The sequence below is a fragment of the Acinonyx jubatus genome, chromosome A2 (assembly GCF_027475565.1).
Source record: "Acinonyx jubatus isolate Ajub_Pintada_27869175 chromosome A2, VMU_Ajub_asm_v1.0, whole genome shotgun sequence".
Taxonomy (NCBI): domain Eukaryota; kingdom Metazoa; phylum Chordata; class Mammalia; order Carnivora; family Felidae; genus Acinonyx; species Acinonyx jubatus.
In genome coordinates this window covers 160,903,364-160,968,842 of record NC_069383.1, presented here as the reverse complement: position 1 = coordinate 160,968,842, position 65,479 = coordinate 160,903,364, and the positions used below count along the sequence as shown (strand labels likewise).

Below are 65,479 nucleotides of genomic sequence, written 5' to 3'. Positions count from 1 at the left end.
AAATCCCTTTCTGCTTAATACGCCTATGATGGTCCTTGTCCTGAGCTCTGGCTGACAAAGGGGAATCAGAGTTCTAGACTTAATGTGTCTAGAACCCCAACCTCACTGCTTGATGGCCATGGGACGTTGGGCAAGACTGTGTGCAGCAAATCACAATTTCCAAAGATGGTCACAGAGATGTCTCCCATCCCACATGCCCTTCTGGAATCTTTCTTCTCTACCCTCAAGGGGGTGGAGTCTACATCCTACCCCCTTGAACCTGGGTGGGCCTTTGTGGACCCCATCGATCAGGAGTCCAGAGGACGCTATGTGACTTCTGCAGCTGGGTCAGAAAAAGGCAACGTAGTCTGCCCTGCTCTCCTGGGATGTCTGCTCACGGGGAACCTGCCACCATGCTGTGAGGATGCCCCAGCTGACTATGGAAGGGTACTGATGCCCTCCGTCTACCCACCCCATCTGAACAAATGGAGGCTGAGACCACAAGCGGCTTACTCAACACCACACAGTTAGTTAGCGATACAGCCTGCTCTGTCCCTCTCTGAAATCTCTGCCGCCCTCCCCAGCACCCCCAGATCAGATGTCCCTTCAGCACCCAGGTCCATCCCATAAAGCTCCCTTGCTGACCCTCCCGCAGGGAGATGATACAACGCACGGGGCACACACCTGGCAGGCCACCAGTTTATTTATCGCGGGTGAAGCAGAGGGGAGGAGGCCGGGGAGGCTTGAGGGCGCAACGCCTTTTGCTCACATGCTCCAGGGCTTCTTCCTCGGGCGGCGGCAGCCAGCCCCCCACCACCCTGGCAAACCAAGGTTGGCTAGGGCCGAGGGGAGGGAGGGGCGGGGAGAGAGGGGAGGGGCGGGAGCCAGAGGGAGACGAGGCAGTCCTAGGGGAGGCGGGGCAAGGCCAGAGGGGTGGAAAGTAAACTGGGAGCACAGTGGGGTCCGTGGGGGAGGTCAAAGGTGAAGGAGAGGTCCGCGCGAAGGGAGGCTCCCGGAGTTAACGGTGGGGCTCACGAGGGGGTGCGTGCGTCCACATTAGAAGAGCTACGGGGAGGGCGCCCGCGGGTCAAAGGTCACCCGCGAAGCGCGAGGCTCGGAGGGGCGGGCCCAGAGGCGGGGCGAGGCCGGGTTGCAGCGCGGGGCGGGGGGTGGGGGCGGGGCCTAGGCCACCTCCTCCTCCGCCTCCTCCTCGAACTCGCCCTCCTCGGCCGTGGCGTCCTGGTACTGCTGGTACTCGGACACCAGGTCGTTCATGTTGCTCTCGGCCTCGGTGAACTCCATCTCGTCCATGCCCTCGCCCGTGTACCAGTGCAGGAAGGCCTTGCGCCGGAACATGGCCGTGAACTGCTCCGAGATGCGCTTGAACAGCTCCTGGATGGCCGTGCTGTTGCCGATGAAGGTGGCGGCCATCTTGAGGCCGCGCGGCGGGATGTCGCACACGGCGGTCTTGACGTTGTTGGGGATCCACTCGACGAAGTAGCTGCTGTTCTTGCTCTGCACGCTCAGCATCTGCTCGTCCACCTCCTTCATGGACATGCGGCCGCGGAACACGGCGGCCACCGTCAGGTAGCGGCCGTGGCGCGGGTCGCACGCGGCCATCATGTTCTTGGCGTCGAACATCTGCTGGGTCAGCTCGGGCACCGTGAGCGCGCGGTACTGCTGGCTGCCGCGGCTGGTGAGCGGCGCGAAGCCCGGCATGAAGAAGTGCAGGCGCGGGAAGGGCACCATGTTCACGGCCAGCTTGCGCAGGTCGGCGTTCAGCTGGCCCGGGAAGCGCAGGCAGGTGGTGACGCCGCTCATGGTGGCCGACACCAGGTGGTTGAGGTCGCCGTAGGTGGGCGTGGTCAGCTTCAGGGTGCGGAAGCAGATGTCGTACAGGGCCTCGTTGTCGATGCAGTACGTCTCGTCCGTGTTCTCCACCAGCTGGTGCACCGACAGCGTGGCGTTGTAGGGCTCCACCACCGTGTCCGACACCTTGGGCGACGGCACCACGCTGAAGGTGTTCATGATCCGGTCGGGGAACTCCTCGCGGATCTTGCTGATGAGGAGGGTGCCCATCCCGGACCCCGTGCCCCCGCCCAGCGAGTGGGTCAGCTGGAAGCCCTGCAGGCAGTCACAACTCTCGGCCTCCTTGCGCACCACGTCCAGGACGGCGTCCACCAGCTCGGCGCCCTCCGTGTAATGGCCCTTGGCCCAGTTGTTGCCGGCTCCCGACTGGCCTGCAGAGTGAAGGGGACGGGACGGGACGGGGTGGGGGTGGGGGTGGAGAGCGCGCAGGGGGGTTACGGGGAGAGCTCCCCCTCACCCCGGCCATCCTAGGAGTCGAATAACAGCAATGAAATTATTATTGTGTTAGCGTTACTGTGGGTCGTTCTTGCGGTCTGCCTCTATCCTTGCTGGCTTCTCATCCAGCAGCCAGAGGGGATCCTGGGAAAGCCGGAAGCCATTCATGTCCCGCTTTGGCCCAGAAGCCTCCTGCTTTAAGCTCAAAAACCAGCTGGGTCTTTGAATAAAAGCCCAAGCCTCTCCGCCCCCACTCGGCCCACAGGGCCCTGCAGGACCTGCGAGCCCCTCTCCCTGCTCTCACCTCCTCTCTCTTTTCTGGCTCACTCTTCTCCAACCAGAGGGTCCTCCTTGCTGTTCCTCCAACACACCAGGCCCAGTCCTGCCCCAGGGCCTTTGCACATGCATTCCCTCTGCCCGAAATGGTCTTCCCGCAGATACCCACGTGGCTCTCTCACCTCCTTCAGGGCTTTGTCACTCTCACTGAGGCTTTCCTCCCATTTCTTATTCCTCTTCCTTGCCTTTTTTTTTTTTCCCCCTGAAGCACTGACAAACTTACGTGTTCTTGTTACTCATGTTCATTGTCTGTAATCTCACCGGGAAATGTGACCTCCAGGAGGGCAAGGATTAGTATTAGTGGATGGGCCGGTATTTTTGTGAAAAGGTTAACATTTCTTCTCATTCCCTCCTTTGACTCCACCCTGGTCTGACCTCATCAACCCTGTTCTGGACTGGTTCCCACCCGCCTCCCCACCCTCTCCAGAACAGTCTGTTCTCCTGCCAGCAGCCAGAGGGCGTCTGTGAGCACCTGAATCATGTCCCACCCTCCCCTACCCACAATCCTCCAGGGCTCCCACTTCCCTGGGGGTACAAGCCCAGGTCTTCCCTGCAGCCCACAGAGCCCTGAACAACCTGCCCCTACCCTGTCTCGTGCCTGCACTCACCTCCTCCCTCTCTCTCCCTCGTCCACTCTACTCTAACCACATCCGGCTCCTTGCAGTTCCTCCAGCACACCAGGCCTGGTGCTGCCCCAGGACCTTTGCGCCTGCTGTTCATTCTGCCTGGGATGCCCTTACCCCCAGGTACTCACATGGCTGACTTTTCTTTCAGGTCTTTGTGCCATGTCACCTCCTCAGAGAGAAACGGGACTGCCAGGCAGTCGGTCTCCTGACTCCACACTTTTACCACTGCCTCCCCACCCAGGCTCCCAGAAGCCTTCAAATCTATTGGTCCCGATGGAGCCACCCATAGTTATCCTAGACTCCCTCACACCCTTTGGTCAACATTATTTAGTCCTTCCACAGCCATATCCCGAGGACGTATTGCATGCCATACCCACACGGGAGCATCGTTATCTTGCTGAATCATCACACAGACCAGAGAGGGGAAGTTGTTTGTCCAAGGTCACACAGCCTGTCCTGTCAACGCGTAGACTTGACTCTATAAACCACCCTACTCTGAGGAAGAGAGGTTCCCCAGGGTGCTGGGGGAGAGGGTGGAGCCCCGGGGTCTGAGGCCAGGTGGGTGGGTGTGTGCAGCCAGCCTGACCTGGGAGGCACTAGGAACAGTGTCACTGAAGGATGTTCACAGAGCGTGTGTGCCCCAGGAACCTGAGCGCCACAAATGTGTCTGCTGTCTTCACATGTGCTGTTCCCTCGGTCTTGCACATCTTTCCTCCCTTCAATGCCTCTTGGTCAGTTTGGGTCCTACTCATATTTTAGGCTGCAGGTATTAACAGTGATCGTGATAATGAAAAGTACAAATGCTTATGTACTTTTTCCTCTCTGTTAGATACGGTTCTGAGTGCTCTCTGCATATTCACGGCTTTAAGCCTCACGATTGTGATGATGAGTAGGTCTTTTTTATAATCTCTGCTTTAAAGATGTGGAGACTGAGGCACAGAGAGCTGAAGGAGCCTGTCTACAGTCACCCAGCTGACTTTTCAATCAGTGGCTGAGTTGTACTTATTTAGCTTCTCTGTTGCACATCCCTCCCCTGGGAGGTCGGCTCCAATAGGGTAGAGAATCTTGTCTGCTTTGTTCTTCTGGGGTGACGGCAGGGCCCGGTATGCCGTAGGTGCTCAATAAGTTATTTGTTGAATGCGTGAAATGGCAGAACTGGCATTTTCACCCAGGCAGTCTGGCTCCAGTCCATGCTGTTAAATTAAAATGCCACCTCCTCCAGGAAGCCTTCTCTCCACCCTCCTCCCTATCAGATGCCCGTCCAGGGCTCTCACGGTGGCCTGTGTGTCCTCCATCACAACCCTGACTGCCCTGTTCACCTCCCCCGCGGGGCTGTGGGACCCCGTGGCCACCAGAGTCTCCCAAGCTACGGGGTGGGGGGGGGATTTTTCACCAAGCATTTGGAAGTCAAAGGAGCAAGGGGGCTTCCTGTGCCTGGAACTCACCAAAAACAAAGTTGTCGGGCCGGAAGATCTGGCCGAAGGGGCCAGAGCGGACAGAGTCCATGGTGCCCGGCTCCAGGTCCACCAGCACGGCTCTGGGAACATAATTTCCTCCTGCAGGGAAGCAGATGGAGGACGGCTGGGGGTTGAGGGAGTGCCAGGAACCAGCATCCTGCCCCCTCCCAGCCTCCCCACCCCCACTTCTGCAGGTGCCCCCGGGCCCCTACCTGTGGCCTCATTGTAGTACACGTTGATTCTCTCTAGCTGCAGGTCACTGTCTCCGTGGTATGTGCCGGTGGGGTCGATGCCGTGCTCATCACTGATCACCTCCCAAAACTAGAGGGATGGCGGGGGTGGGGGGGGCGGGGACGGGTAAGGGCAGAGGGCGGGGAAGCGGGCGGCCAGACCTGTCCCTGCCTCTCCGGGTCCACGACCTCCAACCGCCTTCCTAGCTGTCACCTGTCCCCCAGCAAGGCGAAGGGGGGACCTAGAGGCATGGTGGGGAGGGCAGGCATGAGGCAGCAAGAAGGGAGAGGTGGGGGCGGGGGTGGAGCCGAGTCACCACCTCGGAGGAGCCTGCTGGTGTCAGCTCGCCCAGGCTGCAGCGTGCGGGGAGGGGCAGGGTCCCTTTGTGCGCGTGGAGAGGACAGTGGGCCAGCTGTGCAGCCAGCTGTGGTCAGCGGACGGAAGGCTGGGCCCCACCCCCACAGGCCTCTTTGTTCCCAGCCTGGCCCTGCCCCCGCCCCCCCCCTCCCCTAACCGTCCCCGGGGTCCTGGCCTCCCGGGGACCCCATCCCTCCGAGAGGCCCCAGGTGGTGGAGCTCTGCGGAGCTCGTGGACCTGCTCGGCTCCTCTCGGCCGCCTCCGGGGCCCCAGCCCCCGCGCACCTTGGCTCCGATCTGGTTGCCGCACTGGCCGGCCTGCAGGTGCACGATTTCCCGCATGGCGCTGGTGCTGATGGTGGACGCGGCGGCGGCGCTGGCGCTGAGAGCTGCGGCGGCGGGACGGGAGGTGGACGCGGCGGCGGCGGCGGCGGCGGCGGCGAAGCAAGGTCCCTGCGCCCCCGGGGCGCCTCTATATGAGCGGGCGGGGCCCGCGTCACGGCCGGTCACTGGCCCGCCCCGCCCCCTGGTCCCGCCCCGGGACGGAGGGTGCTGGGGTGGAGGGATCTCCCTCCCCAGCGGCTGGGAGACCTCCGGGAGCCCAGGCTGGGGCACGCCGGGGCCCCGTGCGCCCCCGCCGCGGGCCGTGGGGTGAGGCCCCTCGAGCTCCACCTAAACATTTCCTCCCCCACCCGCTCCACCCGGCTCCCAGCCGGGCCTGGCGACCGGGGTCTTGCGGGGATGGAGCGGGGAAGGGAGAGCGCCGAGTAAACGAGCTGCGGATCGATCCCGTCTCTCCCCCATCCTCCACACCCCCCCCCCCCCCCCCCGGGCGGCCCTGCCTCAGTTTCTCATCCGTAGCCTGCCTCCTCCTTCCGTGTAGGTCTCCTTTGCCAGAACCCTTGCGACAACCGAGAGGACCCCTAGTGGGGCGAGCTGGGGGGGCTCCGGAGCTGCGGTCTGTTTTGGGGGGCGGGGGGCGGGCGGTTCCTGGAGGACTTGTCCTGGAGCCGCATAGTAAGTGACACCACGATTTTTCTTTCATGTTTGGCTGGGGATGCTTGTGGACGCTGATGGAGGTTGTGGGGGACAGTGCGCTCCCCCTGGACACCTCTGTTGGGCTTTGGGTCCTTGGCAGGTGCGGCCAGCTCCAGCCTTTCCTGGCGTTGAACCTCAAGGAGTAAGATTTACAGCTGGATTATACATGGGATGGATAGATAGCCCCTGGGACTGCCTTGTCGCCCCCCCCCCCCCCACAGGCACCTCTCTTCGCCTTATCTTGGCATTTCTTGTTAGCTGGATGACCTTGCACGGTCACTTTGCTTGTCTTTGGCTGAATTTCCTTATCTGCAAGATGGGGCAGTCAATGCCTGCCCTCTAGGGCCATGGGGAGGGTCTGATGAGATGGCCCAGTTAACAAGCCAGGCCCGACTTTCTCTGCACAGAGTAAACAATACATTGTAGCTGTTGGTATTACAATTATTATCAGGGGCTGGACAAGACTTTCTGTGCTGAGCCTCCAGTGGAGGCCAGACCCCTTGGGGCCACCTTCTGCTGACCTCTAGCTGTGCCACGGGCGGAAGCCTCCTTCTCATTCTCACCTCCTCTGCATCCCCCGTGGCCTCCAGCTATTGGGGGGGGGGGGAGGTTAGTCAGGTTGGCTACGTGGCTGGGACCTCACATTTGCCGTGGCTTCTGGTTTTGACCCGTGGTTCTCAACAGGGGGACACTTGGCCATGTCATGTCCAGACAGGGGGTGTGTGTGGTCCTGCCATCTAGTGGTGAATGTTGCCAAACATTCTACAAGGCACAGTTTAATCCCTCCCCCCTCCCCCCAGCCTAAAGAATGATCTGGCACCAAATGGCAATAGGCCTGAGAAACCTTGTGTTATTAATTGGGGGAAAAAATGGAGACCCCCGAGCTCTCATTAGACACAATAGGTTTCTGATGGGTTAGACAGCTGTTTTATGGTTTAAACCAGGGTGACCCCGACCCCCGTATCTGTGGGTCACTTCCTCTTGCCTACCCCCCCCCCCCACCAAGTTTTGTATTTAAATGTGTGCAGGGCTCACAGTAGGTCAGATGATTATGAAGGCAGAATTTCTTAGGGGCGGTGTCAGTGAGATCCTGTAACCCAGGGGGTCTCAGCTGCGGTGCTGTGCTCCCCCAGGGGACGCTTCCCAATGTCTGGAGACATTTTTGTTTATTACGACCTGGAGGTGCTACTGGCCTCCAGTGGGTGGAGCCCAGGGATGCCACCCAATGCTCTACAAGGCAAAGAATTATCCAAACTCCAAATGTCAATAACGCCAAAGTGGAGAAACCCTGATTTAGACTTTTGAGGTTATGACCCAGTGTGTCATCACTGACCCCTGAGACATGGATTTCCACTGACCCATGTTAACATGTCTCGAAAATCCCGCGTTGGCATTTTGTAATTTTTTCATATAGCAAGAGTCATAAAAAATATAAAAATGGAAGTGGCCCTGCTGGGAGGGGCTGACTTGGGGCTCAGCCCCAGAAAAATGGATGCCCTGGGTCACTCCGCCAGGGCAGGGCTGATCTGGGTCATGGATTGAGCCCCAGAGAGCAGGGCGTCCTGCTGGGAAGTGTACCTGGGAAGGGACGGTCTCTAGAGAGTATGGGCTCTATGGTGTCGTCTATGTCTGTCTGCATCAGGGCCTCCCTGGTGGTCCTCAGGAGAGCAGAGGGAGGGCAAGGGGGAAGAGAATGGAGAGTCAGGGTGGTCTTCCAGCCCCTGGGGTTGCTGGGACCTGGCTGGCAATGCCTGAGATGTGAAGAAGCCAGAGACAAAGAAAGCCTGTAGGCATGAAGGCAGAGGGGGTTGGGGTGGGCTGATGTCACTTGTATCCCATGGCTGCCCCACCCTGGGAGGTAAAACGTGCCAGGCCCCCAGGCAAGCCGACCCTCCCTGGTAGCATGCTTTCGCCTACCACCCAGAAAGCCATCGAGGCTCTCCCTGCGGGAATCCAAAGACCAGATTTATACTGGTGGTGCCCAAGATCCGGATGTGGCCAGTGAATAGAGCCAGGGACAAGAAAAGGAGCTGGATGACGGGCTGTTAAGAGCCTGTGTGTGGTTTTGTTTTGTTTTGTTTTGTTTTTTTTGGCTTCAGGAGCGGGTCTGCCCACAGAGCTGGGGGCAGCTGCGCAGGGTCTCAAGCCCCAGGAGCGGGTATGCAGAAGGACTCCCCACTGCAGTTTTGCACCCATCTGCCTGCCCGGCCCTGGGCAGCCATAGTGTGAGGCAGGACATTCTATCTTGCCAGTTTCATATGGAAATGGATTTCAGCCTCTAAAGAGGCTATTGGCTCTGCCCCCCCCCCCCCCCCCGAAACCATTGTAAGCGAGCTAGCTCTATGCTGTGAGCCACACGCCAGTGTTGGGAGACATGTAGGATGCCGAAGAGAGGGTTTCCCATGCAGTCTGGTGAGACCCTGTGGGGAAGCTCACAGTACCCCCACCTCTTGCCGGGGGTCACAGCCCCGATCGAACCAGGTTGGCGTCATCAGGGAGTCCCGAAAGAGCAGAGGATGGGCTCCTGATTTTGCAACGGAACACAGAACGCAAAATCCCATTTTAAAACACCAGGTTAAGTTACTACCTCGGGATGAGCAGCAAGCACAGGGAAGCGGCTGCTGGGCATTTCAGGAGAAATCAGGCATCAGCACTTGGGGAATACTCGTGAGGTGGGGGGGATTCCCAGAGACCCAGAACATTCCGCTCACTAAATGGACCACCCTTTCTGAGGTCTGCAAAACCCAGGAAAGGCCTGCCTTCTAATTGTGTGTGATCTGTCCACCGTGTGGGGGCCACACTGCCACCCCATCTGTGAGCCTCAAGGCATTGACATGCACCCCAACTCCCAGTCCACCTCGGGGCGGGGGTGGAGTCTGTTTTGCCTATTATTAATGATAATGGTGATATTTTAGCCAGATCCTGTTCTAAGTGCTTTGAGTGTGTCAGCTCATTTGTGCTTTAGCTCGTGAAACCACAACCCTAGGAGGCAGAGGCTGTTTATATGCCCATTTCACAGGTGGGGAAATGGAGGCCCTGGGAGGTTGAGGATTTCACACACAGTTGAGGCTGGGAATAAAGTCCCATACATTCCAGGTCCCAAGGCCCTGATCTTTTATCACTGTGGGAGGTGGTAGTTATTTGGTTACTTGGTCTTTAAAAAAAGGGGGGGAGGGGAAGGCTGTCAGTCATATGGGCGTCTTTCAGGAGGAAAATGTTGCCGGTGTGACCAGTAGCTGGTGTGAGCCCTGTGACTGTCACGTGCTCCGTGGCCTGGCCTCTGTCTGTGCCATTGTGTCTGCCCACCATGCTCCCTGAGTGCTGTGGGCTGGCTCCGCTGTGCGAGATCTCATGCCACCACCCAAGTCTGTGCTCTCTTTGTCCCCTGGGTCACTGACTCCTTTCCGGAGGTTTCCCTTCTCCCCAGCTCCTCCTGTCACCTCTCCGCCCAGACCTCAGACCTCCACCTCCACTGGGCCCGAATTCCCTTCCCCTGCCCCTGGCGGAGTCCAGCCCTGGGCATGAACCCAGCCTGGCACGGGCCCTCTCCAGCTGCAGAGAGGGGGAGACGGAGAGTTCTGGAAATTGCTGTTGCAGGACAGGGATGCTGAATGAGCCTTAAGAGGAGATAGGCCCTCCCCATTCTAGCCCTCCCAAGTCCAAGGGCATACACCAGCTCTGTGGAAGCCGTGCCTGGCGCTGGTGGGGGTGGGGGACAATGGAGCATTCTCTGGCCTTGCCCGGTGGATGGCCCGCCTCCCACTAACACTCGCCGCCAGATACGCCTTGGAGTACATCCCCGAGGAGGCGTGCTCAGAATAGAAGGATTTTCTGGGAGACCGGTGCGGGAGGGGCGGAGGAGGGCTGACACCTGCTGACCTCAGATGCGGCTGGGGTGTGGCAGGGGCTGCTTCCTGGGTTCCCCTCAATGCCCGCCCGCTCGCCTGGCATCGAGGACATTCTCGGGGTGCCTGGTGCAGGTGTCGGCGATGTAGCTGCTCTCATAGTTGAAGGAAGCTGGGCTGGGCAGGGACCGTGCCAGGAAGCGGGGCCTTAAAGAGACTTGTGGTCATCTTATGCCACCAAACACGAAGGTGCTCAGATGCTTGGAGACCACGGCCACGTGGGGGCTCTTCGTGAGGGTTGGCAAGCTTACCTGCAGGCCCTGGACCCGGACCACCTCTCCCAGGCTGGTCTGCGGGCCACACTGGAGAGGGGAGGGGTCACCACCGGGGGCAGAGGTGCAGCACGAGTGGGAGCTCCCCAAGCCTGTGTCTCAGACAATCTGCATTTCTCCCTGTCGTGGGGACAGGAGAGGCTGGGTTCCCACCAAGCCAGGCAGAAGGGCATCGCTTCCCCTGTCACCAAGAAGGAGGGTGGGCCATCCCCCTATTTTTGTCAGACCTGGGCGGGAGTCCCACATCCGGAAGGGGCGGGACTTCCTGCTACACCAGGAGAAACGTGTGGGCTTCCTCCCAAATGTCAGAAAATGGGGGTGGGGGGGAACGACTTTCCTTTTCACCAGGATAAAGAGGCAGGATGTCCCCTCTATGTTTGAAAGAGGTTTCCCAGCTCCCCAGAAGAGGGGCAGCACCGCATCCTGCTTTATCAATATGAGCGGTGGGCTTCCCTGTGTGTTGGGGGGACCGGGGCTGTGCTTCCTCTGTGCCTAAGGCACCGAGGCAGGCGTTTCCTCTATTCTGTGTTAACAAAGGGTGAGCCTTACCATGTGGTTCCTCAAGGAGAGGGGTTCTGTGCCGTCGAGCAGCGCGATTTCCCATCTCGTTGGGAGCAGAGTTGGTACCTGCCCCTGCCTTCGGCTTACGCTTTGCCAGAAAAAAGGGGGGAAGCTGGCCTGTGGCGTGTCACCACTGCACGGGCGGAAAGTGGCCAGCCCCTCACCCTGAAGAGGCAGAGTCAGAAGCCCACGATGGTGAATACTGAGTCCTCGATGGTGTAATGGGCCCCCCGGGGGTATTTGGTGGTAGTGTCTTCGCAGGAGAGGCCTTGCATGTAGGGTAAGAACAAACCGCTCTCGCTCGGCTCACTGGGGATGCTGACTGCCTGGGGCGGACAGTTGGCCTGATGCTGACTCTCCTTAGGCCTTCTGGCCAGTCTATCCTGCCTGCATCTCCACAGCCTGGACGTGGTGGCAGGGTGGGGAAGGCTGTGTAGGGAAGATGGTCTGGACAGAAGGCCAGAGGAGGACAGAGCTCCAGGGACCCATGCGTGGGTGGGGTCCTGTGCACAAAGTGGGTAAGGGGTTAGAATAATGAGGGGGCAAGGGTAAGGGGGTTCCTTTCTTTTCTTTTCTTAAAATGTTTTATTCATTCTTGAGAGAGAGAGTGCAAGTGGGGAAGGGGGGAAACAGGATCCAAAGCAGGCTCTGCAGTGACAGCAGAGAGCCCAATCCAGGGCTCGAACTCACAAACCATGAGATGGTGACCTGAGCTGAAGTCGGACGCTTAACCTACTGAGCCACCCAGGCGCTCCTGGCTGTGAATCTTCTTCTGTTTCTTTCTTGGTGAGCGTGAATCTCTGTCTTTGTAGGTATGGAACCATGTGTTTTTGGAAGTGTGTTTGTGTGTACGTGGGTGTTTTGGTATGTGCACCTGTGTGCTGGGGATGTCAATGAAGGCAGACGTGTGCGTCTTGGTGCGTGCACGTATGCACCATGCATGTGTTGTGTGAATAGTGGTTGTGCGTGCGCGCGCGCGTGTGTGTGTGTGTGTGAGATTATGCATGTGTGTTCATGGAAGTGTGGTGTGTGTGTGTGTTCGTGCCTATATCTATGGCTCTGTGTCTGAGCTGGGTGATATGGTGTGAATACTGTGTGTGAGCAGGGCCTGGGGCCCCTCACCTGACACCCCATCCTGAAGTCAGGCAGGGCAGGGGGGTCTCGTCTCAGGCTGTCAGGCCCACCCACCCTAAAGGCTTACTCCCAGGCCTGCCACCCTCTCGTCCTGTTGCCCACTGAAGTCTGGTGAAGCTAGGTAGTTGGAACCTAGCCTCCTACAGCCCCCAGCTCCCTTCCTGGGCTAAGAGGGCAAAGCTAGTGTCCCAACCTGCCCTCCTCTTCCCAGCAAAGGGGCTTTGGTCACCAGCTCTACCCACTGGGGAATTGGGGGGGGGGGCTGGCATATGTCAGCCACACATCTAGACTCCAGGCAAGCTCAGGCCATAGACGTACATCCACACACAGAGTCCAACATACACAATTACACAATACAACCACACAGTCTGACCCAGACACACACACACAGAAACACTGTGCGACAATATACCCGCAACACATATAGGCCCATCTAGACCCAGACACACACCAAGCTACGCAAATACCATCAGATCCTTCCCAACCCAGATTCATAGTCCCAGGCTCAATCACAGAAGTCACGCACAATAAACACACCTCTCTAAGCCAATACAATACGACAACACAATAACATACGACACAGAGACCCGGAGACATGCATACATATCACAGAGTCAGATGCACCCAGATAAGCTCTACACTCACACCTCAGCACAGATGTAGCCAGACGTAGAAACAGACTGACGTACACATGTATGTGACATGCACGCGTGAACACATATACCTGGAATCGTACATTCACATGGATATAAGTACCTCACAGACCAATCTCAGATAGACAGATAGGCTCAGAGACTCACTTACAAATACACACAGCCAAACATACACAGAGATACACAGTACAGACTCTCTCCCTGCCAGAGACACACAGATACACAACTCAAAAAGACACACAGTGAATAAAATCATACGAGAGACTGAAAAAAAACTTGTTGAAGGGGGAAAATAAAGTCATATGCAAGACTGACAAAAAAGAAAAAAAAATGCACAGCCGGATGCTGTTCTGGGCATACAGACCCAGGAAGACAGGTCATACTTGTAGAGAGTCCCTTTCTCCTCCATGCACACAGACACACATTGACCCAGTCACCCCAGAAATACACTGATGAAGACATGTGACCCAAGTACATGCCCAACGGCAGCCAGCCAGCCAACAGTCCAAGGACCCTTGGATAAAGACAGGTAGATAGACCCCTGCACAGATCTTTGGGTGTCGTGATTGGGGGGTGCTCAAGGCTGGTGGGGAGGGGGCTCACCCAGCAGCAGACAGAATATGTCCAAAGCCACCAACATCCTGGAGGTCCAGATGTGCAGCAGGAGGTGGGGCAAGAGTGTCCTGCATGGGTCCCCAGACCAGGCACTGGTACCAGATCATGAGCTGGGGCAAGGCCAAAATGGCATGTGGTAAATTCATCAACTGCGGGTGACAGGGTGGGCACACCCATCTGGACTGGAATTAGTGTCCTGTGAGCTGGACGGGGCCACAGAGGGGAGAGACGGGCCTGGACAGTGAATACCACTCTGGCAGGGGTGGGATCCCACTGCAGGCAGGTACTTAGATGGCCAAAGGGTTAGGGCCTTCCAGAGGAAGGGCAGGGCTGGGGAAACTGAGACCTCCTTAGCTCCAGTAGCAAGGAGCCCCTCCACCCCCATCCCACACCAGGAACTTGGTGGCTTTGGGGTAGGGCCTTGATAGTGTGGGGGGGGGGGGGCCTGGAAGAAGGAAGGGTGGAACAAAAGGGGCGGGGCCTAAAGGAATTAGACAAAGTGACCAGAGGCCCCGCAGGCCACAGAGCGCCCGAGGAAGTCAGACTGGGGATGGGGATGGTTTGAAGGCTTGGCCTGAGAAGGGGACGCAGAGTTCCTGAAAGGTGGAACCAGGAAAGGGGAGAGGACTTTAGATAGGAAACAGAAGGACGGGGCCTGGGAAGAGGGTGGTTCTGGACTAAGAGAGGTACCAAAGTAAGTCGGGGAGGCGAGTGGGCAGAGGGCCTGGAGGCTGATGGCTGGGAAGTGGGCAGAATCTGGTGAGAATGACCCGAGGTGGACGAGACCGAGGGGGGGTTTGGGGGGGTAAGCAGGGCCTGGAAGTCAAGAGCTGGGGGAAGTGGGCGAGGCCTGGGGAGAATGACAGAGAAGTGGGCGGGATGGGGAGGCTGATGGCTGGGCAACTGGGCGGAGCCCAGGGAGAATGACGGAGTAGTAGGCGGGACTTGGGGCGAGGGTTGGGGGGATGTCTGGGAAGTGGGTGGGACTGGGGAGTGGGACTAGGCCTGGGAGGGGGATGGGAGGGGGATGGGAGGATGTGGGCGGGACTCGGAGTGGGAATAGGCGGGGCCCGGGCGGCTGACGGCAGGGGAAGTGGGCGTGGCCTGGGGATAATGACAAATAAGTGGGCGGGGCTGGAGAATGGTCAGGGCTTGGGAGAAGGGTCAGACCTGGAAGGGGCTGACCCACCTTTCTTAGGGTCAAAGTCACGTCGGCGATGGCTGGTAATTCTCTCGCACCAGCGGCCTCTGCCCTGGACATTCCAGAACTTGGACGAGTCTTTGGTGGTCATTTTCTGGCCGAGAGCCAGGCGGGGCGGGCGAGCACCCCTCCCTCTGCGCTACCGATCGCCCCGCCCTGCCGAGCACCCTAGGCGCGTCTCATTGGTCGGCCGCGGACCAATGGGAATCCGCCTCCCGGCTCACTGGGTCTTCCGAGGTACCGCGGGCAGCGCCGGGCAGGGGCGCGGGGCTAGGTCGTTGGAGCCGGGCGGTTGAGGGTCTTCCGTCCCACTGCAGCTTCCCGGCTCTGTTTCCGGGCTCAAGGCCTGACTGATCGGGCTCCGGCTGCCCGTCTCCCCGCTGCCCCGTCGCCACGCCCCTTCCTCACCCGCCTTTGCATTGAGACCAAAGACCTAGAAGCACCTTCTCTCTACCCTCAAGTAGACCGCCCCCCTACGCCCACTCGCTTTGCAGCCGGGGGTTGAGGCTCCTGATCCACCAGGGGTCGCCCGCGGCCTACATTGGGTGCCGCTGCCAAGGAAAGGGACCTACAGATTCCTCAAGGAAGTGAAAGACAGGTCCCCGGGAGAGCCTGGGTTCCCACTTAGGAGGGGAGTGGATCTTGGACGATTTGAAGGATGGGCCTGGGTTCCTTTGGGTTTGTTCCCTTGTACTTTGCGTCTTTGTTCCAAGTGTCTTGCGTGTCTCTCTAGGTCAACTTGCGCCATTGTGTTACTTATGTGCCTCCGGTGGTCTCTGGGTGTCTGATACTGTGTGTCTCTGATTGCATATCCCAGGAGGTTTGAGTCTCTTTGACGCTGTTTATGTGTTAGTGGGTATGTGTATAGATTTGATGGCTGCTCTTGTGTATCTACGAGTATGTGTCCAGGTATGTGTCTCAATGTGTGTGTGTGTGTGTGTGTGTGTGTGTGTGTGTGTGTGTGTGTCTTGTTTTGTGTGATTGTGTATGACTTGAATGGAGGTGTCTGTGGTACCCCTTTGTCTATCTGCTTTGTGGCTGCCTCCCTGAGCAAGTTGGAGAGTCCCTTCCAGGTGGTGGCCCTCCTGGGACTTCCTTCCTGGGGCAGTTGGGCTTGCTTCCCAGCAGAATGATCTGGCTTCTCATGCCAGGCCCCTCTGAGGGGTCCTGGGGGCTGGCCCTGGTCTGCCTGGGCCTTCCCCATCCCTGTGTCCTTCTACTGCCCTTAGCAGGGAAACACCATTTCCTGCCCTTGATGTCATTGGTGCTAAATTTTCCCTTCTTCAGCTCGGGCTACTGGTTTCTTTCTACGTGTGTGCACACCTGACCACAATTCCGTGCTTAACATAAAAACAAAACAAAACAAAACAAAGCAAAACAGTAGCACATGGAAAATGCAGGTGGGCGAAAGCATATACAGTGAAAGAGCCACATTTGCTCACCGCAGATTCCTCTGTTGTTTTTTTTTATATATATATATACCTTCTAGAAATGTGCTGTGCAAATATATCTCTGCTCTAAAGCAAAACACGCATTTCAGTACAAGGCATCCTGCAGCTTACTTAGTTTTCCTAGCCCCTAGACATCTCTCTCGAGCCCCAAGGAGGTGACTCAACCTCGTGCACAGCTTGATTACCAAATTGATTCTATGAAGAGTAATCTGTCCATTTCTTTTTCAACGGCTGCTTTGGCCGTTTGCAATCCCAACACTTTTGCAACAGACATTCCTGCCTGTCTGCCTCTCTGCTCAGATGTCCACACTAGGTTTTCGACCCTGGTGGTATGTTCACGAGGAGAACCAGACTGTCAGCCCCACTGGGAGCAATGATGGCTAACTGTAGGGAGCACCTTATATGCCAGGCCGGGCGCTGTTCTGGCTCCCAGTCCTGGACAATAATCTTACGAGGTGGTCACTGGTGGTAGCCACACTTCCCAGATGGGAAAACCGAGGCACAGAGAGGGGAAGGAATTTGCTCAAGATCATGCAACTAGCAAGAGGCAGAGCTGGGCTTAGAAGCTGAGCAGTTTGGATCGTGTGCTAGTGCTGTTTCTCAAGCAGGGACAGAGCTGTGCATATACGGGACCCCCTTCCCCCCCATACCCTTTCCTCATTCCTAAGTGTGCAACGTCACATTGGAAACACATGATTCTGGAGTAGCTGGTCATGCACTCCAACTCCACAGAGCTGAATTGCTTTGCACGACCATGCCTTGTAGTGCTGACACAACACCACAGGTACACACGCTCACGTATGGGGCCCTATGTTTTTCCGTCCTATCTAGGGCTACGGAGACCCGAACCTAGCTTTTCCAGAGACTTGGCTAACTTGTATAACACGAGTCCCCCTTCTGTGTCTCTTTCCTCCTTCCACACATGTTAACATTGCCATGGCTCAAGACCAACTCTCTTTGATTTGATTCTTCCCTTTTTTCTCCTTCTTGTTTACCACATCCCCCCCCCCCCATTTGCTTGCTCTCTCCCTCCTGTTCTTGCTCAGCGGACATCACTAACAGTCTCTGTTACGCTTTGCCTCTGCCCTAGGGGAGACAGAGGATCCAGGCCAGCTAGAAGTTGACACAGGCTGGGGGGAGGGCCACCTGCAGGGGCTGGGGAGCAGTGTAGAACCCAGAGATCAGGAACTGAATTTTGCTAAGAAAAATCAAGGCATACCTCCTGGGGAGGTACCTGTTCACTGGGCTTCCTAGGGGGAAGGCATGGTACTCCTCCCTCCAACTACTTCCTGCCCAGCGGCCCCCCCCCTTAAACGCTGTGATGATAAGGGTGAGGAGTCAGGTCCTACCCCTAAACGCAAGGAAAACCGGGCCCACGCTCGCCTTGGGGAGACAGCTGAACGCAGAGGTGCTACTCCAGTGAACGTGGGATGCCAGCAGGGTGATGGTGAGAGCCTCACGGTGGGCAGGGCTGCCTGGCTCAGATGTCCCGACCACAGCAGCGCGTCATGGCACTCCCTGGCTGTGGCCTGATCATTCCCCGGTCTGCTGGGCTTTGTTTCCTCTCCTTGGGGGGTAGTGTATAGGACTCTTCCAAGTCCCTTGGTGCAGGGAGGAGTTCAGAACAGTCATCGTGAGTCACTGAGGCTCATCGACTTCAATGTTTTGTTGGAGTCCTGGTTTCTGCATCTACATATCGGGGCTGACGTTGTACTGGGGCTGTAAGAGATTCAGTGATCATATATGCCAGCCCGCCTTTATTGAGCATTTACTCTGTGCCTGGCACTGCTCACGGCAAGCTCTCAACCAGCCTTTGAGACGTACTTTTATTCCCTTCAACATATAGGAAAAATGAGGCTCAGGGAGGTGAAGCAGGCTGCCTGAGATCACACAGCAAGAACTTTGAGAGCTGAAATTCCAAACTCAAGAGCAGAGATGGCAACTTTTTTTTTTTTTTTCCTGAAATGGACCAGAGAGAGTAAATATCTTGGGCTTTGTGGGCCAGTCTCTGTCGCAACTGCTCAGCTCTGCTGTAGTATTGGAAATATGGTCATAGGCAACCCTCAAATGAATGGGCGTGGCCACGTGCCAACAGAACTTTATTTGTGGACACTCACATTTGACTTTCATGTAATTTGCACATATGCCATGAAATAATTCTTCTTTTGACTTTCCCCGGCCACTCAAAACCGGAAAAAAATGGAACGAAAATTTTGTAGCTCGTGGACTGTGGTTTCTTGACCTCTAGAGCCTGTGTGGGTAACTGTCATGCTGGACTTCACTCGTTCATTCATTCATTCATTCAATGAATATTACGGAGGCTTGCCATTTTCTGGGCACTGGAGGGAGAAGGGTCACAAAGCAGATGAAATGCTTCTCTTCAGGAGATAACAATTTTGTAGGCAAAACCAGCAAGGAAATAAAGAAATAAGAATATTTCAGATGGTGGAAATGCTCTCAAGGAAACTCAGCAGGGGCAGTGTCACCCGGGACCCCAGGGGGGGACACTTTCATGCAGGTCATCGGAGAAGGTGATGCTTGTGGTCCCCCAAATACCATTGTTGTCAGCGGAGGCAATCCTTGGCTGTGGGCCTACTGTGGGGGTAGGACTTAATAATAAACAGACTGGCCCAAGGGGCCCCCGGTGGCTCAGTTGGTTGAGCTTCTGACTCTTGATTTCGGCCCAGGTCTTGTTCTCACTACATGGGGCTCTGCGCTGACGATGTGGAACCTGCTTGGGATTCTCTCTCTCCCTCCCCCACTCGTGTGCCCTCTCTCAAAATAAATAAAAAACATTAAAAAAATCTTTTGGTTTTTATTTATTTTGAGAGAAAGGGAGAGAGAGAGAGAGAAAGAGAGGCTGTGAATGGGGAAGGGGCAGAGAGAGAGGGACACAGAATCCGGAGTAGGCTCCAGGCTCTGAGCTGTCAGCACAGAGCCCGACACAGGGCCTGAACCCAGGAACTGTGAGATCATGACCTGAGCCGAAGACGGATGCTCAACCGACTGAGCCACCCAGGCGCCCCAACATTTAAAAAAAAAAACCTTAAAAAACGAAACAAAACCAGACTGGCCCATGGCCTGTGAGCTTCTTGGCTGAGTGATGCCATCAGAAGAGGGCCCTTTGGCCTCGGTATCTGTGTATCTTCCTTCCTGGTTGGTCAGGTTCCTAGGAGATGGGCCTTTTACTGTCGCATCTTCCCAGTCCTGGGTGCTGAGTGGGGGTGGTGAGGGCTGCAGTGGGGACATTTCAGCTCCTGCATTCAGGGGCACCGGTGTACTTAACGCTCTGGTGTCCAGGGTGACTCTTGGACCTTAGCTGCCACCCACCGCACTCTCTTTCGGAGCCCTGGGGGGTGGGGTGGCCACCAACCACCGTGCCTTGGGGGATGGTGATGGCGGCATTGTGCCAGAGAGATCATTTTGGCTCCCCAGCCTGCTGGCTGACAATTTTGGCTTAGTTTTCAAAAACAACTGCTCTAGCTGTGACCGCGCTGGGGTTTCGGGAAAAAGCACAGTGTACCCGGTGCTGGGCTCATCATCTCTGCCCAGAGTGACGCTGGAACGGAAAGTGAGCGTCAAGAAGGTGTCCCCTGCCTGCCGGTCTGGGGAAAGAACATTCCGGCGGCAAGTGCCCGGCACAATGCAGTGGCCTGGAGGGCTCATCCCCACCGAGACTCCTCAGAGACTCCAGAGTTTATGCTCCCAGAGCGTCAGCAGGTCTAGCTTGTGGTGCTAGAATTTGCATAACTAACAAATCCCCAGGTGCTGCTGCTGCTGCTGGTTCGGGTATCACACCTTATAAACCACTCACACCGGAAGCACTTAGCACCTGTGCACCAACAACGGCCAGTGTCATCATTGTTTTCTTCCCCTAATTCCCCAGGGAGGCCCAATACACCAGGATAGAACGCAGGGGCGTGCCATCCTATACTTAACTCAGTTGAACCAACATAACCCCCCTTCCCACCCCCTGCATTTCCTGGCTGCCCAAGCAGGGCCGAGATCAGGTGTCCTGCGGGCCCTCCCAGTTTCCACAGGGAAAGTGAGGCCTGCAGAGGGTCAGAGGATTGGCGTGGCCACCCGGCCGGGCCGGTCAGGGCAGAGCAGGGCTTTTGTAGGAGCTCAGGACTTTTCCAGGGCCGCTGGTCTCTTAATGAACGGTGGCTTCCTCTTTTGGGGCCGAGTTTTGGCTGCCCCTGCTCCGCTCCTCCTCCCGCCTCCGCCTCCGCCTCTACCAGGGACAGCGAATGGGAAATTTGAGTTTCCTCTGCTTTAGCCAGGGCTGGCTCTTCCCGACAAGGGGGATTTCTCTACCTGGACTCTCCAGCCTTCTGCCTGTGGGGTCCAGAGGGGGCCCCTGCCGGGAAGCGCCCAGGTGGGTGGGTGGGGGCAAGATGGGGAAGGCCCAAGGCTCCCCGGGAAGGTGAGGGAGGGTTGGGGGGGGGGAGGGCTGAAGGGGGCTGAGGCCTGGCTGTCCTCTGACCCCTCCGCAGATATGCTGGATTTAGAGGAGCGCTGCGGGGCGGGGGGCTAGGGAGTGGCAAGAAGGAGGGGAAAGAGACAGAGACTGAGAAACAGAAAATCAGAGAGGCAGAGGCCTAGAGAGACAGGGGGAGTCACGGGGACACAGAAGCAGACGCACGGAAATAATGAGGCCGAGAGACGGAAAGATCCCGCGCGACCTCCTACGGAGACAGTGGTCAGATAAAGAGCGAGCGAGCGAGGCACAGGGAAAAGAGGCGGTGCAGAGGTACAAAGAGACACCCAGAGAGACAGAGAGGCGGACAGAGATCGCCGGGAGGCACGGGAGACAAGTAGGGACGAAGAGGAAACGGTGGGCTGGCCCTCGGAGGGCGAGAAAGGAGAAGGAGAGTGGCGATTCAGAGAAGAGAAAGTTAGGGAAACTTCGCACGGAAGGCCGAGCGGGGCGGGACGCCGGGATCCCCGCCCGCCCCGCCCCGGAAAACGCGGCTTCCGGAGGGTCGCTATAAAGCGCGGCGCCCCGGGCCCGGCTGCAGCCGCTCGCCGCCGGCCATGTGCCCCCGCGCCGACGCCGTCCCGGACGCCGAGGCCCAGCGGCCGCCCGCGACCCCCGGCCCCGCCTGCCGCCCGCTGCCCTGGGCCCTCAGCGTCGCGCTGCTGCTGCTCGCCGGCACCTGCGCCGCCTGCTGGCTCAGCGCCTGGGTCGCGCCCGCGACCTCCGCGGCGCCCGGCCCCAGCCTCCCCCGCGTCCCCGAGCAGCCGCCCGACGCCCGCGCCCGCCTCCCCGACTCTCCGCAGGTGAGATGCGCCCCAGCCCCGGGGCCCCCGAGCGCACCCCTTGCCTATGCAGGGCTTCGCGGGGGCCCCTCCCGGCGGCACCCCGTCTGCATCCCGGGCCCCGGACCCCGAGGGCTAGTCATCTCGAACCGCTGAGGGGACTCGAGGTTCTTTCTCAGCTCGCGGAGGACCTCGGTTTTTCTCCCGCACCCTTGGGGTATCCCCCTGTCCCTCCCCAGGGAGCCCCCGGAGGGTACCTCTCCTCTTTACTGAGCCACGAGGTTCTGCCCTGGCAGACCCCAGGGCTTGGGGCCAGCTTGAGCCACCAGCCTGGGGTGTGCGTGTGCGCTCCTGCTGAACTTTTGGAGCCCGGGGCGGGGGCGGGGGGCTCAAGGCCTGCGCGGACCCGGGGGACCCCCCCTCCCCCGCTCTCCCGGGACTGCGGCAGCGGGAGGGGGGGGCCTGCATCCCACTTTACGCCTTTCCTCTTCGCAGGCCGTGTTCGCGCAGCTGGTGGCCCAAGATGGTGAGTGTCCTGCGTCATTCCCTTGGGGGGGGGGCGTGGGGGCCGGGGGTGGCCACGAGGCCGAGGAACCCTCGGGAGAGGGAGGCCTCTTCCCCCCACTCTCTAAGAGCTGTCCCCTCACCGCTTTGAACCTTCTCTGTCTTTCTGACCTTCCCATGACCCTCTCTGGGTGCCGCTTTTCTTCTTCTGACCTCCAAATGTGCCTACCTCAGACGCCCCCACCCCCACTCCTGCCCGCACCCCCACCCCTGCCGTGGCACCTGTGGCTTGATCCCACAGACCCTAGCCTGCTCTTGTCTCTCCCACTGGGTTCCCCAAGGTCCAGACTTTCCTCTCCTTCTCCCCCGGTTCCCTTTGCTGCTTCTGGAGACCTCCTTCTAACCTCTTTCCCCTTCCAGACGCTCCCTCCCCCTTCCCCTTCCCCTCCCCCTTTCAGACTCTCCTCCCCACCCTTCCCCTCTGTCTTCTCCCGATTCCTGAGACCCTCCCCCCACCACCTCTCCCTGCACCTCCTCCCTCTCTGAGGCGCCTCCCCCTGCCCCTCAGATCCCCCCCTGCCCTCCCTGGCCAAACCCCTTCCTTCCCTTACCAGCCTCACCTCCCTCTGGGAACCTCTTCCTTCCAAGACCTCCCCAGCGCCCCTCCCCAGGCCTGCACCTCTGCCCCCCAGCAGTGCTCAGCCAACCTCCCCTCTTCTTCCTCCCTCCTTCAGTACAGCTGACTGAAGGGCCCCTGCGCTGGTACAGCGACCCAGGCCTGGCAGGGGTGTTCCTGGGGCCCGGCCTGAGCTACGACCAGCACTCGCGGGAGCTGATGGTGGCAGAGCCTGGCGTCTACTATGTTTTCTTGCACCTGAAGCTGCAGCGGGTGGTATCCAGCTTCGGCTCGGGCTCTGTCTCCGTTGCCCTGCACCTGCAGCCCCTGGGCGCTGGGGCTGCGGCCCTGGCCCTGACCTTGGACCTGCCGCCTCCATCCTCCAAAGCCCTGGACTCAGCCTCTGGTTTCCGAAGCAGCCTGATGCACCTGGGCGCAGGCCAGCGCCTGGTCGTTCACCTGCGCGCAGAGGCGGGGGCACACCTTGCCTGGCAGCTTGCGCAGGGCGCCACGATCTTGGGCCTCTTCCGAGTGGCCACCAAAGTCCCTGCTGGACTCTCCCTGCCACCATGGCCCATTGACACTGGGCCTGGGTACCCCCCGCCGGACAGAGAATGAATGCTGCCTTCTTTCACCGGGGCTCTTGGTGACGCCCGGCCACTCTACCTCACCCGGCTTGGCAGGGGTCCCCGCTGCTGACCCCCTCCTCGAGGACTCTCCAATGGGACTCTCTCCCACTCCTGCCTCAAGTCGAACTTTTGGTATTTATTCTGAGCTTGAGCTCAACGGCATACTTTATATTAGTCCATTGTATTAATCCATTCAATGTATATTTATTGAACATCTTCTATATGCCAGGCCCTGTGCAGGGCTGGAGACAGAGCAGCAAACAACAGGAAAAAACAAAACAAAACAAAAAAACAACTATTTATGTCAATATGTGAGAAATAAAGACTCATCCACAGCCCTGCTGCGGCTTTCGAGGGGCTAGTCTTTGGGGGGGGTCCGTGTGACTACGCTGTGTGACCTTCACGCATGGAGTTTGTTTTGAGCATCTCCTGTGTCGTCAGGCACTGTTTGAGATGTTGGGGACACAGCCCTGAGCAGGCCAGATAGCCCAGCTTTTGCCAAGCTGGCCGTCAGGTATGCCCGCTTGACCCTGTTAACCATGACTGCGTGCGACCCTGTATGACCAGACCACGTGGGGGGCGTGAGGTGGGGCGTGGCACGGGGTTAAACAATACTTACAAACTTAATGACTACGAAATATTGAGGCTTTGTTGCATGCCAGGCAGCGTGAGTTACCTTCTATGAGACCTAACTATCCTATACTTTAGGGATTTCTTTCCCATCTTATTATTATTTGGGCTCCTGAAGTCACCTACTTCTCGTATCTGTGGTGGAGGTGTTGTGGAACGCCATTCTGCAGGACCTGGCTTGCCGACTGTGTTCCGTGACCTCACGCTGGTAACTTAAAATCAGCCAAGAGGCATCTGCCTGCAAATGCTTCAGGTCGGCTTCATGTATTGTGTGTGGATCATCTGTTTAAGACAGCGATGGAGAAAATGATGTTAAACATGTAGTTTATGCTTAAAAGTGTGGCTTGTCTTGGGCTGTTGCGTTGTGAATAGCACACGGAAAATTGAGGAAGTCTTGTGTTTTCGGACCATTTATCGGATTTAGCGAAGATGTTGCTCAACATGACTGGCAAGCCAGTGAGCGTGGACATCTTTGTCATCCCAGGCCATCTGCGTCTTTAAAGGAACAGGATCGACCAATATTCAGTTGTCACTTGGAATTCCGGGTGGCTCTGGGGACAGGAGTGGGAAAAATCAAGGGAGGTAATCTGTCAGAATTGACTATGGAATTTGCAATGAAAAGTATTTTATATATGTATTTCGCAGATTCTGTGCTGCACATTTTTGCCAACAAAATTGATAATAAATGCACATAGTCATTTTCCCCCCCTCTGGAGAGCTGGTTGTTAGGCATTTGCTAGCACACCGGTGTCTCCAGGCCAGGCCAGCTCCCCCAGCCCCATAACGTCCCCACCATGTAGGTCTGCCTGCTGGTCAACATAAACCAGCGGGATCTCGGCTTGTTTTTTATTTTTTTAAATTTCTTATTTATTTTTTTAATGTCTTTATTTTTGAGAGAGAGAGAGAGAGAGAGAGAGAGAGAGAGAGCAAGCTGGGGAAGGGCAGAGAGGGAGACACAATCCGAAGCAGGCTCCTGGCTCTGAGCTGTCAGCACAGAGTCTCATGCGGGGCTTGAACCCACCAACTGTGAGATCATGACCTGAGCTGAAGTCCGACACTTAACAGAGCCACCCAGGCACCCCTGAATCTTGGCTTCTTATTCAGGACGAAAGGGGCTGGGGTGGGCAGAGAAGTCCCCACAGAGCAGATGACCTGGAGGGGCCTTAGGAGAAGGTAAGGGAATGAGGGAGGCAGAGTTGGGAGAGTGGCCTGCACTGGCCAGACGGGGGTTGTGGGATGGGCAGTGAGGCTGCGGATGTGGAGGCGAATGCCGTTTGCCTGACTCACTTCTACCCGTTCTCAAAGAGTCCCTCCTGAGTGAGCAGAACTGGCATTAAGCTGACACCTGTGAATGTTCCCCCCTTCCCCCATATTGGCAATGAAATTATCAAGCGAATTGGTTGTTCTGTGAAAAGGAAGCAAGTGTAAAATGACCTCTAAAGGCCCAAGGAGCTGTTAAGACGGGAGAAAAAGGTCTGCCAGTCCAGCTCCATGAGAAACGGTTTATTAAGGGGGCTTACAGGCAGAAGGCCGTTTGGAGTGGCTCTGGAAACCCCCACCTCCTGTCAGACCTGCTGGAGGCTGGGAGTCCATAGTGGGGGGGGGGGGCACTCAGGAGGAGCGTGTTTGAGTCATGTACCAGAGCCGATCAAGGACCTCCCATACTCAAGGGTGTGGTTAAGTAAAAGGGAAAGAGTGTGTGTGTGTGTGTGTGTGTGTGTGTGTGGTGCCGCACTTCAGAGTGATCATTGTGGCCGTTTGTCCAAGATCGCTTTAGTCTGGGTCACACGCTGGCAAATGCCTGTTACCGCCTGCCCCCATTGCTAGATGCTTCCTCTGGACTTCTGCCCTTGCTGTCCAAAACCTTGCCCTTGGTGCACCTCCAGGGTTGTTGGGGGAAGGGCGCTTCCCAGAACCCTTGGTCCAGGGGCCAGCTTCCGGCTACCCTGGAAGCCCGGTTGTTGCCTATTTTGAGTAGCACCCGGTGACGCAAGTCCTCTGGGGCAGCTGATTGGGCCAGAGTGGACACATGACTCGAGCTGGGCCAATCACGTCCCCTTGCACAGGAACAGGGGCAGGCCTGGCTCTACCGAGGGTATTGATCAGGAATCGGAAGCTGTACGTGAGACAGAAGCATGGAGGGAGCCACGTGCAGACACAGAAAGGGGGAAGGAAGATGTATGGGGATTCGCAGATGAGACCAAAGAGCCCTAGAGAGACAGAGGAGCTACCTAGGTTCCCTACTTGTCTCTTCCAGGTGATGTGGGGAAACCCTAGTGGCGTTAGTTTGCTGGGGCTGCTCCAACAAAGTGCCATAAACTGGGTGGCTTAAAGCACCAGATAATTACTGCCTGCCAGTCCTGGAGGCCAGAAGTCCGAATTCGAGGTGTTGGCAGGGCCAGGCTCTCTCCAACAGCCCTGCCTCTTCCAGCTTCTGGTGGGTGCTGGCCCTCCTTGGCGTTCCTTTCCTGGCTACTGACGTTACTCTCATCTCTGCCTCCATTGTGGCATGACTGTTTCCCTTCTGTGTGTCTCGTGTTTCTCTTCTGTTTGTATAAGGACACTGCTCTTGCTGGATGGAGAGCCTCCAACTTCCTACTTCAGTATAACCTCATCTTAATTTAACTGGTAATATCTGCAAAGACCCTATATCCAAATAAGGTCACACTCTCAGGTTCCAGAAAGGACACGAGCACCCCACACCCCACCCCACCCCACCCCGCGGCGGTCGGGGGTGGGGGTGGGCGACATTATTCAACCTAGTACATTTAGTGTCTACCCTTAGCAGCCATGAGAAACTTGGGTGCCCTCCCATGAATTTCCTTCTGGGGTGGGTTCTGTTCCATGCTGCTCGAGGATGCAGGCCTTCAAGGTTGTTGGTGCCTTTCTTGGTAGTTTTGGGGTCTGAGAGTCTGTCCTACTTCCTGGGTTATTTGGGTCTGGGCGTGTCCCACGACAAGGATACTTAGGCCGCATAATCGTAGGATGTTACCAATACCCAAGGTATACAGATGGAATTCGACAACAGTGACAGTAATTACAGCTGACATTTATTAATGCTTACTGTTCCCAGGCACTAATTGCTTTGCAAAGACTCCAGCAGGAAGCTACTATTTTATTTTAATTCTCATTTTACAGGCAAAGAAACGAAGGCCGAGGGAGGTTAGCCCAAGATCACACAGCTAATAACAGAGTGGTTGACAGTGTGAGTTGTAGAACCAGGCTTCCTGGAGCCCTAGTCACTTCCAAGTGACCTCATAGAATACAGAAAAGTTGGGGTCGAATAGTGTCCCCCCCCCATTCATATGTGGAAGCCCTACCTGCTCAGGACCTCAGAATGTGACTGTATTTGGAGATGGGTCTTTACAGAGGTAATTGTGTTAAAAGGAGGTGATTAGGCTTGGCCCTAATCCAGTATGACTGGCATCCTTGTAAAAAGGGGAAATTTGGAGATAGACACACACACACAGGGAGAATGCCATGTGATGGTGAGGAGGCACATCAATAAACCAAGGCCTGGGACAGACCCCTCCCTTGCAGCCTCAGAGAGAACCAGTCCTGAACACACTTTGATTTTGGACTTTTGGTCTCCGGAACCGTGAGAGAATAAATGTTTTGTTTAAGACACCCAGTTTGTGCTACTTTGTTGTGATAGCCCTAGCCAACTGATACAGATGGTTACAGGATTCCCTTGCATTTAAGAGACACTTAATGCACAGTGCCAGGCTCTTGATAAGCACTCGATACATTTCACACCAACTCACACATGGAATTCTACAGTGACATATGGGTTTGTGACAAACAATGGAATGCCTGAGTGGCTCAGTCCATTAAGCGTCCAACTCTTGATTTCTGCTCAGGTCATGAGCTCATGGTTCATGAAATAGACCCCTTCATCGGGCTCTGTGCTGACAGTGTGGAGCCTGCTTGGGATTCTCTCTATCCCTCCTCTGCTAGCGCTCTCTCATCTCTCTCTCTCTTTCAAAAATAAATAAACTTAAAAAGAAAACAACAACAAAGGAGAGGGGGTACAATGGCACATCTGTGATGTCAAAAAGACACCCTTGCCAAGATAGGGGTTATAAAGTTACAAACGCAATTCTAGAAAGATGTGGTGTTGCAAAGACAACCACAGAGGGGCGCCTGGGTGGCTCAGTCAGGGCTCCCGTCTCGATGATCTCTTGGTTGGTTGTGCAATCTAGCCCCATGTTGGGCTCTGTGTTGAGTGTGGAGCCTGCTTAAGATTCTCTCTCTCCCTCTGCTGCTCCCCTACTCTCTCTCTCTCTCTCAAAAAATAAAATAAAAACAAAAATAAAAAAGCCTAAAAACAAAAAACAAAAAACGACCATGGATTCATAGTCCTGCATCCACAACTATAAAATCCCCAAACAGAAAAATCTTCATAAACTCCTTCAACAGCCCAAATGGACTGAACTCATGTGAATGTGTTTATGATTTTTACTGATTCCTTAGCTCAAATATTCCTATAATAGGGATGTTAGTATGCTTGATTAATGGGTGCTGTTCCAGAAGCCTGTGGTATGTGGTGGTAACATATGTATAATATATACTGTATGAGTCCCCTTTAATATGATGTGATATGTATGGTACGAGTCTGCTTTATTACTCACACAAAACTACTGCTGATTCTTCTGGCCACCAAATCTGTGGAGGCTTTTCCTGACACCAATAAGCAATTCTCAGCCACCCGCAAGGAGTCATCAGAGTCCCCTTCCCCCACCCCCCGGAGTCACCTCATAGAACAAAGATGCTGCTAGTGTTTTATTTTAGGAATTTACTAGAGTTTACAAGCCCTGTGTTGGGGGTGAGGTCAGATATATAGAGATAGATATGTAGATATCTGTCTATATCTCTATCTATCTATCTATCTATTACCAGTGTAAATACTGGATTCCAAAACATATTTGACTTCTAGGGTTTGGGATCAGGGATTGTGGAGTTGTATGAGAGAGTGGGATGTAAATCCAGACCCTTCACAAGAGGTGGGACGTACAAAGTGGTGATGGCCCACCTACACCATCCCAGGGGCAGGACCCTTTGGAGGAGGGTTTCCTGGCTGAGGGTTCTCAGACTTTTCAAGTGCAGTTTCCAACCTCTCTGCGAAGAGTCAAGGCTCTTCTCATCCCTCTCTTGCTTCCCTCAGTCTCTGACCCTCTGCTACCCAGGATGGGTGTGGGTCTGAAGACACTGAGCAGAGACCCTGCACCCTCCCACCTCCCCACCAGCAGCGTTGTGGGATGAATTTCCAGTGATGGAAGCTGAGTGCAAAGCCTGAAGCCTTGCAGCAGCTTCCCGTGTGTGTGTGTGTGTGTGTGTGTGCGTGTGCTGGGAGCAGTATGGTGAGGAAGGAGCAGAGATGGGTCACAGAGCATTTTTGAAAATGATGTTCAGAATACTTAATGTGAGAGCTACCCTGTTAACAATATCAGAAGTGCACAACACTTCCCCTTGTCAGCTACAGGCATAACATTGTACAGGGGAAGTCTAGAACGTCTTGGTCTTGCATTACAGACCCTCTGCCCCCACTGAATGTGAACAATTACCCGGTTGCCCCTGGGGTCAGATTTCTACGAATCTGTCGACTTTAGATACCACAGACCAAGAAAATCTTCGGTATTTGTCTTACAGTCTGTGTCTGTCTTACTTCACTTAGCATAATGTCTTCCAGGTTCATCTGTGTTGCTGCAAGGGGCAGGGTTTCCTTTTCTTTTTAAAAAATTGTTAACTTTTTTTTTTTTTTTGAGAGACAGAGCACAAGTATGGAGGGGCAGAGAGAGAGGGAGACACAGAATCCGAAGCAGACTCCAGGCTCCGAGCTGTCAGTTCAGCGCAGAGCCCGACACGGGACTTGTACCCACAAACGATGAGATCATGACCTGAGCCCAAGTCAGATGCTTCGCCAATGGAGCCACCCAGGTGCCCCTCCTTCTCTTTTAGGGCTGAGTGGTATCCCATGATATGGCTACACCACATTTTCATTATCTGTCAGAAGTCATTTAGGTTGTTCCCAGATCTTGGCCATTGTGAATGATGCTTCAGTGAACATGAGAGTGTAGATATTTCTTGGGGAATCCTGATTTCGACTCTCTTGGATATATGCCAGGAAGTGGAATTGCTGGGTCATACAGAGTGTGCGTTTTTAGACTCACTCAGAGCTGAGTTCAAGCCCTCATTCTGCCAGGGCTACCTAAGCTGTGCACCCTTGTGCAAGTGCATTGACCTCTCTGTGCCTAGTGTGTCTTCAACTGTAAAATTGGAAAACATTTTGTGTCTCATGGGCAGTTGGGAGCATCCAGTCAGCGAATGGGTTTAATAGCATAGTGCCTTGTACTTCACCCAAAATATGGAAGCTATTATCAGTTGGGTCACAGAGAGACGATATCAAAGGTCCCAGGTGCATCAGGCAAAGAGAAGGTTTGGGGAAGTGAGTTCCAGGTGGGCAGGGCAGCATATACCAAAGCCAGAGGTAGGAGAGTGACCACAACAGTGTGAAACGGGGGGAAGGGATTAGACCATACCAGCTCGAGGATGCCAGCCAGTTTTACCCTGAGCATAATGGAGTGTTAGGAATACAACAGGTCAGATTAGCTTTTTGACTAGATCTCTGCGGCAGGGATGTCAAATTACAATGAAAGGCAGAGAGTAGAGGCAAGGAGGCCCATGGGATTACCCGGCCGAGAGAGAGCAGGAGGTTTGGGATGAAGTGTTAGGTCTGAAGATGGAGAGGGAGTGTGTGCATATAAGAGAGAGACAGAAAGGAACAGGAGTTGCCAAAGCTTTGAATATGGGCGAGAGGGAGGAGGAAGAGAAGCCAAGACTTGTGGCTCGTGCAACTAAGAGGTATTTAGGGATTTGGGGACCCTGGAAACTCATAGGTCACTTTGGGATGAATGGAATTTCCACGTGCCTCTGAGGTGGCCATGTGGGAATATTAAGTTGGTTCTGCGGCTATGCAAGCCCTTTGGCTAGGATGGAGATTTAAGAGTTGTTGGTATATTTATATAAAGGATGTTCGGGGCAAAGATGAGATGTCTTAGAATAACAAGTGAAGAAGTAACAGAAAAGAGGGTCTCAGATCAAGCACTGAGGAACTTCAATATGTAATGGTTCAGTAGGTGGTCAGATGTGCACAAAAGCCTGCGAGAGGAGCAGCCAGACAAGAAAGAGGAAAGTCAAGATCCCAAGGAATGTGCTTCAGAGGAGGAAGTTGTGCTCAATGATATCTGATAGTGCAAAAAGTCCGTCAAGATGAGAACCAAAAATATCCTCCAGAGTTTGAATCATCAAAATCATGAGTGGTTAACTCTTCTCAGGGGCGTAAATGAATGAATCAAGTTGCATCAGAGTGGCTTGAGAAATTAGTGACAAGCTAAGACTTTGAGATGGCCTCTACAGGCAACTTCTTTTAAAGAAGTAAGTTTTTGGGGCGCCTGGGTGGCTCAATCGGTTAAGTGCCTGACTTTAGCTCAGGTCATGATCTCACGGTTTGTGGGTTTGAGCCCCGCGTCGGGCTCTGTGCTGACAGCTCAGAGCCTGGAGCCTGCTTCAGATTCTGTGTCTCCTTCTCTCTCTGCCCCTCCCCTGCTCATGCTCTGTCTCTCTCTGTCTCAAAAGTAAATAAACATTAAAAAATTTAAAGGAGTAAGTATTTGGAGCTCACTTTGGCAGCATAGACACTAAAACTGGAAGGATACAGAGAAGACTGGCATGCAACCTGTGTAAGGGTGATGTGCAAATTCGAGAAGCATTCCATAATAGAAGAAAGAGTATTTGGGAATAATTTCAGATTTCAAGAAAAGTTACATGAATAAAAAGGGTAGAAAGAACAACCACATACCCTTCATCCAGATGCATCCATTGTTAACATTTTGTCCCATTTTCTTCACCATTCGCTCCCCCCCGGCCCCTATACGAGAATATAAACTGTAAGTATTTATTTAAGATGAGTCAGACAAGAACAAGATTATTAAGAAACAAACCCAGAGGAAACCAAAACCCCAAAGGCTGGGGCAGTTCTAGGAAATTCCAAATGTGGTGTGAGTGGATTCAAGAAATAGGAGGAAGTTTTGGGGGTATTTATCAAGGTGATTACTTAGAAAGAAACACAAGAGGGTGAGGGGATCGGACAAAATGGAGGAAGAGGAGTGGGAGATAGAGGTTTCCAGTTATGGAATGAATAAATTGTGGGGATGAAAAGCACAGCATAAAGAATATTGTCGATGTTGTTGTGATAGCATTGCATGCTGACAGGGGGTGGCTGCACTTGTGCTGAGCAAAGTGTAAGACACAGACTTATTGCATCACTATGTTGTGCATCTGAAACTAGTGTAACATTGGGTGTCACCTATACTCAAGAAAGAGAAAGAGAAAAAGAAAGGAGAAAGAAAGAAGGAAGGAAGCAAGGAAGGAAGGAAAGAAGGAAGAAGAAAGAAAGGAAGGAAGGAAGGAAGGAGGGAAAGAAGGAAGGAAAGCATGAATAGAAAGAAAGAAAGAAAGAAGGAAGGAAGGAAGGAATAAAGGAAGGAAAGAAGGAAGAAGAAAGAAAGGAAGGAAGGAAGAAAGAAGAAAGAAAGAAGAAGAAAGGAAGGAAGGAAAGAGAAAGAAGGAAAGAGAGAAAGAAAGAGAGAAAGAAAGAAAGAAGGAAGGGAGAAAGAAAGAAGAAGAAAGGAAGGAAAGAGAGAAGGAAGGAAGAAAGGAAGAAGAAAGAAGAAAGGAAGGAAGGAAAGAGAAATAAAGAAGGAAAGAAGGAAAGAAAGAAGGAAAGAAGGTAAGAAAGAAAGAAGGAAAGAAGGAAAGAAAGAAAGAAGGAAGGGAGGAAGAAAGAGGAAGGAAGGAAGGAAGAAAGGAAGAAGAAAGAAGAAAGGAAGGAAGGAAGGAGAAAGAAAGGAAAGAAAGAAGGAAAGAAGGAAAGAAAGAAAGAATGAAGGAAAGAAAGAAAGAAGAAGGAAACAAAGACACACATGGAAACTAGCTGGGTTAGCCCTACCTTCTCTTCTGATCCACACACTGAGCAAACCCAATGATATAATTTATCCTTAGGCTACATCAGTGGATGTAACTTATCACTCCTCTCCTGAGTCAAGTTATAGCAAATAGAACAGGCAGGAGCATTGTTTTTTTTTTAAGTTTATTTATTTATTTTTAAGTAGCCTCTATTCCCAACGCAGGACTCAAAACTTATGACACCCTGAGATCAAGAGTTGCAATGCTCTGCTGTCTGAGACCACAGGTGCCCCAGGAGAATTGTAATTTTCAAACTCAAAGCTGAACAGACAACTAAGAATCACGGGGCATGAGACCAAAAAAATCAACACTATGAGAGACATACCCCGAACTCCACATCAGCAGAAAAGAACCAACACCTAAAGATTCAGAGCTAAGAGAACAAACAAAAGACTCCAGAATTAGTCTAAATCATTTCCCTAGAAAGGCTTTAGCAAATTTTTGATTTGATATTTAAATACATGACTAATAAAATCTATAAGAACACTCCCTCAGATCAAGTAAAACCCTCCATTATCAATCTTTCAGGGAGATATTAAAGCTTAAAGATTACACATTGTTGCTGATTAAAGTTAGGCTGTTAAGACTTACCAGAGTGAGATGGGACAACACCTTTTCATTCGCTCATTTATTTACTCAACAAATACTTACTGGAGGTTTTTAATCTGTCAGCATGTTTCTAGGTACTGGGGACACAGGGTAAGGAAGAGAGGCTGGGGTTCTGCTTATATTCTAGATCAGGGGTCAGCAGCCCATCACCTGTTTCTGCAAGTGAAGCCTTATTGGTACATGGCCATGAATGAGCATTTGTTTATGTATCGTGAATAGTTGCTCTCATGGCCCAGCAGTGGAGTTGAGCAGCTGTGACGGAGGCCATATGGCCCATGAAACCTAAAATATTTATTGTCTGGACCTTTACAGAAAATACTACTCATCTCCCTTCTAAATAACCCCTAAGTATAATAATTCAAGATGGTACAAATGCTGTATTAGAGTTCTGCAAAGAAACAGAACCCATGGGATAAGCATGTATGTGTAGAGAGATTTATTTTGAGGAGATGGTTCACACAACTCAGGTGCCGCCCTGAAGGCATTCTTGGGGCAGAATTCCTTCTACCTCTGGGGAACTTCAGTCTTTTTCCCTGAAGGACATCAACTGATTGGATGAGGCCCAACCACATTACGGGGGGCAATATGCTTTGTTCAAAATCTGCTACTAATTTAAACATGAGTCATCTAAAAGAATACCTTCACAGCAAAATTTAGACTGATGTGTGGCCAAATATCTGGGGACTGTGGCTTAGCCAAGTTGACATACAAAATTAACCATTACAAATGTTGTGAAAGAAATATGTGGGAGATGTTCTAGACAATGGGGGGGTCGATTTTTAAAATTTTTATTTATTTATTTTGAGAGGCAGAGAGTGTGGACAGGAGAGGGGCAGAGAGAAGGAGAGAGAGAATCCCAAGCAGGGTCCGTGCTGTCAGTGCAGAGCCCAACGCCGGGCTTGATCCCATGAGCCATGAGATTATGACCTGAACTGAAACCAAGTGTCAGACACTTAACCAACTGAGCACCCCAGGCAACCCTGGTGGGGGCATGTCTATTTTTAAGTGGTGGTCATGGATATCTTCTCTTAGACGGTAGCACATGTGGTGAAATTAGAATGCTGGCAAAAATCCAGCCCCAAGGATATCTGGGAGGAAGACATTCCAGACAGAGGACACAGCAGGTGCAAAAGGCCCTGAGGTGGGAACAGTCCAGGTGTGTTTGCACCCCAGGGAGGACCAGTGTGGTTGGAGGGGAGTAGTGAGGCAGACAGTGGTAGGGAATGAGGTTAGAGAAATTATGAAGGCCTCCCGTGCACATTTGGGGATTGGACATTTTTCTGTCTTCAGGATAAAGTCAGTGAAGATTTTAAGCTATGATTGTGGTGTAGAAATTGGAAGGAGGAACGTGACTGGGAAGCTGGCAGAGGCCTCTAGGGTTGGCTTGGGCGAGGATGGGAATTGTGGAGCTAGATAGAAGTGGAGAAGCATAGGCTGCACTGACTGGGATTTGGTGCTATTTCAGTGACCTCAAGTGGCTTTCTGTTAATCACTACCCAAAACCCCCAGCTATTCACACTGACTCATCAGATCCTGCCCAATGTGCTCCTGTTACCTCCCGCATCTCACCGTCCACCTGCCCCTTCTGTTCCCGTCACAGTGGGCTTCCTAGCTGTTCCTGCGCGCGTCAGGCACAGTCCTGCCTCAGGGCCTTTGCTCTGGCTGTTCCTTCTGCCTGGAAGTCTCCTCTCCCAGGTCTTCCCGTGTAGATTCTTGGTCACCATTCACTGCTCAGATCCAAAGCCATCTCCTTACCTGACATTCCATTAAAAAGAGCACCCCTGGCCAATTCACTATGTATCATCGACCCTGTTTTATTTTGCTATCCAACACGGCATAATAAATCCCCCAAAGTTAGTGGCACAAAACAACAACCATTTTATTACACTCCTGGCTTCAGTGAGTCAACAGTCATGGCAGGGTGTAGTGGAAATGACTTATTTTCCTGTCTACAGTGCCTATGGCTCAACTGGGAAGATTCAAATGGTTGGAGATGACTTAAATAACCGTGAGTTGGTTATTAAGAATCCTCTGGATGCTTGTCAAAGTTCACTCGGGACTCTCAAACCATGCACATACCCTCGTCTTTCCTTAAAATTTTTTAAATGTTTATTTCTGAGAGAGAGAGAGCGAGAGAGACAGAGAGAGAGAGAGAGAGAGAGAGAGAGAGAGAGAGAGATCAGGGGAGAGGCAGAGAGGGAGAGGGAGACACAGAATCCAAAGCAGGTTCTAGTCTCTGAGCTGTTGGCACAGTCTGACACGGGACCCTGAATCCACCAACCGTGAGATCATGACCTGAGCCTAAGTTGGTTGATTAACTACCTGAGCCACCAAGGCGCCCCTACACTTGTCCTTTCTATGTGGCTTGGGCTTCTCGCAGCATGGCAGGCTCACATGGTGGCTGGATTCCAAGAGGCAGGGAGTGCAGAAATGGAGGCTGCCAAGACGAATCAACACTATACCTGAGAGTCACTTGTGTCATCTGCCATTCTTTCCTTAGAGCCCACCCAAATTTAAGGAGGTAGAGAAAATGACTTTGGAGGTGCAAGTTCCAACTGCATAAAGGCCCATTGGAATGGGAGATGTTAGGACACTCATCTTTGGAACACACCATCTGCCACACCACTTTGATGGCTTATTAGGAGGATTTAATTAAATGATGCAACTTTAGCAACCAGAGAGAAGGCTTCCTGTTTCGGGAAATGGTAGAGTCCGGTATGTAGGATGAGGTGCAGATGACAGAGACCCAACTTTGATTTGCCAAAGTGTGAGCTCCATGATAGCAAAAGTTTGAAATTTACTGATGAATCCCAGGTATTGAGAACAGTGCCCGACACATTAGGCAATCAGCAAACATGGGTGGGTAAGGAGGAAACGTACAAAATTGAGCATTTCAGGGCACCGCCATGGGGGAAAAGCAAAAAGGAGGCTCTCAGCACTTGGTCAGGCTTCATAGGATCCATAGAAGTCTTACAATCTTAAGAATGCCCCCCAAGAGGGAAGAGGAATTGTGCAGTGGGTACATCCTAGGGAAGGTCTGAGAGCCTCAGAATCCCTAGTAGTGCTGACTGGTGAAGCCATCTCCCTCCTGCAGCCAATCAATAAAGACTGAAAGACACGAGCCATTCTTCAAATCTGAAGACAGCAATGCAAGACTTCAAGGAACATGAAAAATCAAGAAAATGAGACACTGTCAACGAAACACAATGTTTCAGTAATTAACCCAAGGAAACTTAACTATGATGAGGGAGATGTAAGAGGGTAGAGTTATTTTATGCGGTTGAAATTAAGCTGTAATCAGCTTTAAAAAGACTGTTTTAACTATGGGGTGTTTTACGTAAGCTTCGTGTCCACAGAACAAAAACTGACAGTAGATACAAAAAAGACGAAGAGAAAAGAATCAAAGCATATTGCTATGGAAAATCGTCAAATCAAAAAGGAGGGCATCAAGAAAGAATGAAAGGAACAAAGGAGTTACAAACATCCAGAAAACAATTGATAAGATGGCAATAGGATGTCCTTACCTACCAGTAGTTACTTCAACTGTGAATGGATTAAATTCTCCAATCAAAAGACATAGAGTGGTGCAGGGGTACTGAGGTGGCTCAGTCGGTCAAGCATCTGAATCTTGATTTTGGCTCATGTCAGGGTACATTGAACCCTGTGTTAGGGTCTGCACTGAGCATGGAGTCTACTTGAGATTCTCTCTCTCTTTCTCTGCCCCCTCCCCTGCTTGCATGGTTTCTCTCTCTCCATCTCAAAAAACAACAACAACAACAACAAAACATTGAGTGGATGAATGGATTTAAAAAAAAGCCCAAGACACAACTATATGTTGCCTACAGGAGGCACACATCAGCCTTAAGAACACGAAAAGGCTCAAAGTGAAGGGATAGAGGAAGACATTCCATACCAATGGAAGCCAAAAGACAGCAGGCAACTACACTTTTATCAGACAAAATAGACTTTAAATAAAAACTGTAACAAGAGACAAGTTCATTATATAACGATAAAGGAGTCACTTCATCAAGAGGATATAACATATATGTACCTCCAGCACTGGAACACAAGGATATGTTATGCAAACATCAGAAAATCTGAAGAGAGACATAAACAGTCATGTAATAATAATAGAGGACTTTAATACCCCACTTCAATGGTGGGTAGATTAGCCAGGCAAAAAACCCAATAAGGAAACATTGGACTTGAACTGTACTTTAGGCTGAACAGACCTAACAGGATAGAGGACATTTCATCCAACACCAGCTGAATACACATCTTTTGGTACACATGGGACACTCCTTGGGATAGATAATATGTTAGGCTACAAAACAAATTTAAGAAGATTGGAACCAAACCAACTATCTTCTCTAACCACAGTGATATGAAACCAGAAATCAGTAACAGGAAAGAAAGGGAAACATTCGTGAATATGTGGAAATTAATCAATACACTCCTGAACAATCAACGGGGCAAAGAAGAAATCGAAAGGGAAATTAAAACACATCACAGAGCCAATGAAGATGGGAATATTATATACCCAAACTTATGGAATGTAGCAAAGTAGTTGGGTAAGTTAGAAGAAATAGAAGAAATGGATAAGTTAGAAGAAATTCCTAGAAGTCTACAACCTGCTGAGATTAAATCATGAAGAAATAGAAAATCTGAACAGACAAATGACTAGTAAGGAAATTTAACCAATAATCAAAAGTCCCCGAACAAACGAAAGTCCAGGACCAGATGGCTTAACTGGTTAATTCTTCCATACACTTAAACAAAAATTAGTATCAGTCTCCCTCAAACTCTTCCAAATAACAAAAGAGGGGAGAACTCTCCCAAATTCATTTTATGAGGCCAGTATTTCCTGGATACTAAAGCTGGACAAGGACATAACAAGTGATCAAAACAGTACGGTACTGGCATTAAAGCAGACACAAATCAGTGGAACACAATAGAGAGCCCATAAGTAGACCTGCGCATATGGGCAATTAATTTATGACAAATGAAGCAAGAGTATATGATGGGAAAATAACCATCTTTTCAACAACTGATTTTGGGACAACTGGGTGGCCATGTGCGAAGGAATGAAACTAGACCCCTATCTTACACCACACACAAAAATTAACTCAAAATGAATTAAAGACTTGAATGTAAGACCTGAAACCATAAAACCTCTAGAAGAAAACAGTAAGCTCCTTGATGTAGATCTTGGTGATGATTTTTTGGAACCAACTTCAAAAGCAAAGACAACAAAAACAAACGTGAACAAACATGACCAAGCCAAACCAAAAAACTTCTCTGCACAGCAAAGGAAACCATCAACCAAGTGAAAAGGCAACCCACTGAATGGAAGAAAATATTTGCAAGCCATTTATCTGATAAAGAGTTAGTCTTCAAAATATATAAGGGACTCACACAACCCTATAGCAAACAAACAAACAAACAAACAAACAACAACCACAGCAACAACAAAAACAAATAATCCAAAGAAAAAATGGGCAAAGGACCCAAGTAAACTTTTCCAAAGAAGAGATACAAAGGCCAACAGGTACATGAAAAGGTGCTCAACATCACTCAGCATCAGGGAAATGGAAATCAAAACCATAATAGATGTTACTTCATACCTGGTAGAAAGGCTTTTATCAAAAAAACTCCCAAAATAACAATTGTTGGCAAGGAAGCGGAGAAAAGGGAACCCGTAGGCACTGTTGGTGGGAATGTAAATTGGTGCAGCCATTGTGGTAAATGATATAGGGTTTCTCAAAAAAATAAAAAATAGAACTACTTTATGATCCAGCAATCTCACTTCCTGGTATGTATCCGAAGAAAACAAAATCAGTGCCTTGAAGAGATATTGGCACTCTTGTGTTAATTGTAGCATTAGTCACAATAGGCAAGATGTGGAAATCACCTAAGTGTTCACTGTTAGATGTGTGGATAAAGAAAATGTGTTACATTAACAACTCAGGCAACAACAGATGTTGGCAAGGATGCGGAGAAAGAGGATCTCTTTTGCACTGTTGGTGGAAATGCAACCTGGTGCAGCCACTCTAGGAAATAGTCTGGAGGTTCCTCAAAATATTAAAAATAGAACTACCCTACAACCCAGCAATTGCATTACTAGGTATTTATCCAAGGGATACGTGTATGCTATTTCGAAGGGACACATGCACCCCAATGTTTATAGCAGCACTGTCAACAATAGCCAAAGTATGGAGGGAGCCCAAATGTCCATCGATGGATGAATGGATAAAGAAGATGTGGTGTATATATACAATGCAGCATTACTCGGCAATCAAAAAGAATGAAAGCTTGCCATTTACAACTACGTGGATGGAACTAGAGGGTATTATGCTAAGCAAAATTAGTCAGAGAAAGACAAATATCATAGGACTTCACTCACGAGGACTTTAAGATACAAAACAGATGAACATAGGGAAAGGGAAGCAAAAATAATATAAAAACAGGGAGGAGGACAAAACACAAGAGACTCTTAAATATGGAGAACAAACAGAGGGTTACTGGAGGGGTTGTGGAAGGGGAGATGGGCTAAATGGGTAAGGGGCATTAAGGAATCTACTCCTGAAATCATTGTTGCACTAGATGCTAACTAATTGGATGTAAATTAAAATAAATAAATAAATAAATAAAAATAAAAAATAAATAAAATAGAAACTATTAAAAAAAGAAAATGTGTTAAATATATACTTCTTTTATTATAAATAGCATGCTATTATATATGGAATTATATATTATGATATTTATGTTGTATATATTATTTATATATGATATATAAATGGATATATTTATAAATATATAAATATAATATCATTTAATGAAATATGTGATTAATATGTTAATATGTATGAATTATATATAGATTAATTAGTATTGACAAATGGATATTAATATGTTATGTTGATAATATATTGATATTATATACATATATATTTTTCTTTTTAAAAATATAATTTATTGTCAAGTTAGCTATCATACACTATATACAGTGCGCTCTTGGTTTTGGGGGTAGATTCCTGTGATTCATCGCTTACATACAACACCCAGTGCTCATCCCAACAAGTGCCCTCCTCAATGCCCATCACCCATTCCCTCTCCCCCACCTCCCCATCAACCCTCAGTTTATTCTCTGTATTTAAGAGTGCCTTACGGGTTTGCCTCCCTCTCTGTTTGAAACTATTTTTTTCCCCTTCCCTTCCCCCATGGTCTTCTGTTAAGTTTCTCAGATTCCACATATGGGTGAAAACATATGATATCTGTCTTTCTCTGACCGACTTATTTCACTTAGCATTAATACCCTCCAGTTCCATCCATGTTGTTGTAAATGGCAGGATTTCATTCTTTCTTATTGCCAAGTAGTATTCCATTGTATATATAAACCACATCTTCTTTATCTGTTCGTCAGCAGATGGACATTTGGGCTCTTTCCATAATTTGGCTATTGTTGAAAGAGCTGCTATAAACATTGAGGTACAAGTGCCCCTATGAATCAGCACTCCTGTGTCCTTTGGATAAATTCCTAGTAGTACAATTGCTGGGTTGTAGGGTAGTTCTATTTTTAATTTTTTGAGGAACCTCCATACTGTTTTCCAGAGGGGATGCACCAGTTTATATTCCCACCAACAGTGCAAGAGGGTTCCCCTTTCTCCTCATCCTCAATAACATCTGTTATTTCCTGAGTTGTTAATTTTAGCCACTCTGGCCAGTGTGAGGTGGTATTTCAATGTGGTTTTGATTTGTATTTCCCTGATGAGGAGTGACGTTGAGCACCTTTTCATGTGTCTGTTGGCCATCTGGATGTCTTCTTTGGAAAAGTGTCTATTCATGTCTTCTGCCCATTTCTTCACTAGATTATTTGGTTTTCAGGTGTTGAGTTTGGTAAGTTCTTTATAGATTTTGGATACTAACCCTTTACCCAATATGTCATTTGCAAATATCTTCTTCTGTTCTGTCGCTTGCCTTTTAGTTTTGTTGATTGTTCCCTTTGCTGTGCAGAAGCTTTTTATCTTCATGAGGTCCCAATAGTTCATTTTTGCTTTTATTTCTCTTGCCTTTGGAGACGTGTCAAGTAAGAAGTTGCTGTGGCTGAGGTCGAAGAGGTTGTTACCTGTTTTCTCCTGCAGGATTTTGATGGTTTCCTGTTAATGTTTATTTATTTTGGGGGGGGGGAGAGACAGAGAGAGAGAGGGAGACAGAATCTGAAGCAGGCTCTAGGCTCTGAGCTGTCAGCACAGAGCCAGATGTGGGGCTCAAGTGCATGAACCGTGAGATCATGATCTGAGTCGAATTCAGATGCTTAACCAACTGAGCCACTCAGGCGCTCCTATATTTTTATATATTAGTATTGTTGAGCCATAAAACAGTAGAAATCCTGCCATTTACTACAATGTGCATGAACCTGAAGTAAAATAAACCAGACAAAGACAAATACTGTATGATATTACTTATAAGTAGAATCAGGAAAAGAAAGGTCAAATTTATAGTAACAGAGTAGGACCATGGTTACCAGGGTCTGGAGGGTGGAGAAAATGGGGAGATATTGGCCAAAGGGTACCAACTTTCCCTTATAAGATGAACAAGTTCGGACACCTGGGTGGCTCAGTGGGTTAAGCGTATGATTCTTGGTTTTAGCTCAGGTCATGATCTCATGGCTTGTGAGTTTGAGCCCTGCATCAGGCTCTGCACCGATGGTATAGAACCTGCTTGGGGTTATGTCTCTCTCTCTTTGCCCCTCGCCCCCTCAAAATAAATAAACTTGAAAAGAAGGATGAACAAGTTATGTGGATCTGATGTACAGCACGGTAACTATACTTTATTGTATAATTGAAATTTGTTGAGAGTAAATTTTAAGCCTTCTCACCACACATCACAAAAAGGTAACTATGTATAATGACTTTATTGTTAACTGACTTTATTGTGGTAATTCTTTCACAATGTATAGTTATGTCAACTCATCACGTTTTACACTTTATTTTATTATATTTTTATATATTTTTTATTTTTGAGAGAGAGAGAGAGCGAGCGCCAGTGGGGAAGGGGCAGAGAGAGAGGGAGACACAGAACCCGAAGCAGGCTCCAGGTTCTGAGCTGTCAGTACAGAGCCGGATGCGGGGCTCAAACTCACGCAAACCGTGAGATCGTGACCTGAGTGGAAGTCAGATGCTCAACTGACTGAGCCACCCAGGCGCCCCATGTTGTACACTTTAAATATATGCAATTGTATTTATCAGTTATACCTCAATAAAGCTGGGGGTGGTGGTGGTGAGTCCCTTTAAACATAGTTACTCATTTGGACATTAGGCATTTCATGCTGCCTGCCTCCATTTCAGCTTCCCTCCCTGAAAAGGTGATTAGGAATGTGGGGGATGGAGTGAGGTTTGAATATCCTCGTGGCAGTGGGGCACAGGTGGCCCTTAGTTAATACATTTGGTATGCTTTCATCTAGAATATTTCCTGCAACCATTCTCTCTTGTATGATGTTTGCTTCTTGGTTCTTCGTGCTATCTATAGCACGATGCACTTGACTTGTTTTTGCCATGGAAAATATCAGAATTATAAATATTTTTAGTTGTATAGGTAAAAAGCCATATTTTGGTGCTTAAAAATTTCTGGTCAGAAGTATTTGCATGCTGCATACTGTTTATTGTATCTTATGAAATGGAAACTTGATGTTAATTCCTGATCTCAGAATCATGTACTTGGATGTGACCACAGGCACTGATTCTACAGACACTATCACTTTAACTGTTATTTGGGATTATCTAAACTTGTTTAAAAGGAAAGAAAGGAGTCAGCCGCTATTTTGGAGATCACCCTGATGATGAATTTTACTTTTTGAATTTTTTCTTATTTGGGGGGAAAAAACAGTTTCAGAATATGCTGCTATTGATAACTACTCACAAACCCATTTATGATCAAAGATGTAGCAGAAAACAATTTTTTTTTTTTTGTTCTGGTCAGCATTGTCTGTCTAGGTAAATATATTGATTTCCAATATAATGGCATTTTAAAAATGTAAATCATTGTAAATATAAATGTAAATAATTTGTGAAATGTAAATAAATGTAAAATAATTTATTCTTTTAAGATACATGCTCCTCTTAATGAGATTCAAAAGAAGTCAGATGTGAGGGATGTGTACCGATGCAGAGACAAGGTATGAAGTTCCTATAATCCACATCATGTCTGTTTCAATGGGGCTTTGAGAACCAACTGAAACCATATCATTTTCCATCATAAGGGCAAGCAAAACTATAAAAAAAGGCAACTAAATCTTGGTCCAGAAACAGATAACTACCAGGGCGCTTGGGTGGTTCTTCAGCTCATGGTTTCGGTTCAGGTCATGATCTAAGGGTTCATGAGGGCGAGCCCCACGTCGGGCTCTGTGCTGACATTGGGGAGTCTGCTTGGGATTCTCTCTCTCTCTCTCTCTCTGTGCCCCTCCCCCGATCATGCACGGGCGTTCTCCCTGTCTGTCTTAAAATCAATAAATAAACATTAAAAAGGTAAAGAAAAGGATAACTACCCACTGACAGCCCCCTGCATCCCAAACCTCAGGACTCTTCTTTCCTTGGGACCACATAAAGGGTGATTGTGGTACTCTCTTAAAAAAAAAAAAAATATATATATATATATATATATGTGTGTGTGTGTGTGTGTGTGTGTGTGTGTGTGTTGAGTAAATAAATGTGCTGAATCTTGGCTGTGCCTTGTGGGGAGGGAGAGGCTGGAAAGGAGCAAGGGGGCTGAGGAGAGAGAGCGGACCGGGGCACAGACCTGTGAGTGACGGGGTCACTTCGGAATTGGATTCTCTAGACCCAGCTGCCCCAGCAGGTACCACTTGGATCACAGAGCAACCACCCCAACAAACCCTTTTTTAATTCCTGACTCTTACAATTTTAAGCAAAATAAAGCCAGTACTTTTTTGGGGCAGCTTGCTGCCCCATTCCAGCCAAAACGGTGGTGATGGGGTATCATTCTGATTCTAGCAACAAAGCAGCTGAGGCTAGCGCTTGAAGTAATTTACCTAAGGAGGGGGGCTTAGGGCTTGTACCCAGACAGTTGAATTTCCAGGCTTATTATTGTGCTTACCCCAAACCTAGACTAATGGTTCTCAACTGGGGATGACTCTGCCCGCCCCCCCAGCCCCCTGCCAGGGACACCAGGCAATGTCTACAGAGATGTATGGTTATCACATGGTGGGGGGGAAACTCCTGGCATCAGGTGGGTGTGGGCAGGGATGCTGCTCAACACCTCGAAGTGCCCAGGATGCCCCCACCATGGAGAACCACCCAGCTCCAAGTGTCAATAGCACTGAGTCTGGGAAAGCCTTCTCTAGACCTCAGAGTCTGGTTATTCTGCTTACGAGATGCTCTGTATCACGCATTGGCTGCCTGCAGGTCTGGAGTAAAGATCCCTTCCTGAAGTGTAGCACCCAGCTCCAGGAAGGCTGTCCTAGTCAGCTTGAGCTGACGTAATAAAATACTACAGACTCGGGGAGGGGGCGGTGTAGACAACAGACCTTTATTTTCTCACAGTTCTGAAGGCTGGGAAGGCCCAGCAGGGTCAGGTTCTGGCAACGACTCTCCTCGTGGCTGGCAAACAGCTGCGTCCTGCTTGCTGTGTCCTTACATGGTAGTGGGCGGGGGGCTGGGGAGAGAGAGAGAAAGAGAGAGAGACAGAGAGGTGAGGAGGGGAGGGGCAGAAAGAGGGAGAGAGAGAGAATCCCAAGCAGATTCTGCACTCTCTGCATGGAGCCCTATGTGGGGCTCTAACCCCCCAACCGTGAGATCATAACCAGAGCCAAAACCACGATTCCGACGTTCAACAGACTGAGCCACCCAGGTGCCCTCATCAATCACTTTTGACACCGTATGTGTGGGTTTTTCCCCCCACACTGGCCAATTCTCTGACCCCAGCTGGGCATCCTATGATTCAATCCTCCCACCATCTATCTGGAGTTAGTGGGAGATCCCACCAGTTAAGGGCTCGGTCCCATCAGACTGCCTGCCCCCCCCCCCCTTCAGGTGCCAACCATGTCTGGGTCTCTGACCAACCGGCTGTGAGTAGCAGGTTTCCACAACTCCTCGGGTTGATAATTTGCAATCCCAAACTCACAGAACTCAGGAAAACAGTCTACTAACTAGATTGATTACCTGTTTGATATAAGAGGATACAAGTCAGCAACGGCCAGATGGAAGAGACACATGGGGCCAAGTTTGGAGAGGGGTCGGGCCTCTGCGCCCTGTCCAGACAGACACCCTGCCCTCCGAAAACACCTTCGGGTCAGAGCTTTCGTTATGTAGGCACGGTTGATTAAATCATTGGCCATTAGTGCTGAGCTCAATTTCCAGTCCCTCTTCCCACGTAGGCCATGAGGGGGTGGGGCTGAAAGTTCGAACCCTCTAAATTACTTTCGTTCCGTGGCAACCAGCTCCCCCATCCTTTGGGGCTTTCCAAAAGTCACTTCGTTAACACAAACTCAGGCACGGTTGAGTTTAAAAAGGGGCTTGTTATGAATAATGAAAGGAGATTACAGGATTTTAGGAGCTAGGAGCTCTGTGTCAGGGACTGGAGACAAGACCAAATATATATATTATTATATTTATAATATTATAAATATATATAACTATATAAATATATATTTTTAGTGTATATAGCATATATAATATATACTATAAATAAATAAAAATATATATTATATGCAATATCACCTTCCAACGGCCCCATCTCCGAATACCATTACATTGGGGTATAAGACCTCAACTTGAGAAATTTGGGGGACACATTCCATCTATAACATGGGTACCCCACCCCCCCAGTTGGTGCTTCAGCTAAGTTCTTACCTGGCTGTTCTACTAGCCTATGACTCCCCGTGGTTTTTACTTCTGGTGTTTATGATTTCCCTCTCAGTGGACTCTCCATTTTATTTCTTGTGGAGGAGGATAGTTTGGGAACTACTTGGCTTCCAATTCGTTAGAAGAAAAAGACTTCTTTAAGTTTATTTATTTATTTTGAGAGACAGGGGTGGGGCAGAGAGAGAGGGAAAGAGAGACAGAATCCCAAGCAGGCTCTGCTCTGTCAGCCTGGAGCCCAATGGGGGCTTGATCCCATGAACTGTGAGATCATGACCTGAGCCAAAGTTAGACACTTAACTGACAGCCACCCAGGCACCCCAGAAGAAAAAGATTTTAAACGCAAGCAATTTCAGAAAATTGGTGAGCGCCTGTGAGATGAATTATGTTAATTATGAAACCCAAATCCCAGGGCTTTAGTTTATTTTTATTTCTTTATTTATTTTTAAGTAGGCTTCACATCCAACGTGGGGCTTGAGCTCACAACCTGAGCTGAGATCAAGAGTTGGACGCTTAACAACAACAAACAACAACAACAACAAAGAGTTGGACTCTTAACTGACTGAGCCACCCAGGCACCCCCAAATCACAGGGTTTTTAATGGACATAGAATTTACATAATTACAAGCATACCATTGCAATGATATTGACCGACGCTTTTATCTCGGTAACCCACATTCCTTCCAAGATTCGGACCATTTCCATCACTCCAGAAATGTCCTATGTGTCCTTCCCAAGTCAACACAACAGGGTTGTAACCATTGTTGTGTTGTTGTAACCATTGTTCTGACACTCATTACGATGCATAAAATTGTTCCTGAACGTCTGATATGTAGAAGTATACAGAGTGTGTTTGTTGGTGTCTGGCATCTTTCACTCAAAATAAGGTTTCTGAAGTTCAGCCATGTTCTGTGTATCAGCAGTTCATTCCTTCTTCGTTGTTGAGTAACATTTCATTGTACAAATGGAGCTCAGTTTGCTTATCCTGTTGGAAAAGAAACAACGACCCTGAATGGAGTCATTTGCTCCCACGACGGCAAGCCAAGACATGATGGCAGCCTCAACCTCCCCAAAACGTGATTTTTGAACAGTCAACCTGAAAGGTCCTGATCAGTGCTAATGAGGTAATGCATGAACTAAGATCCCTTCTATTTCCTCTTCCTCTTCTGTAGAATGAATGGGGCTTAGCCTGAAACTTTTTTTTTTTTTTTTTAGAGAAAGAGACCACAAAGAAGAAGGGCAGAGGGAGAGAGAGAGTCTCAAGCAGGGCTGGATCCGACGACTGTGAGATCATGACCTGAACAGAAACCAAGGGACCAAGAGTTAGACACTTAACAGACTGAGTCACCAAGGTGCCCCTGAAACAATCTTTTCTTTTGTTTGGTAATAACTTCTTTGCTCCACTCTCTCGCTCAGAAAAACTTTGTTTTATACCGTTCCATAGAGTGCCATTTTCTGGAAGGGATGCTCCCGAACTGATGGATTGTTAAATTTATTCCATTGAATTTTTGTTCTTTAGAAATCTGTTCCCTAGTTGACGGACATTTGGGTTGTTTCCCGGTTTTGCTTATTATGAATAATGCGGCTACAAACAGCACTGGGCACCTGTCGGTCAACACATGTTCATCGTTATCAGGGAAACACCTAGAAGTGAACTGATTAGTTACAGTGTTGGTACACATTTAATTTTACAAGGCTCTTACCATATATATTTTTTTAAATAGCAATATAAAAATCAAAATAGAAACAGAAACTTGAAAACACATACGTGTGTTTGCACATCAGTTACAAAACGTGGTACCCATATGTTACCATTTTTATGCAACCACATAATAATTCAATACATCTCGCTAAAAAAAATTTTTTTAATCTTGTAAAATGTACCTAATTTTAACATCTTAATCGTGTTAAAGTGTGCAGTGCAAAGGCATTAGGTACATTCACATTGTTGTGTGACCATTCTCCATTACTCATCTGCAGGACTGTTTTTTTTAAATTTTATTTTTTATTTTTTAAAATTTACATCCAAATTAGTTAACATATAGTGCAACAATGATTTTAGGAGTAGATTCCTTAATGCCTCTGACCCATTTAGTCCATCCCCCCTCCCACAACCCCTCCAGTAACCCTCAGTTTGTTCTCCATATTTATGGGTCTCTTCTGTTTTGTCCCCCTCCCTGTTTTTATATTATTTTTGCTTCCCTTCCCTTGTATTCATCTGTTCTGTCTTTTTTTAAAATTTTTTTTAACGTTTATTTATTTTTGAGTCAGAGAGAGGTAGAGCATGAACGGGAGAGAGAGGGAGACACAGAATCTGAAACAGGCTCCAGGCTCTGAGCTGTCAGCACAGAGCCGACGCGGGGCTCGAACCCACGAACTACGAGATTGTGACCTGAGCTGAAGTCGGACGCTTAGCTGACTGAGCCACCCAGGCACCCCTGTTCTGTGTCTTAAAGTCCTCATATGAGTGAGGTCATATGATATTTGTCTTTCTCTGACTGACTAATTTCGCTTAGCATAATCCCCTCCAGTTCCATCCATGTAGTTGCAAATGGCAAGATTTCATTCTTTTTGATTGCCGAGTAATACTCCATTGTATATACAGACCACATCTTCTTTATCCATTCATCCGTCAATGGACATTTGGGCTCTTTCCATACTTTGGCTATTGCTGATAGGGCTGCTATAAACATTGGGGTGCATGTGTCCCTTCAAAACAGCACACCCGTATCCCTTGGATAAATGCCTAGTAGTGCAATTGGTGGGTCATAAGGTAGTTCTATTTTTAGTTTTTTGAGGAACCTCCATACTGTTTTCCAGAGTGGCTGCACCAGTTTGCATTCCCACTGCAGGACTGTTTTAATTCTGCCCCCCTTCGCATTTATATTTCTTTTTCTTGTAGCATGAACTTTCTGGGAATGACCTAGAAACTGTGAAAGCCTGAAAGTGATTTTGAACAGCTTTTCTTCTTTTTGAGTGTTTTTTTGGAACTCTCTCTTTTTTCCTTTTCAGCATTTCTCTGTAAGTTTATCTCCCTCTTTCTCTTTTTTTAAGTAGGCTTCACGCCCAGTGCATAGCCCAATGCGGGGCATGAACTCAAGACCTTGGGGTCAAGACCCGACCAGAGATCAAGAGTTAGATGTTTAACCGACTGAGCCACCCAGGCACCCCCAGAACTCTAACATATTCTGTCCATTTGTTGTTTCTCTTTCACCTGTCCTATCTCTGATTCAGATGTTCTAGAGAAAATTGAACACGTGTTGTAACTATTCCAGGTTTGTGAGACATACCTGGAAGGGGGCTGTTTCTCAGCATCATCTCAAAAGCTTTAAATAACACTGAGCCTTAGGACCATCTGAGACTGACTGCATTGGAATTTCTAGATGTGAGGCCCAATAATATGTATTTTAACAATATTGGTATATGGTAGGCAGAATTGAAGACTAACCCCAATGACCCCTGCCCTTATATAACTTCCTTTCCTGTGAAAAGGACAGGATATCACTTCCATGATTATGTTATACAGCAAAAGGGATTTTGCAGGTTTTGCTTAGTTGACTCTGAGTTAATCAAAAGAGATTATTCGGGTGGGCCTGGGCTTTTTATACAAACTCTTCTTTTTTAAAAATTTTTTAAATGTTTATTTATTTTTGAGAGAAAGAAAGAGTGTGAGTGGAGGAGGGGCAGAGAGAGAAGGAGACACAGAATCCGAAGCAGGCTCCAGGATTCAAGCTGTCAGCACAGAGCCCAATGTGGGGCTTGAACCCACAAACTGTGAGATCATGACCTGAGCCAAAGTTGGATGCTTAACTGACTGAGCCACCCCAGGCGCCCCTACACAAACTCTAACTCTGGATCTAGAAGTCAGAGGTGGAGAACGTTAGAGGCCAGGGATTCACAACTGGAGAAGGAGTCAGCCTGTCCTTGCTGGCTTTGAAGATGGAGGGAATCCTGTGGCAAGAGCCTGCGCACATCTTCGAGCTGAGAGTGACTCCTGGCCAATAATAAGTGGGAAAGTGGAGACCTCAATCCTCCAACTGCAAGGAACTAAATTGTGCCAACAACACAAATGAACTTGGACATGATTCTTCTCTAGTCCAGCCTCCAGGTGAGAACACAGCTTGTAAACACCTCCACTGTGAAACGCTGAGCACAGAATCCCACGGAGCCTTGTCTGGACTGCCCCTTCTATGGACACCATGAGTCAATAAATGAGTGTTGTTTTAAACCACTAAGTTTGTGGCAATTCATTACATAGCTCTAGGTGACTAATAAACCTACTTATTTCTATGTGGTGAACCTGTTGATTGGGGTCACTTGTCCTGAGAATTTTACACTGTGTGGATGTAGCACATTTTGTCTGTCCATTCATCAATTGATGGGCATTGGATTATTTCCACTTTTTGGTTATTATGAACAATCTGCTACAGACATCTGTATGAAAGCATTAATCAGTTTCATATATATTAGCAAACTCACTTCAGATATTCTTTGGCTGACTATATAAGTTATGTTTCCTGAATTTGAACCTGCCCTACTATCTTACCAATTCCTTCCTTAATGAATGAACTGAATAAACTCTTTGGTGCATGCTCATTTTATTTGCATAAAGACTGTGGTTTATATTTTTTGAACTTCACTAAAGGCCAGAGGTTTTCTGTAGCCTTTGGCTAACAACTAGGGCTATCCTTCTGGGTTCCTGTTATTGCTTCCTCCTCTGGCCTGTGAGAGCTGTGGCTAGCCCTGGGGATCTACATCTTTCCTGGCGGGTTCCCCTGACCCTCTCTACATTGTTGAACATGGTCCCTTTACCGATCACAGTGAGTGTGCTATTTGTTTTCAGGTTGGACCTGACTGATACTGTAGAGGCAGGGAGCATTATGGGATATAGTTCCCTGTATCCCCGGCAGATACATAGTAGTACATAGCAGGTCCTCATTAGACCTTTGTAGAATGAAGAAACCAAAGGGCACATTCAAGCACTCAAGTTGCAGGTTCTTAAAGGTTTCTTATGTATCTGCTGCTATGAATTGGCAATGTTGATTAACTGTAGGTTAAGAAATCCCTATACCTTTCTGTTTCAGAAAATTGCTTACTGCAAGGAGCAACCCCTCATCATATGACATAGATAAGACTCACAGATGTCCCCCTCATTTATCTGTAGTAAGGCCAGACACAGACCCTCCAAACCCTCGTTCTTTGCCTCAGAAGTGCTCAGCTGAACTGCTTGTCCCTGCTGATCCATTGAAGCACAATGCTTGTTAACCAAACTTTGGTTAAGCTCCTCTAGAGTAAAACTTCCTCTGATCCAATATCCCCTTTCACTGCCTTTTCATCCCACCTTCCCAGTGCTAGAAAGCTCAGTTCTTTCTAGCATTGTTTATTCCTTTCTACAAAAGAAAAAAAAATTCCCCCTTAAATCTTGAGATGCTTGAAGACTTTATACTCATGGTGTTCTCTTCTTGCAACAGTCCCCCTGACCAATTTCAATTATCTTTCCCTGCCCCCTTGTAAGACTCCTTTTGAATAAAGTCTCTCCTTACTGAGTCTGGATTTGCTTTTTATTGGACAGAGTAATGGCCGGACATACATGGTGCAGGGGAGGAAACAATTGCTCTACCCTGTTTTGGGGAATTATTACTAGTAGTTTTAATTATATACATTAGTTGGAATTCTTATCTCTTAGAAATCTTACTTTCTTAGTGAAAACTAAAAAGCAAGCAGTTATGAACTGTTATATACCAACATCTTATAGATTGGCAAATTCATGAATATACTATTTCATTATTTCTAGAAGCATCTATTTTCCACAATTTTCAACGTGGCACAAGACATGTTTACTAACAGACTCCAAAATTGTTTCATTTAAATAGGAAGCCAAAAGCAGGTACTGATTTGTAAATAATCTAGATATTCAATTAATACCCATCATTTCACTTAAAATTTTTTTTAAATGTTTATTTATTTTTGAAGGAGAGAGAAACAGAGCATGAGCAGGGGAGGAGCAGAGACAGAGGGAGACACAGAATCCAAAGCAGGCTTCAGGCTCCAAGCTGCCAGCACAGAGCCTGACATGGGGCTTGAACTCACAAGCCATGAGATCATGACCTGAGCCAAAGTTGGATGCTTAGCCATGCTTAGCCGACTGAGCCACCCAGGCACCCCAATCATTCCACTTTTAACTTGGTAGAACTGTAAGATTTAAAGGTACCAAAAACATTTTGGAAACTATTTTAAAGTGGACACACTTTAGGGGTGCTTGGGTGGCTCAGTTGGTTGAGCGTCTGACTTTGGCTCAGGTCATGATCTCACTATTTGTGTGTTTGAGCCCCCCCATCGGGCTCTGCTGACAGCTTCCAGGGCCTGGAGTCTGCGTCAGATTCTGTGTCTCCCTCTCTCTCTCTCTGGCCCTCCCCCACTCATGCTTTTTTTTTTTTCTCTCTCTCTCTCTCAAAAATTAATAAACATTAAAAAAATTTCAAGTACACACACTTATTAAACATAATCATTGTTGAAAAGTTCATTTATAAACTTTCATCTCACATTTCTTTAATTCAGTTGTTCTTAACAATTATGTTTAGATGACTTACCGAAACTTCATTAAACATTGAACAAAGCTGGGGCTGCGGGCCGGCTCAGTTGGTGGAGCATGTGACTCTTGATCTCTGCATCCTGAATTTGGGCCCCACGTTGAGTGTGGAGATGACTTAAATAAATAAAAACTTAAAACAAAATTAAACAAAGTTAACCATCATCTCAAGTTATTTTTCTTGCTGACAATTTTTGTTACGTATCTATATTAGGCAAGCATCAAACCTTATAGGGTTGGAGCCCTCCCAGGGCCTTATGAAAGGCTATCTGCATATGAGGAGGAGGGTGTGGATGTTATGGGTGTTTTCAGTTTGTGTTTGAGCCTGGGAGTCCAGATGGCAGTTCAAGCTAAAGAAAGCCCAGGCATGTCTGGGCTTGTCTCCAGAGTCGCGGAGCACCATCTATCTAGGCCTATTTGCATAACAATAATGAAGAGTCCTTCCAGTATAGAGGTGATTTTAAGGGAGAAAAGAAGTGTCTGCTCCAGATCTGCCAGCATGGATTTTTGCCTCCTCTGGGGTCTTGTGTGATCCCAATGGGGAACAGGTGGAGAGTGAAAAAAGAAATTAACGGATCAGTTTTTGCTAAGGCTGAACAAGCCTGCCACCTTCTCCGAGAACCCAGTGTTGTGGGGGAGGTCTCACTGTCTGATAGCTTTAAGCCTCAGGGGCTTTAGTTAAAGGTCTTAATGCCTCTGGACCTTGATGTGCTCACCAAGAAACTGATAGTGTCACAGGTGCATTTCGGTCCCCGAACACATGCCAAACCCCCAGATGCAAAGAAATGCAGAATGTGGGACTCTGGTGTCTTGCATCATACCGAAGGATGTGGTTGCCCCAAGGGGGGAAATCTGAGCTATCTTTGTTCAAATAGTTTCATTTAGGTCCTAGGGCTGATGAGATCTGGGGGAAATTCAGGTTAGACGCCCAAACTGGCATGGTCTTTGAGTCAGTATTTGGTGAATTTGAAAAAGATACAGTTTTTCCTTCTCAGATTGACAGACTCTCTGGCTTTTGTCATCCTCCGTCCAAAGGGGCACACAGAGAATGTTGAAATCCGGGACTCCTGGCTGGCTCGGCTGGTGGAGCACATGACTGGATCTTGGGATTGGGAGTTCGAGGCCCACGTTGGGTGTAGAGATTTTACTTAGAAACAAAATGTTGACAACCACCATCATCACCACCACCACAGAGAATGCTGGAGTCATCATGACTTCCAAATGTGGATGGGCCTCAGCCAATCAGTTAAAACCTGAGTGGAACAGAAAGATGGAGGAAAAAGAAATTCCTCCTGCATGACTGCCTTTGAGCCTGGATGTTTTTGTTTATGCCTTCATACTCAAACAGGAAGCCTGGTTCTTTGGATGGGTGTGAGCCTGTGGGACTTTGGACTATTTTATACCATTGACACTCCGTGGTCTCCAGCTTGCCCACTGCAGCTCTTAAGACTTGTGCAACGCCACGATTACGTAAGCTAATTCCTCATAATAAATCTCTCCCTCTATTTTTGTGCATCCCATTGATTCTGTTTCTCTGAAGAATGGTTACTAATGCAACCACTAATCTATTTTCTGTCTCTACGTGTTTTTCTATCATGGATATTTCATAGAAACAGTATCCCATAAAATGGAATCACAAAGTAGAATCATTTTGCGTCTGACTTCTCTCACTTAGTGTGGTCTTTCTAAGGTTCATTCATGGGGTAACATGTATCAGTGCTTCATTCCTTAACTGCCAAATAATATTCCATCATATCAATGCCACATTTGTTTATCCATTCGTCTGTTGATGGACATTTGGGTTGTTTCAACTTGGGGCTATTTTGAATAATGTTGTAGTGAACATCTGTGTACAAGCTTTGTGAGGATGTAGGTTTTTATTTCTGTTAGGTACATACCTAGGAGTGAAACTGTAGGTCATGTGGCAGCTCTATGTTACTTTTTGAGGAATGGCTGGGCAGTTTTCCCCGGACGCTAACCCGTTTTAGAATCCCACCAGCGATGTATGAAGGTTCCTTTGTTAGTCAAGGTCAGGGTTCTCCAGAGAAACAGCCAACAGGAGATACACATCTGTAAAGAGGTAGAGTATGAGGAATTGGCTCACAGGTGTACGCCCCCCGATCTGCCACTTGTGCCCATGCTCGAGGCCGAAGACAGCTTGGTGAGTTGGTGTAATTCGAGTCCAAGTCAAAGGCCTGAGAACCAGGGGAGCTGATGGACATCACAGTCCAAGGGCAGGAGACCAATGTCCCAGCTCAGTGTCCTAGCTCTCCTTCTCTGCTTTCAGTCTATTCAGGCCCTTGGTGGGTTGGATGAGGCTCACCCTCATCAGGGAGGGTAGTACTTTCTTCTCGGTTTACAAATTCAAATATTAAGCTCTTCCAGAAACACCCTCACAGACACACCCTGACTTCATGCCTAACCAGGTGTGTGGGTCATGTGGACACCTGAAGTTAAACATCCTGGTTCCAATTGCCCTCCATCCTTGCCAGCATTTTTTATTGTCTGCCTTTTTGATTACAGCCATCCTGGGGGTGTGTAGTGCTATCTCATTGTGGTCACGATTCATACTTCCCTCACAACTAATGATGTTGAGTCTTTTTTCTTTTCTTTCACCAATATTTATCCTTTTTTTAAAAATTTTTTTAACGTTTTTATTTATTTTTGAGACAGAGAGAGACAGAGCATGAACAGGGGAGGGGCAGAGAGAGAGGGAGACACAGAATCGGAAGCAGGCTCCAGGCTCTGAGCCATCAGCCCAGAGCCCGACGCGGGGCTCGAACTCACGGACCGTGAGATCGTGACCTGAGCCAAAGTCGGACGCTTAACTGACTGAGCCACCCAGGCGCCCCACCAATATTTATCCTTTTTTTTCCCTATCATTATTATCCTTATTTGCCTGCCAAACCACAGATACTCTAATGCCTGAAGTAAACAAGGCTACCCTGGTCCTGATGGAGAGTCAGCCAGTCTCCCCATGGATAGCTGCTATTTGTAGACAGCACGGTGAAGGAAAGTACCAGGGGTGCAGAAGGAGAGAATGTATGTGATCTAGTCTTGGGGTGGGGTTGATTGTATAGAAGGTTCCTGGAACGATCTCTTAAAACTGCAAGTTCAATCAGGTGCCTCTTCAATTGTTCCCTCTTGCTGAGGCAATAAATCCTTAGTTCTTAGCCTGGTATTCAAAGATCTGCCTAACCTGCTTCTAGCCTCATTTTCCAGTTCACAATACACCAAGAGCCCTTTCTATATCTGCCATCATGGGGCTCATGTCCTGACATGAGCTTTCAAGTTAGAGTGATACAATTCCTTTCCGAAAGTGGATGACAATGGCTTTGTTTATGAAAACCTCTTGGCGAGTCCTGTTATATAGTCTTTGGTGATTGTTGAGCAATATAAAGTTCCCTGGATATCAATAAGGGCAGAATTCAGGTACTCTGCATGATAGAACCAGCAGAATTTTTTTTTTTTAAGAGGTGGAAAGTGCAAGAGATGAATGTTGCAACTTTAAATGTTTATTTATTTATTTTGAGAGAGAGCATGAGCAGGGTAGTGGTAGAGAGAGAGAGGAGAGAATCCCAAGCAGGCTCTGTGCTGCCAGCCCAGAGCCTGACAGAGAACTTGATCTCGTGAACTTCAAGATCATGAGGTGAGTTGAAACCAAGAGTTGGATGCCCAACAGACTGAACCACCCAGGCTCCCCATGGAGTCAGCAGAATTTTGAGACAAGGGAGTCAGATCAGAGAAGGGAGCCAAGGGGGGAGGGGAGCAGGAGCTAGTGAGAAAGTGGAATCCCAACCATTATGGCAAAGGGGAGGACATGTATAGTTTTCTAGGGTTGCTGTAATGAATAATCACCAACCTTGTGGCATAAAACAACATAAGTTTGCATTCTTATGGTTCTGAAGGCCAGCGTCTGAGATGGGTCTTGCTGGGCCAAAAGAATGAAACTGGGCCCGTAACCTGCAACCATACACAAAAATCAATTCAAAATGGATTAAAGCCTTGAACAGTTAATGCCAAAGGCAAAGGCAACAAAAGCAAAAGGAAGCCAATGGGACTATCTCAAGGGAAAAAGCTTCTGCACAGAAAAGGAAACCATCAGCAAAAATGAAATGGCAACCTAGCAAATGGGAGAAAAATACTTGTAAACTATATATCTGAAAGGATTAATATTCAAAATATATAAAGAACTCATACAACTCAACAGTGAAAACAGGAAGTAATCCAATTAAAATGTGGGCAGAGGACCTGACTAGACATTTTGCCAAAGAAAACATACAGGTAGTCAATAGGTATGTAAAAGATGCTCAACATCGCTCATCATCAGGGAAATCAAAATCAAAACCACCCGAGATACCCCTCACACCTGTCAGAATGGCTATCCTTCCCATACTCAGCTGTGCTGTCCTCTTGAAACTCAGATATACTAGCAAGCAATCTGGAAGGATATATTGCCAAATGGCCAACAGTGGTCCTTTTAAAAGGTAGTTCAAGGGAGGGAAAATATTAGGCTTTTATTGTTGTTGTTGTTTTATTTTACTTTATATTCTTCTGCCCTGTTGGGATTTTTTTCCACTGGGCATGTTTTACTTTCAGAAAAATTTTAAAAGCTGCAAATCCAAAAATTCCTGCTAAGACCAGTGTCAAGTAGTTTATTCCCTATGTTTTCTTTTAGGAGTTTTATGGTTTCAGGTCTTTAACAGTCTTTAACCCATTTGGAGTTGATTTTGTGTACGGTATAAGACAGGGGTCCAGTTTTATTCTTTTGCACATGGCTGTCCAGTTTTCTCAAAACCAATTGTCTTTTCTGCATTGCATATTTTTGACTCATTTATCATGGATTAATTCATGTTAATCCATATGCATGGATGTTTTTCTGGACACTATTCTGTTCCATTGATTGATGTGTCTGTTTTCATGCCAATACCTTACTGTTTTGTTGGCTATAGCTTTGTAATATAGTTTGAAATCAGGAAGTATGATGCCTGCAGCATTGTTCTTTTTTTTTTCTTGAGATTTCTTTGGTTATGTGGGGTCTTTTGTGGTTCCATACAAATTTTAGAATTATTTTTTATATTTCTTTGAAAAATACCATTGTAATTTTGATAGGGAGTGCACTGAGTCTATAAATGGCTTTGGGTAATGTGGACATTTTAATAATATTAATTTTTCCAATCCATCAGCATGGGGTAAAGTTGTTTTTGAGCCCTTTTATGATCCTTTGTATTTCTGTGGAACCTGTTGTAATGGCTCCTCTTACATTTCTGATGTTATTTATTTTAGTCTTCTCTCTCTCTCTCTCTCTCTCTCTCTCTTTTTCCTGGTGATTCTAGCTGCAAGTATTTTGTTTACTTTTCAAAGAGCTAGCTCTTAATTTCAATGATATTTCTCTTGTTTAATGAGTCATTGTTAACCCTTCCATTTGTAGGATACATTGAGTAGGGCTGCTGTGAGCATGGGTGTACTAAATTTAAACATTTACATCTAATTGACATCATCTTGTATGCCCTGGTGAGATCACCTTGGAAGCTAGGATTTTACAAGTCCACTGCTTGAACTTTTGACACTTAGAATCCCTTCCTTGGCTACAGCATCCTTCCACTGAAGCAATTTTTATTGCTTTATTTTTTACTAATAAACTTTATTTTTAAGAACAGTTTTTGGTTTACAAGACAACTGAAAAGAGAATATAGGTTTTTTTTTTTAATATACTTCCATGCACACCATTTTTCTATTTTTAACATCTTACATTAGTGTAGTAATACAACTCATGAACCAATACTGATATATTATTTTAACTAAATCCCACAGTTGATTCAGATTTCTTTGCTTTTCCTCTCATATATCTTTTTTCTGCCCAGGATCCCATCCACAATTCCCAAGTACACTTGGTCATCACATCTCCTAAGCTTCCTCTAGGCTGCAACAGTTTCCCAGACTTTCTTTGTCTTTGATGACTTTTAACATTCTGAAGAGGGCTGGTCAGGCATTTTATAGGATGCCTCCCTCTTGGAATTTATCTGATGTTTTTCTCACGGTTAGACTGGGGTGATGGGTTTGGGGAGGAAGACCCCTGAGGTGAAATGTTCTTTTCATCCTATGGTACTCATACTGGGGGCGTGTGCTGTCCCCATGGCTTATCACTCCTGATGTTGGCCTTGGTCACCTGGCTGAGGTGGTGGTCATATTTTTCCACTGTAAAGCTACTGCTCATCCCTGCACTTTCCATATTGTCTTCTTTGGAAGGAAGTCATTATGTGCAGCCCACACCCATGGAGGGGGAGTTGTGGTCCCCTCCTTTAGGATGGAGTAGTTACATTGTGAAAATTGATAAAGGGAAACCTCACTAAAACGGAGTTGGGAATGCGTGGCACAAGGGCTCTCATGCCCTACCACTCCTCACTAATTGCAAATCCAACAGGAAGAGAGGCACCTTGTGCATGGATACAACTTTATTACCCCAGCAGGAAGAAGAAAATTTTCCTCCTCCCCTGGCAACAACACAGCCAGTAAGAGACAAACTAGCTCAGCCAATGAGAAGCAACTTCCTTCAAACTCCCAGGTTGGGGCGCTCCAGTGGTTCAGTCTGTTAAGCCTGGGAGTCTTGATTTCTGCGTAGGTCATGGTCTTGCGATTGGTGGGATGGAGCCTGGCATGAGGCTCTGCTCTGTCAGTGGAGCCTGCTTGGGATTCTCTCTCCCTCTCTCTGCCCCTCCCATGCTCACATGCCCTCTCTCTCAGAATAAATAAATAAACTTAAAAAAAAACAACAAAAAACAACAACCTTCCAGGTAACTCTAGTAGACTTTTTGTTTATGACAGTCTTCCCAATTTCCTGCTTTACCTTGTTAAAGAGCAGTCCTCTCCTTGGTTTGGCAGACTTGCCTGTGGTTTTGCCGTTAGCGTGCTTGTTCTGGATTGTAGTTTTCTGTTATTCCTGAATAAACCCATTTTTGCTGGTAAAATAACTGGCAAATTTATTTATTTATTATCTATTTATAATTTATTTATTTAAAAAAATTTTTAATATTTATTTATTTTTGAGAGCCAAAGAGAGAGCATGAGCAGGGGAGGGGGAGAGAGAGAGAGAGAGAGAGAGAGGGAGATACAGAATCTGAAGCAGGCTCCAGGCTCTGTGATGACAGCACAGAGCCCACTGTAGGGCTGGAACCCACAAACCATGAGATCACGACCTGAGCTGAAGTCAGATGTTTAACCGACTGAGCCACCCAGGCACCCCTATTTTTTTTTTTTTTATTTTTGAAAGAGAGAGAGAGAGAGAAAATGAGAGAACAAGCATGTGAGAGCAGGGAAGAGGGGCAGAGGGAGAAAGAGAGAGAGAGAGAGAGAGAGAGAGAGAGAGAGAGAGAGAATCCCAAGCAGGCTCTGTGCTCAGCTAGGACCCGGATGAGGGGCTCAATCCCATGACCCTGGCATCATGACTTGAGCTGAAATCGAGTCCAACGCTCAACCGACTGAACCACCCAGGTGCCCCTGGCAGTTTTATTTTAAAGGTAAACAACATAAATTATTTGAAATTCTGCACAAAGGTTTTGGCCCTTCCCCACTTACAAATATATTCAATCACCTATTTATATCAATATAGACTCATGGATATTTATTTTATACTCTGAATTATAATCTGATACTATTCTATTTATTTTATTGCTCAAATTGTTCTAATTTTAGCCACTGGGGGCTTTGTCAGTTGGCTTCTGTGCTCCTTCGACATACACAGATCAATATGGCTTTTCTTTCTTTTTCATATAATTTTTTAAAGCTGGACGCTTAACCAACTCCTAACTGGTCTGGCCACCCAGGTCTCTCTCTTTCTCTTTCTTTCTCATCCTTATTTCTGCCACTTACCAATGCACCATTCTCATCATACATATTTTTTTTGTCCTATTCCTATAATCAGCCATTTCCCTAAGGAGCTCCAATTCCTTTTTTTTTTTTTTTTGAGAGATGGATTGAGAGAGAGAGAGAGAGAGAGAGAAATTGCAAGCAGGGGAGGGGCAGAGGGAGAGAGAATCTTAAGCAGGCTCTATGCCCAGCACAAAGCTTGACCAGGGGCTCTATCTCACTACCGTGAGATCCGGACCTGAGCCAAAATTGAGTTAGATACTTAATCCACTGAGCCACCCAAGCACCCTCCCCCCCTCCGCTCCCCTCCTCCCTCCAATTCCTTTTTCATGGAATGGTATTAGAAATCATGATGTGGGTGCTAAGTGTGCACATTGCTATGTGGGCTCGTGATGGTGGTTTTCTAGTTGACAGAATCCATTCCTCCGTTCAAAATTATGTGCCAAGCACTCCCTCGGCGTGGGGCTCTGGCTGTGACTGGCACAGAATGCAGTCCCTGGCCTCATGGCGTCTTCATTCCAGTGGGATGTGGGGGAAGACAGCCAACAAGCAAAATAAGTAAGTGGATTCTTCTAATATGTTCAAAGGTGACAAGTACTATAGAGATCTGTTAAAAGATAAACTGAGGCATATCAACATTTTGAGACTTTATTTGAACAAAAACCAGTATGAGTCAGGCAGCGCCTAACCAGAAGTGGTGAGTGATGTTCCATCAACCTCACTCAGTGTTTTCTCGACGGGTGAGCACCCTCTCAGGACTTTCACTCGCTCACCAGTCTAGAAGCTTCTAACCCCATCCTTCTGTATTTTTGAGCATGACACGGATGCCATTGGTTAAATCACTTGCCATTGCTGGCTGAGCTGTCTGCAGCCTCTCTCCCCTCCTCGGAGGTCAGGCCAGTGGGAAGGGACAGTTCCAACTCCCACCTCTCCAGGTGACCTCAGGGCTTTCCCCAAAGTCACCTCATTAACACAACAAAAGGCACCCAGACCGCTCGCCACACAGGAAATTCCAAGAGCTTAAGCTAGCAGCAAGGATTAAGACCGATCAGATGTTATACATCACTATATTACAGAGACACATCAAGAAAAAAGCTTCTACAAGAAGCTTTGGAAAAAGCTACAAGAAGCTACAGGAAAAAAAAAGAGAGAGAGAGAAAACACACTCTCCCGACAAATCTGGGCCAGGGGGCGCAACAGTCAGGGGTGCACCAGCTGAACCCCAAAAAAGGTCTCATCAGCATTTGCGGAGGGCAGCAGAGGCAGCGTGAGGTTGGTGCACAGCGTGTCCCCGCGAGCCAATGGCGTCAGGCGCTGGGAGGCGGCCACGCAGCCTCCGTGGAAGCTGAGCCTCAGCAGGCTGATGCTGTGGGCGGCCGGGGAGCAGATGCCCACCGTCAGCGTGGCCCTGGGAGGCCGGGCGGCCCGCGTGGAGGAGGAGCAGTTGGCCAGCGTCACTTGGATGTGCAGCCTGTAGACTCCGCCGCGCCGGACACGCAGTTGCCCGCCGTCGTCCAGCTCCAGTCCATCCACGAAGGAGCGGCCCAAGGCCGGACTTCCCTGCCAGCGCAGCCTGTGGTCCAGCCGCTGTCCTGGCGGCACAGCGTCAGGGACGTGGGAGGACACACGTTTAGGGAAACGGCGCTTAGAGACCAAATGTCTAAGCTTGCTCTGTCGAAACCTAACCCCCCTCCCCCCACCCCTCCCCCTTTCTCTCTCCCCTTCTTTCCCCCTCCCTCCCTCTCTCCCCCTCCCCCTTTCTCTCTCCCCCTCTCTCTCCCCCTCCTCCCTCCCCTCCCCCTTTCTCTCTCCCCTTCTTTCCCCCCTCCCTCCCTCTCTCCCCCTCCCCCTTTCTCTCCCCCTCCTCCCTCCCCCTTTCTCTCTCCCCCTCTCTTTCCTCCTCCCCTTTCCCCTTTCCCTCTCCCTTTCTCTGTTCTCTCTTTCCGTCTATCTCAATTTCTCCTTCTCTCTCCCTCTCTTTCCCCCCTCCCTCCCTCTCTCTCTACCCCCTCTCCCTCTCCACCCTCCCCCTCCCCCTTTCTCTCTCCCTCTTTCCCCCTCCCTCCCTCTCCCCTCCCCCTTTCTCTCTTCCCCTCTCTTCCTCCCTCCCTCCCTCTCTCTCTCCCCCCTTTCTCTGTTCTCTCTTTCCCTCTCTCTATCTCAATTTCTCCTTCTCTCTCCCTCTTTCCCCCCTCCCTCCCTCTCTCTCCTGCCTCTCTCCATCCCCCTCCCCCTTTCTCCCTCTTTCCCCCTCTCTCCCTCTCCCCTCCCCCTTTCTCTCTCCCCCTCTCTTTCCTCCTCCCCTTTCCCCTTTCTCTCTCCCTTTCTCTGTTCTCTCTTTCTCTATCTCAATTTCTCCTTCTCTCTCCCTCTCTTCCCCCCTCCCTCTCTCTCTCCCCTCTCCCCCTCCCCCTTTCTCTCTCCCTCTCCCCTCCCCCTTTCTCTCTTCCCCTCTCCCTCCCTCTCTCTCTCCCCCCCTTTCTCTCTCCCTTTCTCTGTTCTCTCCGTCTATCTCAATTTCTCCTCTCTCCCTCTCTCTTTCTCCCTTCTACACATGCACTCGCGGTTACCTGTGTGATTTAGCTGCAGCTCAGCCATGTCCCGCTGATAGAACAGAAGAGAACACGTGTGGTGAGCACAGAAGCACGGAGGTTTTAAGTCCCCGCACCCGCCCCCCACCACCCCGCACCGTCCCCGACCGAGATCAAGACGTCTCTTTTCTCTGCTCATCTTCCTACCCGCTTCTCAAACAGCTGGACTGAGTTGTGACTTTTTAAAAAAGATCTTTTAAAGAGGAAGTACTTTGAACTAACAGCCTACACCTGCTCTCTCGGCTGCAGAGCCCCCCCCCCCTCCCCCGCCCCGGCCTGCGTCGCCTCCAAAGGGGGTCCCCGTGGTGGGTGTCGGGGCTCCCAGGTGAGCGGCGCGGGTCGCCCTGCCCTTGCAGGCCCCGAACCCACCCCCCTCCCGGCTTCGTGAAGCCCCCAGCAGCCTCTGAGTCAGCTCGCTGGGGAACACCGAAGACGAGTCACTTTCCATGCCCGCATCGGATGCTCCTTTCCTAGCTGCGACCTCCCCACTCCGGGATCCCCACCCGGGACTTACCTCCAGGGAGCGACTGACATCCCCGCGCCCCCGCCCCGCCCCCCCCCCCTCACCCCAGCCCGGACCTCCAGGCAGCTGTGCCCCAACAGCCGGCTCGGTCTCCATGTCTCTTCGCACCCAGACCTTCCGGGACGATTTTTATCCATCTCATTTGGATTTTTTTTTTAAATTTTATGTATTCTTGGTCGTTCGCCCGTCTGCGCCCAAACGCACGGTCCCTCTGCCTCGATCCCATTCTCTTCCTGGTGGTTCGCCTCCCTCCTCTGCGCCCCCGCAGAGCCAGCCCCACCCAGAGGTCCCCAGGCTCCGCCGAGCAGGTGGGAGGTTTGCATCTTCCTCCTCCCCCCTTCTCTACGCACCTTAGGCGGCTCGAGCTGCCCTTGCTGGACGCGCAGGAAGCAGTATGCCATTATGCCGGTAAGAGACAGGATCGCGGCAGAGCGCAGCACCGACATCCAGGACAGGCGGGGCACCGGGCAGCCGGAGCTCCCCTCCTCCGGCACCATGATTCTCAGACAGCGCTGCATGGGGCCCGTGCTGGCGGGGCGCGGGGCGAGCCAGGGACCCGGGAGCACGGAAACCTCAGCGCTCTCACGGCTCGGGGGCCTCGGCCTGCCCGAACCTGCCAGAGACCCGCCCCACCCCACTCTGGGGATGTCCGGCAAAGGGGAGGGATTTGAGCTGTTCGCCGAGCAGGGAAATCCCCTCCAGCGTTTGCCCACCCCCAGCTCGCAGAGGGGTATGCCAGGAATCCGACCGCCCCACGGAGCCCCTCAGTCTTCTGATGTGGCCCCTGGTCCTCACCTTCCTCACAGTCATTCATTCATTCATTCATTCATTCAACAAACCTTCACTGAGCATCCCCTGTGGACCAGATGCTGTGCGGGAGCGGTGTGTGTGTGTGAGTGTGTGTGTGTGTGCGCGCGCGCGTGTGCGAGTGTGTAGGGGGAAACCAGGGGTACAGCCAGCAGCCAGGGAGGTCAGGGAGGCTCCCCACATATCCAGGGGCTTCTTTCCATTTTACCAGTCTCCCTGCACGCGATGGGGCCACGTGACTGACCTGCCCACCAGGAAGAGAGTAGACGCAGATGAATTTAGGAGAGCTTGGGTGGCCTGCTCGGCTAAACACCCCGCATCACCCTTCAGCCTTCTCGTCCTCTCAGAAGTGGCCTCTGCTTGGTCTGCAGTGGGCTGAATAGTGTCCCCCTCCCTCCCCCCAAGAAATTCATGTCCACCTAGAACCTCAGGTGGTATGTGACCTCACTTGGGAACAGGATCCTCGCGGTTATGATTAGATGAGGTCATAGTGGATTACAGCGGGCCCTAAATCCAAAGAACGGCAAGCTTGTAAAGAAAGGAGAGGGCACGCACAGGGACACAGAAGGATGACGGCCATGTGACGGTGGAGGTGGACGTCAGAGGGACCGGTTCATCTACAAGCCAGGGAACCCCAAGGATTGCCCCGAAACAGCAGACACTGGGAAGAGGCAAGGAAGGATTCTTTCCTGAAGCCTTCAGAGGGAGTGAGGTCTGCGGACGCCTTCATTTCAGACATCTGGCCTCTCAAACTGTGACAGGATAAATACCTTTCGTTTTAAGCTGCCCCGTTTGTGGCACTTTGTTGTGGCAGCCACAAGAATCCAGTAACCTTGGG

General features: G+C 49.5%; 3 protein-coding genes, 1 long non-coding RNA gene and 1 other non-coding gene across 7 annotated transcripts; 2 read left to right on the top strand and 3 right to left on the bottom strand.

Moving 5' to 3' along the window:
• Positions 1 to 664: 664 nt before the first annotated feature.
• On the bottom strand, positions 665 to 5,745 carry TUBB4A (tubulin beta 4A class IVa). Its single transcript, XM_027049201.2, has 4 exons — positions 5,575 to 5,745; positions 4,915 to 5,023; positions 4,691 to 4,801; positions 665 to 2,219 (listed from the first exon to the last, which is right to left on the bottom strand). Exons 1-4 carry the CDS (start codon positions 5,629 to 5,631, stop codon positions 1,162 to 1,164), a joined length of 1,335 nt encoding a protein of 444 aa, XP_026905002.1. The 5' UTR covers positions 5,632 to 5,745; the 3' UTR covers positions 665 to 1,161.
• Positions 5,746 to 20,594: 14,849 nt separating this feature from the next.
• Positions 20,595 to 24,462, top strand: TNFSF9 (TNF superfamily member 9). Its single transcript, XM_027049288.2, has 3 exons — positions 20,595 to 21,402; positions 21,877 to 21,907; positions 22,620 to 24,462. Exons 1-3 carry the CDS (start codon positions 21,157 to 21,159, stop codon positions 23,117 to 23,119), a joined length of 777 nt encoding a protein of 258 aa, XP_026905089.2. The 5' UTR covers positions 20,595 to 21,156; the 3' UTR covers positions 23,120 to 24,462.
• A 6,971-nt stretch (positions 24,463 to 31,433) lies between these two features.
• On the top strand, positions 31,434 to 31,540 carry LOC113596424 (U6 spliceosomal RNA). Its single transcript, XR_003417156.1, has one exon. It is a non-coding gene; the product is annotated as a U6 spliceosomal RNA (small nuclear RNA).
• A 13,378-nt stretch (positions 31,541 to 44,918) lies between these two features.
• On the bottom strand, positions 44,919 to 53,214 carry LOC113596332 (uncharacterized). 2 transcript variants are annotated; one of them, XR_003417083.2, is made up of 3 exons: positions 53,082 to 53,214; positions 52,856 to 52,987; positions 44,919 to 45,060 (listed from the first exon to the last, which is right to left on the bottom strand). It is a non-coding gene; the product is annotated as an uncharacterized LOC113596332 (long non-coding RNA). The 2 variants fall into 2 exon arrangements; XR_008296510.1 differs by lacking the exon at positions 44,919 to 45,060 and adding an exon at positions 46,249 to 47,250.
• An 8,645-nt stretch (positions 53,215 to 61,859) lies between these two features.
• Positions 61,860 to 65,083, bottom strand: CD70 (CD70 molecule). Of its 2 annotated transcripts, XM_053217773.1 has the most exons (4): positions 64,886 to 65,083; positions 64,185 to 64,362; positions 63,291 to 63,324; positions 61,860 to 62,312 (listed from the first exon to the last, which is right to left on the bottom strand). In XM_053217773.1, the coding sequence occupies exons 2-4, from the start codon at positions 64,350 to 64,352 to the stop codon at positions 61,921 to 61,923; spliced, it is 594 nt and encodes a 197-aa protein (XP_053073748.1). In that variant the 5' UTR covers positions 64,353 to 64,362; positions 64,886 to 65,083; the 3' UTR covers positions 61,860 to 61,920. The 2 variants fall into 2 exon arrangements, with proteins under 2 accessions (XP_053073748.1, XP_026905154.1); XM_027049353.2 differs by lacking the exons at positions 64,185 to 64,362; positions 64,886 to 65,083 and adding an exon at positions 63,891 to 64,100.
• Between the last annotated feature and the right edge of the window lie 396 nt (positions 65,084 to 65,479).

Bases quoted from the DNA above. Each gene is read 5' to 3' on its own strand.
- TUBB4A (XM_027049201.2), bottom strand. From the start codon at position 5,631: ATGCGGGAAATCGTGCACCTGCAGGCCGGCCAGTGCGGCAACCAGATC. The intron at 5,024-5,574 runs GTGCGCGGGGGC...CCATCCCTCTAG, and splicing joins GCAACCAGATCGGAGCCAAG to TTTTGGGAGGTGATCAGTGA. The intron at 4,802-4,914 runs GTAGGGGCCCGG...GCTTCCCTGCAG, and splicing joins GTACTACAATGAGGCCACAG to GAGGAAATTATGTTCCCAGA.
- TNFSF9 (XM_027049288.2), top strand. From the start codon at position 21,157: ATGTGCCCCCGCGCCGACGCCGTCCCGGACGCCGAGGCCCAGCGGCCG. The intron at 21,403-21,876 runs GTGAGATGCGCC...TCCTCTTCGCAG, and splicing joins GCCTCCCCGACTCTCCGCAG to GCCGTGTTCGCGCAGCTGGT. The intron at 21,908-22,619 runs GTGAGTGTCCTG...TCCCTCCTTCAG, and splicing joins GCAGCTGGTGGCCCAAGATG to TACAGCTGACTGAAGGGCCC.
- CD70 (XM_053217773.1), bottom strand. From the start codon at position 64,352: ATGCAGCGCTGTCTGAGAATCATGGTGCCGGAGGAGGGGAGCTCCGGC. The intron at 63,325-64,184 runs GTGCGTAGAGAA...CTGTTCTATCAG, and splicing joins GGCAGCTCGAGCCGCCTAAG to CGGGACATGGCTGAGCTGCA. The intron at 62,313-63,290 runs GTAACCGCGAGT...CTGTGCCGCCAG, and splicing joins GCTGCAGCTAAATCACACAG to GACAGCGGCTGGACCACAGG.